The sequence below is a fragment of the Hippopotamus amphibius genome, chromosome 3 (genome assembly GCF_030028045.1).
Source record: "Hippopotamus amphibius kiboko isolate mHipAmp2 chromosome 3, mHipAmp2.hap2, whole genome shotgun sequence".
Lineage (NCBI taxonomy): Eukaryota > Metazoa > Chordata > Mammalia > Artiodactyla > Hippopotamidae > Hippopotamus > Hippopotamus amphibius.
Genome location: NC_080188.1, coordinates 88441250 through 88513338, shown reverse-complemented (window position 1 = coordinate 88513338; position 72089 = coordinate 88441250). Strand labels below are relative to the sequence as shown.

Sequence of the window (72089 nt, the reverse complement as noted above, 5' to 3'; positions counted from 1 at the left end):
GGGAGGTATACAGGCTCTTCTGCTTCCTTTCATATGGGCTCAGCTCAGTGTAGTCAACATTCCCTTAGGCAATCCTATAAAGGGCATCTTACTGGCTCTGAGGGACGGCATTTCAGAGAAACTGTAGCCCTCATAGACCCTCACGCTTCACTGACAAACTATTTCTAGGAGTCTCTAGGGATAGCTCACATTTGCGCAAAAAGGCAGTTCTCTTTGTCCTTTGCATTATTGAGGTAAGTTGTATTACTGGGAAAATCATTGCTGCCCATTTCCACAGAACCACCTGCTGTCAAGTGCCTCACTGCTCACCTGTCCCTGTGGAACAGGCACACGTGTTACCCCACTGACATCAGCCTGGTCATGACACTTGCACTGACCAGGGACAGGTGAGCAGGACTGGAAGGAGCAGGGCCACTTTGGAACCATCACAGGGTCCTGCTTTCTCACTGTTCTCTCTGTCACAGGCACACAATGTTCCAGATAGAAGACGCTCCTGAATTCAGTCTTGGTCTGGAAAGTAGAGGATGTGGAAGAAAGCCACACAAACCTCAAACAGGACAGAGGCCTTTTTGAGTAAAACACTGTGATTCGGGGTTTAGCTGGGAATGCAGACTTGTTTAGCCCAAACAGAATGATACAGTTGTATTTTTCATTTTTCCTCTTCCAGTCCAGCTCTCTGTCATGGTCAGTCTCTGATGCCATGAAAGGTGCATATGGTTTTGAAAAGCCATTGATACCCTGGATCAGCAGGGGCTGCACCATTTGGAATTGCAGTAGCTACAACCAGATATCTTTTCTCCCTTTTTTCAGGCTGTGCTGACTTGACTCTCTGCTGGTTTTATTGAGTGCCTCCTCCCTCCTTTGTGATGTGGTCTTTCCACATCTTCAAGCATGTTCTACTGGGGGTGCCCCTCATAGATTCCAGGGCTCCCCATCCATGGTATTCCATCCCTCTGGGTCCAGTGTTGGGTCCAAGGGTGAGCATGTGACAACAGGCCTCTCTGGGGGCTCTTCATTTTCTAGCTGATGTAGGAGATGCTTTTCTTAGGGGTTATGAGGGCTAGCTGGAGCTGCTTGTACAGCTTCACCACCACATGGAGGTAGCCTAGATGTGGGCAGGGAAACTAAAACTGAGCAAAGAGTAGAGCCGAGAGAGAGTGATAGAAAATATGGGGGAGCAGAGGTGGAAAGGCCTAAGGTGGCAGGAGATGGGGAGAAAGAGAGACAGAGCATCTGCCATTCTGCACTGACTCCTCCCTGAAGCCCATTCCACTTACCCGCTCCTGGCTGATGTACACCGAGAAACTTCTATTTATCTCCAGCTGGCTTGTGTTGAGTTTTTGTCCCTTGAAATCAGAGAGACCTAACTATTAGGTGAGTGTAAAAGACAGAGCCCTGCAGAAGTTTCACTGTTGTTCACACCTGCCAATACCACTGACTCACAAATGCAACAGAGCCTGGGGTTTGCCCTTTTGGAAGTCAGGGACCTTCTTTCTCCCCTCAACTCTGTGTATCACAAGTTCCAGAGAAGGGCTGCCACTCCAGTGTCTGCCTGGGATTGTAATGGGATGACATTTTGTTCTTACTTGGCCTGCTCTCTCCTTTATCTTCAAGTGTATGACAAGGAGAGATGGATCAGGGTTTGAGCTGTATCCAATCCCAAGTTTCAACACCATTCGGCATAGTTTTTTTTTCTCTTTTTAATGATTAGCTAATTCCCTTTTGAACAGGAGCCTCATGTTTCTGATTTTGTATTTTTCTTTCTCAAAAAGGCACCTTATATTACTGTCTTTGCAATTTCAACCAACAATCCTATATTATTAAGAGTGAGTAACAGAGTAACAGCAGCCACAAGCGAATCTGGAAACATCGGGTGGGGGTGGGGCTCTTCTTTGCCACAGAAGAGTGCGGACCATTGCAGAAGTGTCAGCTTTATTTCATCTGATCTAGACCCTTGGTCCAGAGAATCAGGCTGCTGAGCAGAGCCAGGACATAGATTCGTAACCAGACAGGATGAATGGGCTGTGTGCCTCTTCTCTGAGCCAAGCCATTTTTTGGCAGAGATATCTTCTCTCTCTGAAGGGGAAACAACAAAAGATGAAAGGGGCTAACCCACTGGGACATGGTAGACTTCCCAGCCCCTTCCCCACAATATTCTTGAGCTAATTACATATGCAAATATAACAGCTCATGAAAAACATGATATTCACAAAGTTCCAACCTGAGACCTTTCCTTAGATGCTACAGAACAGTAGAAAGGAAGTATGGCAATTAAGTGGGAAAAGAAAGATACACATAAATAGAATGATGTCTCCAGTATACAAGAGAGTTAGACAACTCTTTGGTTCTAAATATCATTTCCCAGTGAAAGGAACTCGTGTCTTTGAAGAAAAGATTGATAAAGATGTGTGTGAGAGAAGGTCCAAGGGAGTTAATGCAGGAGAAATGAAGAATGGACACAAAGACTGATGGAGGCATTGAGGGCCTCCTACTGGTCCACATTGCAGAATTTAAATATTTTACAGGGTTTACAATGGATTTTGACACATTGAACAACAACAAAATGTTTCCAAGTCCATAGAAAAAAAGAGAGGGAAGGGAGCAGGGAAAGTTTATGTTTAAAGAAGAATGCTGGGGAAAAAATATACAATTAATGATAGAACTACAAAAGCACCTTTTGGCAGTAACTTATTTAATGATTTATCCAGGCAGGGGTAATCAATGGATGGTATAGCCATTGGGTGACAGTTAGTTGGGGAATATGATATTAAAATATTCTTTTTTTAAAAATTAATTTCTTTGGAGCATAGTTGATTTACAATGTTGTGTTAGTTGCAGGTGTACAGCAAAGTGAATCAGTTATACATACATATATCCACTGTTTTAGATTCTGTTCCCATATAGGTCATTACAGAATGTTGTGTAGGGTTCCCTGTGCTATACAGTAGGTTCTTATTAGCTATCTATTTTATATATAGTAGTTTGTATATGTCAATCCTAATCTCTCAATTTATCCCTCCCCCTTTTCCCCCTTGGTAACCATAAGTTTGATATTAACATATTCTTTTATTTTTAAATTTATTTATTTATTTATTGGCTGTGTTGGGTGTTCATTGCTGCACGTGGGCTTTCTCTAGTTGCTGTGAGTGGGGGCTACTCTTCATTTCATTGCCTGGGCTTCTCATTGCGGTGGCTTTGCTTGTTGAGGAGCACAGGCTGCAGGCACTAGGTCTTCAGTAGTTGTGGCACTCGGGCTCAGTTGTTGTGGCGCGTGGGCTCTAGAGCGTAGTCTCAGCAGTTGTGGCGCATGGGCTTTGTTGCTCCTTGGCATGTGGAATCTTCCCAGACCAGGGCTCGAACCCTTGTCCCCTGCATTGGCAGGAGGATTCTTAACCACTATGCTACCAGGGAAGTCCCTAACATATTCTTAAAGTATTTTGAAATAGTATATAAATCTGATGTGGGCTTTAATCAAATGATCAAACTCAGTGTCTCTCTTAGAAGAACTCTCTAAAAGTTCACAGCCAATTGGAGTATGTAACCTTAACTCTTTTATTCTGACAAAATATCTAAACTGGTGCTAATCATAAGGAAATAATCATATAAATCAAATTATAGGATATTTTATAAGACAACAGATCTAGATTCTTTAATAAAAAAGTCAATGTCTTTAAAGACTAAAAAAAATTAGGGATGGGTACATGTATACATGAAGGCACTAAAAAAACATGATAACTAAATTCATTGTGTGATTCTTGAATCAATCTTGGGTCAAAAACATGATAAGCAGCTATAAAGGACATTATTTTAAGAGTCAGGGTAATTTAAATATAGACTAAGTATTGTAATAAGGAAGAACAAATCTGACTCCATATTGGATCTACTTCTTTTACTTTAACCTCTGTATTCCTTTGTTTTTGCTATAAGTGTTGCCTTTAGCCTGAAATATATAGGATAGCCCATTCTTGAGGTGCTGACCTTTAAAACCTTTCCATTAATGCAGAGATAAAAAGTTGCAAAATAGAGAATAACTTTTGTCTTGTTGAAGATTCATAGGAACATCGTGACCTGACCTACACGAACAGCTGCAAAAACAAAGGATTCCGACACCAAGAAGTTTACAATAAGTTTACAGCCACACCATATCACCTTTTAGTATAAAAGAAGCCTGAATTCTAACTCAGGTAAGGTGGCTCTTTGGGGCACTAGTCCACCATCTTCTTGCTCTGCTGGCTTTCCAAATAAAGTTGCTGTTTCTTGCCCCAACAGCTCATTTCTCGATTTATTGTGTTGTTGTGTGGTGAGCCGTAGGAGTTTGGACTAATTAACAGTATCAGATATCTATTGCTACATAACAAACCCAAATTAAGTAACTTAAAATGTAATTTGTTTGTTGGGTTTCTGTGGATCTGCTGGGAGTTTCTTCTATTGGCATCTCTGCACTCATGCAGGCAGCTGGAGGGACCACTGGGTCATGGGCTGCTGTCTCCACAAGCCCTTTATCCTCAAGGAGGCTGAACCAGGCTCCCTCTGTGGCTCTAGCAGCCTTCCTGGAGGACACATGCTTACCCAGCCTGTGCTTGCAGCCATTCCTTTGTTGAGGTCTTCTGGCTTTGGGCAGTAAGAGGACTTTGGACAGTGTTATAGGGGCCATTAATAGCACACTCAACCACTGGTAGTATAGTAGATAACAGTTGTGGATCAAGGTTAACTTTTATGAATGTGTTCATCATATTGTTGTGAAGGACAATATTCTAGCCTTAAGCAAAAAAGACTGAAGTAGTTGAAAGTAGTGTAACATGATTTGTGTCGTGATTGGTAGAATTTACTTTCAGATACTTTAGGGAAGGAGGGAGAGCAGTGGGGGGAAGGAAAGGAGAGAGAAGGAGGGAGAGAGAGAGAGGAAGCCAAAGGAGCAAAATACACCCTCATCTACTATTAGATTTAGATGAGGGTGTATAGGTGTTTATATTACTATTTTTTCAAATTTCCAAACCTGGGGGTTTGTAGTACAGATTATCAGTGGGTTTGAAATTTTGCAAAATAAAACTTGGTGGAGTTCAAAAGAGCCTGTGAGGCTATTTGGAGTAAGCCCACCCCTCTTCCGCCTTTGAGACCTGGATTCAGTAGGTTTAGAGTCAGCCTGTGTAACAAGGACTAAGGTGATTTTGTGAGTCCATGGCCCATACTTCCAGAAACATTACACTATACCAGAACAACTAAGAGAGGTCCATATACTTTCTAAATTACAGGGAGAACAGAGGGTCAGAGAATACATATTATACAGAGAAAGATGGGAAAAGAAAATTAAAAATGAAAAGATATAAGAGGAAAGAATTGAAATCAAACCTCATATCTATAAGAATAACTATAGATAGAATAAACTCATTTGTTAAATAAAAAGGCTCTTACACCGAATCAAAAAGCAAAACTCAACTATATGCTGCTTACAAGCAATTCATCTAAAGTTAAATGAAAAAAAAATTCAAAAGAAATAAAAGATAAATTTTATCTTCTGTAATGAAGATCTAGCCAACTAATAAACCTTTTTTTTTTTTAATCTTGCTTATCTATTAGGAAATTTATTACCTCAGGTAATTTCAAGACCAGAAGCAGAGCAGACTCTAGGCACAGTAAAATCAAAGGCACCATGACATCACTAAGAAGCTTACCCCACTTCACTCTGCCATCCTCATACCGGCTCCATGCCAAAATGATTCCCTTGCAGTTGCAAGAAGATGGCCAATGGCAGTCAGGACTCTGTGCTTTCTTGTTCATAGCCAATTGCAGAGATGAAGAGAATATTTCCCCTCAAGAACAGAAATTAAATCCTTCCCTTTTCTTTTATTTACTTTTCTGTTTTGCTTTCTTTAAGAACTTTTATTGAGATACAATTGACATACAATAAACTGCATATATTTAAAGTGTACAATTTGATATTTTTCTTATTAGTAATGTGTATATGGCAATCCCAATCTCCCAATTCATTACCCCCCTCCCCACTTTCCCCACTTGGTGTCCATATGTTTGTTCGCTACATCTGTGTCTCTATTTCTGCCTTGAAAACAGGTTGATTTATACCATTTTTCTATATTCCACATATATGTGTTAATATACGATATTTGTTTTTCTCTTTCTGACTCACTTCACTCTGTATGACAGTCTCTAGGTCCATCCATGTCTCTACAAATGTCCCAGTTTCATTGCTTTTTACAGCTGAGTAATATTCCATTGTATATATATATACCACATCTTTTTTATCCATTCATCTGTTGATGGACATTTAGGATGCTTCCATGTCCTGGCTGTTGTTAATAGTGCTGCAATGAACATTGGAGTGCATGTGTCTTTTTGAATGATGGTGTTCTCTGGGTATATGCCCAGTAGTGGATTGCTGAGTCATATGGTAACTCTATTTTTAGTTTTGCAAGGAATCTCCATACTGTTCTCCAGAGTGGCTGTATCAATTTACACTCCCACCAACAGTGCAAGAGCATTCCTTTTTCTCTGCACCCTCTCCAGCATTTACTGTTTGTAGATTTTATGATGATGCCCATTCTAACCAGTGTTAGGAGATACCTCATTGTAGTTTTGATTTGCATTTCTCTAATAATTAGTGATGTTGAGCAGCTTTTCATGTGCCTCTTGGCCATCTGTATGTCTCCTTTGGAGAAATGCTTATTTAGGTCTTCTGCCCATTTTTTGATTGGGTTGTTTGCTTTTTTGATATTGAGCTGCATGAACTGTTTCTATATTTTTGAGATTACTCCTTTGTTGATTTGTTTGCAAATATTTTCTCCCATTCTGAAGGTTGTCTTTATGTCTTGCTTATAGTTTCCTTTGGTGTGCAGAAGCTTTTAAGTTTCATTAGGACCCACTTATTTACTTTTGTTTTTATTTCCATTACTCTAGGTGGGTCAAAAGATCTTGTTGTGATTTATGTCAAAGAGTGTTCTTCCTATGTTTTCCTCTAGGAGTTTTATAGTGTCTGGCCTTACATTTAGGTCTTTAATCCACTTTGAGTTTATTTTTGTGTATGGTGTTAGGGAATGTTCCAATTTTATTCTTTTACATGTAGCTGTCCAGTTTTACCAGCAACACTTATTGAAGAGGCTACCTTTTCTTCATTGTATATCCTTGCCTCCTTTGTCATAGATGAGTTGACCATAGTTTATCTCTGGGCTTTCTATCCTGTTCCACTGATCTATATTCCTGTTTTTGTGTCAGTACCATATTGTTTTGATTACTGTAGCTTTGTAGTATAAGTCTGAAGTCAGGGAGTCTGATTCCCCCAGCTCTGTTTTTTCCCTCAAGACTGCTTTGGCGTTTTGGGGTCTTTTGTGTTTCCATACAAATTTTAGGATTCTTTTCCTAGTTCTGTATAAAATGCCATTGGTAATTTGATAGGGATTGCATTGAATCTGTAGATTGCTTTGGGTAGTATAGTCATTTTCACAATGTTGATTCTTCCAATCCAAGAACATGGTATACCTCTCCATCTGTTTTTGTCATCTTTGACAAAAGATGTACTCAGTTTTCTGAGTACAGGTCTTTTACCTCCTTAGTTAGGTTTATTGCTAGATATTTTATTCTTTTTGTTGCAAGAGTGAACGGGATTGTTACCTTAATTTCTCTTTCTGATCTTTTATTGTTAGTGTATAGAAATGCAAGAGATTTCTGTGCATTAATTTTGTATCCTGCAACTTTACCAAATTCATTGATTAGCTCAAGTAGTTTTCTGCTGGCATCTTTAGGATTTTCTATATATATAGTATCATGTCATCTGTAAACAGTGACAGTTTTACTTCTTTTCCAATTTGAATTCCTTTTATTTCTTTTTCTTCTCTGATTGCTGTGTCAAGGACTTCCAAAACTTTGTTGAATAGTAGTGGCGAGAGTGGACATCCTTGTCTTTTTCCTGATCTTAGAAGGAATGCTTTCAGTTTTTCACCCTTGAGAATGATGTTTGCTGTGGGTTTCTCATATATGGCCTTTATTATATTGAGGTAGGTTCCCTCTATGCCCACCTTCTGGAGAGTTTTTATCATAAATGGGTGTTGAATTTTATCAAAAGATTTTTCTGCATCTATTGAGATGATCATGTGGTTTTTATCCTTCAATTTGTTAATACAGTGTATCACATTGATTAATTTGTGTATATTGAAGAAACCTTGCATTCCAGGGATAAACCCCACTTGATCATGGTATATGATCCTTTTAATGTGTTGTTGGATTCTGTTGGCTAGTATTTTGTTTAGAATTTTTGCATCTAAATTCATCAGTGATATTGGTCTGTAGTTTTCTTTTTTTGTAGTATCTTTGTCTGGTTTTGGTATCAGAGTGATGGTGGCTTCATAAAATGAGTTTGGGAGTGTTCCTCTTAAAATTTTGGAAGATTTTGAGAAGGATAGGTGTTAGCTCTTCTCTAAATGTTTGATAAAATTCACCTGTGAAGCCATCTGGTTCTGGACTTTTGTTTGTTAAAAGATTTTTAATCACAGTTTCAATTTCATTAATTGTGATTGGTCTGTTTATATTTTCTATTTCTTCCTGATTCAGTCTTGGAAGGTTGTACATTTCTAAGAATCTGTCCATTTCATCCAGGTTGTCCATTTTATTGGCATATAGTTGCTTGTAGTAGTCTCTTCTGGTGCTTTTTATTTCTGCAGTGTCCATTGTAACTTCTCCTGTTTCATTTCTAATTTTATTGATCTGAGTCCTCTCCCTCTTTTTCTTGATGAGTTTTGCTAGAGGTTTGTCAATTTTATTTTTCTTAAAGAACCAGTTTTTCATTTTATTGATTTTTGCTATTGTTTGCTTTGTTTCTATTTCATTTTTTTCTGCTCTGATCTTTATGATTTCTCTCTGTCTACTCACTTTGGGTTTTGTTTGCTCTTCTTTCTCTAGTTTCCTTAGGTGTAAGGTTAGATTGTTTACTCGGGATTTTTCTTGTTTCTTAAGGTAGGATTCTACTGCAATAAACTTCCCTCTTAGAACTGCTTTTGCTGCATCCCATAGGTTTTGGATCATTGTATTTTCGTTGTCACTTGTCTCTAGGTATTTTTTGATTTCCTCTTTGATTTCTTCAGTGATCTCTTGGTTATTTAGTTGTGTATTGTTTAACTTCCATGTGTTTGTGTTTTTTATAGTTTTTTCCCTGTAATTGATTTCTAATCTCATAGCATTGTGGTTGGAAAAGATGCTTGATATGATTTCAACTTTCTTAAATTTACCAAGGCTTGATTTGTGACCCAAAATGTGATGTATGCTGGAGAATGTTCCATGTGCACTTGAGAAGAATGTGTAATCTGCTGTTTTTGGATGTAATGTCCTATAGATATCTATTAAATCAAGCTGGTCTATTGTGTCATTTAAAGCTTGTATTTCTTTATTAATTTTCTGTCTTGATGATCTGGCCATTGGTGTAAGTGGGGCGTTAAAGTCCCCCACTATTGTGTTACTGTCGATTTCCTGTTTATAGTTGTTAGCATTTGCCTTATGTATTTAGGTGCTCCTATACTGGGTGCATATATATTTATAATTGTTATCTCCTCTTCTTGGATGGATCCCTTGATCATTATGTAGTGTTCTTTCTTGTCTCTTGTAACATTTTTTATTTTAAAGTCTATTTTATCTGATATGAGTATCACTACTCCAGCTTTCTTTTGATTTCCATTTGCATGGAATATCTTTTTCCATCCCCTCACTTTCAGTCTGTATGTATCCCTAGGTCTGAAATGGGTCTCTTGTAGACAGCATGTATATAGGTCTTGTTTTTGTATCCATTCAGCCAGTCTGTGTCTTTTGGTTGGAGCATTTAGTCCATTTACATTCAAGGTAATTATCAATATGTATGTTCCTATTACCATTTACTTAATTGTTTTCTTTTTGTTTTTGTAGGTCCTTTTCTTCTCTTATGTTTCCTGCTTAGAGAAGTTCCTCTAGCATTTGTTGTAGGGCTGGTTTGGTGATGCTGAATTCTCTTAGTTGTTGCTTACCTGTAAAGCTTTTGATTTCTCTGTCGAATCTGAATGAGATCCTTGCTGGGTAGAATATTCTTGGTTGTAGGTTCTTCCCTTTCATCAGTTTAAATATATCGTGCCACTCCCTTCTGGCTTGCAGAGTTTCTGCTGAGAAATCAGCTGTTAACCTTATGGGCATTCCCTTGTATGTTATTTGTTATTTTTCCCTTGTTGCTTTTATCAACTTTTCTTTGTCTTCAATTTTTGCCAATTTGACTACTATGTGTCTTGGCATATTTTTCCTTGGCTTTATCCTGTCTGCAACTCTCTGTGCTTCCTGGACTTGGGTAGCTATTTCCTCTCCCATGTTAGGGAAGTTTTCAGCTATAATCTCTTCCAATATTTTCTTGGGTCCTTTCTCTCTCTTGTCTCTTTCTGGGAGCCCTATAATGTGAATGTTGGTCCATTTAACGTTGTCCCAGAGGTCTCTTAGGCTGTCTTCATTTCCTTTCATCCTTTCTTCTTTATTCTTTTCTGCATAAGTGATTTTCACCATTCTGTCCTCCAGGTCACTTATTTGCCCTTCTGCCTCAGTTAATCTACTATTGGTTCCTTCTAGTGTATTTTTCATTTCAGTTGTTGTGTTGCTTATCTGTTTTTTTGTTCTTTAATTCTTCTAGATCTTTGTTGACTTTTCTTGCATCTTTTTGATCTTTGCATCCAGTCTTTCTTCAAAGTCCTGGATCATCTTCACCATCACTATTCTGTATTCTTTTTCTGGAAAGGTGCCTGTCTCCACTTCATTTAGTTGTTTTTCTGGTGTTTTATCTTGTCCCTTCATCTGGTACAAAGTCCTCTCCTTTTTCATTTTCTTTATCTTTCTGTGGCTGTGGTTTTCATTTCCATAGAACAAAATACTGCTGATACTGCTTGATACTGCTCTCTGCCCTCTTATGGAGGAGGCTATCTAAGAGGCTTGTGTGTGCTTCCTGATGGGAGGGACTGATGGTGGGTAGGCCTAGGTGGGCCAGCTCAGTAACACTTTAATCTGCTTTGGTGGGCAAAGCTCAGTAAAACTTTAATCTGCTTGTTTGCCAATGGGTGGGGCTGTGTTCCCACCCTGTTGGTTGTTTTGCCTGTGGATACCCAGTACTGGAGCTTTCAGGCTCTTTGACGGGGCTAATGGCAGGACTCTGGGAGGGCTCACTCCAGTGAACACTTCCCAGAACCCCTGCCTCCAGTGTCCCTGTCCCTGTGAGAAGACACTACTGCCTACCACCTCTGCAGGCAAGCCTCCAATACCAGCAGGTAGGTCTGGTTCAGTCTCCTATGAGGTCACTGCTCCTTCCCTCTGGGTCCTGGTGCACACACTATTTCTTGTATGCCCCCCAAGAGTGGAGTCTCTGTTTCCCCCAGTTCTGTGGAGTTCCTGCAATCAAGTCATGCTGGCTTTCAAAGTCTGCTTCTCTGGGGATTCCTCCTCCTGTTGCTGGACCCCCAGGTTGGGAAGCCTGACATGGGGCTCACAACCATCACTTTAGTGGGTGGGCTTCTGTGGTATAACTGTTCTCCAGTTTGTAAGTTGCCCACCCAGCAGTTATGGGATTTGATTTTATCACGATTTACTGTGTCATTGTGACTTCTCCTTTGTCTCCGGATGTGGGATGTCTTTTTTGGTGAGTTCCAGTGTCTTTCTGCTGATGCTTGTTCAGCAGTTAGTTGTAAATCCAGTGCTCTTGCAAGAGGGAGTGAGTGTACGTCCTTCTACTCTGCCATCTTGAGACACCCATCAATCCTTCCCTTTTTCTTGACCTTTCTCTTGACCCTTCTCTTCACTTGCCTATGTAGCAAGCACCCCAAAAGTGGCACAAAACTAGGTTCAACCTAGGTGCAAAGGAGTCCTGTCCCCCACAACTTCTGCCTGTGCTCCTGGGGTCAGGCTCTACTAATGAACATTTTTGAACTAAGTAATATAACATCAGAATTCAAGAAGCAAACCAGAGAATACAAAAGGAAATTAATAGAAGAAGAATTTTTCAGGGAATGTTGATAGATTAAATTACAGAAATAAATATTTGTTTAAAGCCTATGAAAAAGACAATAAATAAGGTTGATTTAAAAGGTATATGCTGAATTTAATGGCCTGAGAACAGTTATGACATCTTCTTTTCAAACTTCATTAAGCATTTATAGAAATAAGATCCTTTTCTCAGGGCACAAAAAAATTCTTCAGTAAATTTTAGTAAATAGAAAGAACATAGATTACATTAATTATGTGAAAAATAGAAATTATAAAAATAAAAATTTAAATCTTTAAACACCTGGAAATTTTTTAATGGTTCTTCAATTATTCTTGTGTATAGCAGGATACTGAAATTGACAGTACAGAATCTCTACAAATTGAAAATGGAAACTCTAGATATCAAAAATTATGACTTGTCTAAAACCATATTCATAGAGAAATTAATAGACCTAGGAACTTATACATACTAAAAGAAATAGAATAAAATATTCAATTAACCACTTAACTCAGATTAAAAATAAAGAGGATTAAAATGTTTAAAACAGAAATATAAAAGATATGTAGTAGAATTGATAAATAAAACCAAGAACTGGTACTATAAAAAAATAATAATAAAATAGAAAATCATGCAGTAGCACAACCAAAATATTTTAAAAATGTGCAAAGTTATTAAATACTCTTGAATGGGAAGACTCAATATTTGAAATTTTTATATCAAATTATTCAAATTCAATATTTGAATTAAATCTACAAATTCAGATGCTATCCAATCAAAATACCAACAGATGTTTCATTTCTGTTGTATGTGTTTGCTTGGAACTTGAGGGATTTATTCTAAATTCATCCAGAAAAGTAAACATGCAAGAATAGCCTGGAATAACCTGAAAGAGAATAACAACAATAACGGACAAGCTAAAGAACAATTTTAATATATGTTATTAAGACACTAATTACAGCTCTGTGGTCCTAGTACAAAACTTGGCATTCATTAAAATCATTTCAGAACACCGGACAAAAGCAGAATTTTTCAACAAATGGTGCTGGAATAACTTGTGAGGCGTTTGGAAAAATAATGTAGGTAAATCTTCATCCCTTACTGTAAAATTGACTATATACAGATTAAAAATTTTAATATAAAACATGAAAAGAAAAGTGTAAGAGAAAACATAAGAGATTAAAAAAGTAATTTTGGTCTCACTTGAGAGTGAGACCAAAATCTATCTGTTAAAAGGGATACATTTTACTATATAAGAATTAAATGTATGGTAACTATCAACAAAACCAAAACAAAAAATAAACTGGGGAAAATGTTCATCAGAAATTACACCATAGGGATTAATTACATCAAAGAGATTAATTCTTTTACTATACAAAGTGATCCTACAAATTATAATCTTATATCACAAAACTTCCTGGAAAAAAATTGTCAACAGGAGCAAGAAGAAAGGTAACAAGAAAGACAATACAAGGAGCCAATACACATAGAAAGAATTGATCAATTCTGCCCACATATTAATAACCACTCAGATACATTTAGATGCTTAAATGCCATTTTAATCACATCATGATAGGAAATAGTTAAGAAACAGATAAAATTGTTTTGGCAAGTGTATGGAGAATCTCAGCAGAGTTAAAATTTAGTCACCAGCTTTTTGCAAAACATTCTGAAAATATACATCAAAATTATAAATGTGTATCTATTCCATGATACAATAATTCTACTGGGAATATGCCTTGTAAACATATAAATATAAGTTCACAAAAATATATATGTAAAGATATTAATGGCAGCATTTTATTTATCTTTTAGTAACAAACATAGAAATTGCTGTCTAAGACCCTGTGTTTGTGTGTGTAAGGAAGAAATTGAGAGAATGGGAGAGAATGAAAGTGAATAAAGGTGCTGTTTAATTTTCAGTATTATGCTTTTGATCTTTTATTGTTTTAAGAACAAACTTGTTTTATTGATAAATAAACAAGCAAAGCCACTTAAACAAAATCTATGTCCATTCTGGAGAGAATTTAGATAGGTAGCATAAGTTACATTAAAAAAAAAAAAGAACTAGAATCTTGTTCCATAAATAACTTTCTTTTAATATAGTTTTTTAATAAATTTATTTATTTATTTATTGGATTTATTATTTTTTTATTGGCTGTGTTGGGTCTTCGTTGCTGCACACGGGCTTTCTCTAGTTGCTGAGAGCGGGGGCTACTCTTCATTGTAGTGCGTGGGCTTCTTGTGGTGGCTTCTCTTGTTGTGGAGCACAGGCTCTAGGCTCGTTGGCTTCAGTAGTTGCAGCACATGGGCTCAATAGTTGTGGCTCACGTTTTAAACACTAACCAATATGAACAGCAATTTATGTTGATGTACTTCTCTCTCTCTCTCACACAAGTAAACTGCATAACAATGGACCTTTTTGGCCCTGCTGGATTTCCCAGAGACTTTTCTAAAAAGTTTGCCAGAATAAATAGTAAGTCAAACAGCTTGTGCTGCAGAACCCAGCAAAATCACACAACACCTGAGGATAATTACATTTTATCCCTTTGATTCATGATCTTGAAACATCCTTTCAGGAGGCAATATCAATCCTACAAAGCATCGAAGTTAAGCAGTGATTAGGCATTTAGAATTTTTGCAACAATCGTGTAAAAGAGACCCACATTTACATAAAATAGTGCAGCATGTAAAAGCAGCCTGCTTTTTGTAGAATATCTCTTGTATGAAATACCAAATTGCCATTCAAGCCCTCCGCCCCCAATAAAATGCACAAAAAGCTGTTGGAATGTATTGTGAGAGTTAATTTTATATATATATTTCTTACCACCAACATAAGAAAGGTGTCATATTTCTATGTTAAAGCTGAATGTTTTATTGCTAAGACAACATCTATATGTGATTTAAGAATTTTAGACCTGAGGTCCTTAATTAGAAGCATCACAAGATGATGTAAATGAAGAGACAGGATTCTAAATGACTTTTGTTGTGTAAATGATGAGAAATTAAAAAGATTCTGGAAAATATCTCAGTCTGTGATCTGAGCATCTTACACATTTCCTATCTCCGTGGAATTTGTTGCATGGCAATTTCCCATTAGGCCTTTCAGAGCTGAAATGGACATCAGGTTCATTTGCTACCCCATTTACGTCAAACAATTCACCTTAGTAAGACATCATTCTGTACCCAGGAAATACGAACTGAGGACACACCTTCCTCAAGCCAGTCTACCAGTGATGCTAGAACCCTTGAATCCACCCAGATACAGCATAGGATTACTTAATAGCCTATTGGGAAAACATTTCTGTCTGCCGATTGCAAAAGTTCTTCAAAAATAGCAGGGCAAATAGTCCCAGGTCTCTGTGACCTAAAATGTCTAACGAAGCTGAAGAATTATTAGAGCATCTTAGAGAAACCTGAGGCCATTCAGCCTGACGATTTAGTAATGATGTTTCTGTCACTGGGTCGGAGAATTATGAGCCTTCTAGCTCAGTATTTGCTAAGCATCACTCACCAGTGTTGGCAGCACTGACTGCGAGAATTCTAGGTCCTGAATATTCTAAGGCGACACTCTTCTGTTTGAATAATTCTAGGTATAGGTTTATTTTGTGACATGTTCAACGTATAGTAAACCAAATAATAAAGTCCAAATAATAAAGTTTAAAAGGTGCGAAAATTTAAAGACTGAAAAGCAGACGTCACACTGAGGATTCGACTGATACATGTAAGACATCAGATAGCGGTTTTCTTTCCTAGTTCAGATTTTTAAAATCCACAAATAGCAAAATATAGTCACTTCCAAACAGAGGTGCAAGGCAGGTTCGGGGACGAGGAAGAGAGAGGAAGCCCAAACTTAAAAAAATAAAGTTTACATTTTTAAACATAATGACTATCACAACTAAACCTACACTGCCCTCTGGTGGTCAAATATGAAAATATTTATATAGACGAATTAAATGAATGGTTATTTAAATTAACATACATCAAAATAACTAAAGGTAAGGCAACCAGGTGCCTTACATTGTATGAATATTCCATTTTCACCAACTCACCTGACTACATTTCCCCTAGTTATTAAGGTGGAATGGCTCTTTTTTGGAGAGGTCCCCATTCTACGCCTCTCTAAACTTCATTCCGGGAGCTGTAAATAGTAAATTGTATTGGATAACACTACTTATATAACTGGGATTCAGGTCTTTATATATGTTACAATTTATGCAGAAGTAATAAGAAAGAATATTTTCCTCAATTTGTTACACTACTTAATCTTAAAAAGTAGACAATGAATTATTTAAGGCCTTAAATAATTTTACCATGCATATTTTATCTTGCATATTAAAATGAATATTTTACGAACACAGACACATACACATTCCCATGGTGTATCAGGTTATAGACTCTTAACCCAGCAATCAAACCTCGTGTTCCTTGGTGGTTGTTGTGGTTAGATCATTTTTCTGATTGACAATTTAAAATTTTTCTAACTTGAAATTTATTACTTACACAATAAAAAATATTTTTTTAAAAGCAAAAATATGAAATCCAGAGGAATCAAATGATTTGTCCACAGTTTCACTGCTGGTAGTATGTAGAGGTCCTAACACCATCTAGTGATTTTTCTCTTTTGTCTTCAATTTATGATACATTTTTTATTACTAACAAAAATGTAACATTTCCTCTGAACCTGCTTTTCATTAAAATACGTTGTTCCAATTTGCTTTCAGTTGCATCTCAGATGCTAACCCCTCTGTGGTGAGTACTCAAGTATGGGGCTTTAGACCTCCAGGGGGATCTTAGTTCCCCAACCAGGGATGGAACCCACACCCCTGCACTGGAAGCGTGGAGTCTTTTTTTTTTTTTTTAATTGGAGTATAGTTGCTTTACACTGTTGTGTTAGTTTCTGCTGTACAGCAAAGTGAATCAGTTATATGTCTTTTTTAGATTTCCTTCCCATTTAGGTCACCACAGAGCACCGAGTAGAGTTCCCTGTGCTATACAGTAGGTTCTCATTAGTTATCTATCTTATACATAGTATCAATAGTGCATATATGTCAATCCCAATCTCCCAATTCCTCCCACCCTCCCCTTCCCCCTTGCAGAGTCCTGCCAGGGAAGTCCTCAGAAGACTTGTTCTTGGGTGCCTTTCCCCAGCATGTCACTGAGGTCGTCAGTGAATGTCCACTCTTCACTGGGGCTGTAAGACAGATGAGGAAGTTTCTCCGTAGGCGTCTATACACTGAAAATCAATGGACAGCTGTCTGCAAGATCAGACAAGGGCAACTCCCCCTTGCTCTCTGCTCTCTCCATTCCTCATAGAGCAGATGTTGTTAGAAGTAGTTATGAAGAGGCAACAGCTCCGCCCACACAAACCAGGCCTTCTCTTACCCATGTCCTATCACCCAGCAAATTTCACAAATTGCCTCAGTGAGAGTAATCCTCACAGTTTCCCCAAAGCCTCTTTCTCTTACTATACCATGTTTTCAACCAAATAAAAATACTATTTTGAACACAGTCTTAGCATGTTTTTCTCCCTCAAAACTTATGGAATTTTATCACATACTAAAATAAAAGCTTTTATGTATTTTAAAAATTCATCGTGAATGAATTGACCACCAACCTCATAATGCTTTGACCAGTGACAACTTACTCTACTCCCTTGTATTTCAACAACCCTATGTCAGGTTTCAACTGAAAGATACATTACACATGTGGAGAGAATCTATTGAGTTTCCTTTTTCAGACTGTGCAGAAATTTCTTAAAAGGCTGAACCATGTTTTCACATGTTTTCACATGTTTACTGCTATAGAGCTTAATTTGACTTCAATACAAGTGAGTGAGATTCAAATTAATGTCAGATCAGGTATGATCCAGAGGAAAACTTCCTAAAAGTTACATGCTCTTTTGTGTGTTTATAATAAATAAATAACATACATCATAAATAATCTCCACATAATAGTATTACCAAACAGTGTACTCAAGTTTATGAACTCAAGTTCTTTTTATGGTCGAAGAGCTAAGCACCATAAACTGTCTTCCCATATGTGCGATGGTTAATGTTATAGTGTCAGCTTGATGGGGCCACAGGGCACTTGATATTCACTTAAACATGATTCTGAGTATGTCCTGTGAGGGTGTTTCTGGATGAGATTGACATTTCAGTTGTAGAATGAGTGAAGCAGATTGTGTGGGCCTTATTCTATCCACTGAAGGCCTAAATAGAATAAAAAGGCTAAGAGAGAATTAGCACTCTTTCTGCCCATATCTGACCTGGGACATGGGGTCTTCTCCTCCCTCAAGAGGACCTGGACTCAGACCAAGAACTTAGGGCCTTGGCTCTCCTGGTTCTCAGGCCTTCAAACTCAGACTGGGCTTGACACCATCAACTCTTCTGCTTCTCAGGCTTTTGGACTCGAACTGTAACTATATAGCCCTCCAGGTGTCCAGTTCACCAACTGCAGATCAAGAACTTCTCAGCCTCTGTAGTCACATGAGCCAATAATTTATAAAGGTTCCTCCAGCTCCAGTGTAAACAATGACGAGTGAGTCACAGCACTCGTAATTAAAATTCTGTGTTTTATTCTTCACTTCTTTTCAGGATCCTTAAAAAGATAGGAGTATAATTATCTTCCAGAGAGACTATATGTCTTCAATAGGAAAAAAAAATGACACAGTTTGCACACGAGAACTTTAGTAGCTAAAAAACAATTGAGTTCGCATTGATATCCTGTTTACTAAAAAAATCTTATAGTCAATATCAAGAAACTTCAAAAAGTTCTATTATTTTCCTTATCTAATTCCTGTTGCAGCCTTTTCTATGCAAAGATACCTGCCTAAAATGCTTTACACAACATTTCAGGTCATGTGGTTCATTTCTTTAAAAAAAAACAAAACACAAAAAACAAAAAAATCACTTGATGCATTTTGTTTCTTTTCATAGAGGAAGAGAAGTATGCCCCATCCTCTACTCTCTAAAGATGAAATGCTCAGCTCTGTTGAGGCCAAAAAAGCCACTTTTTCAGACCTTCACAACATGTAATTTTTCTACTTACTCTTTGTTTGCTTTGCGGTTTAGCCAATATATTTATCTTAGCGGTAGACTTGCCAGTGCTAAAGCTCATGGGTTACATTTGTCCTCTTATTTTGTGCAATGTCTTGTATGCTCATTGGATTAAAGATACCTGAGTTAGTTTCCTAGGGGTGCCGCAACAAATTACCACCAGCTTGATGGCTTAAAACAACAGAAAAGTATTCTCTCACAGTTATGGTGGCTATAAGTCTGAAATTAAGGTCTTGGCAGGGTTGGTTCCTTCTGGAGGGTCTCGGGAAGAAGCCCTCTCCATACCTGTCTCCTGGCTTCTAGTGGCTTCCAGCAATCCAGGCATTCCTCCGCTTATAGTTACATCTCTCCAATCTCCACCTCCATCTTCATGTGTCCTTCTTCTCTGAGTTCCTGAGAATGTCAAATAGCTCTCTCCTGCTCTTAAAAGTTAGAGCTCATCCTAAATCCAGAAAGACCTCACTGTGAGATCCTTAATTTAATTATTTCTTCAAAGACCTATTTCCAAATAATGTCACATTCACAGGTACTGAAAATTAGGACTTGGACATATTTCTTGGGTATCTACATTCAAGCTACTACGATGCCTAATTATTACTTAATGTTGCTGTTCATGAAAGTGTGACAAAAGAGAAGTTGCATTTAAATTGTAACAGAATACTAATCAGAAGACTTCTGGCAAAGATGGAGTAACAGAAACCATGTTAATCCTTCCACATTAAAGAAATTTAAAAATGGGTAAAATATATAAAATATTGGGCCACAGGCAGGAGAGGACTGTGATCCCTGTCATAAAGGGAAACAAGTTAAGCCCTGCAATTTTTTAATTTTACTGCCTGAATAGAGTTTGCGGGCTGCAGTGCAGTAAGGGGGAATGCAAACAGAAAACAGAGTCCAGCAAGAGTTGAGCAGACAGAGATAAGAATTTGGGTAGGTCAAGGGAGGTAGAATACATAGGATTAAGTACTGAAGTGGGGGAAGGGAGGGAGAGAGAGTGGGGTGGGGGAGAGAGATCAAGGGTTCTGATATGCAGGGGTTTTCTCAAGTCTTCAGCTGACCAATGTGTGGGAGAAAAATAAAGAGACTGGGCAAAGAACGATGAGAAAGGAAAGGAAAGGAACAGATGGGAAAAAATCCCGCAAATGACCTAGGGCTTGGGAGATTCCATGTTTACCGCGGCCAAAGGGAAAACAACAACAACAAACAAAATATCAAATATCAAAAACACAAAAGTTCTTATAGTAGAAAAGGATCTGATGCCAGAGTGCTCAGCAGGGTAATCCATAGTGGTGGGATGAGAGCCCTAGCCTATAAACACTGCTATGATTCTACCCAACAAAACTTAAGAGCAAGCCTCAAAAGGCTCAAACTGTTTGCAAGTAACTGTACTTTGGTCTTAGAATAAAGCTCAAAAATACACAAAGGAAAAAAAAAAAAAAACTAGCTTTCAACAGCATAAAAGTCACAATATCTGACATCTGAAAAAAATTATCTGGTAACCCAAGAAGCAAGAATATACACCTATAATGAGGAGAAAAATCATTTTATAGAAATGTAGACAGGAATGACATAGATGCTAGAATTAATAGACAATGACATTAAAACAGCAATTATAAATATATCCATATATTCTAGAAGGTAGAGGAAAGTATAAGCACTCTAAGAATGACATTGAAGATGTAAAAAAAGACCCAAATAAAACTTCTAGTGGTGAATATGCCTAAAGTGAAAAAATACAGTGAATGAGATGAACAGTAGATTGGACACTGATGAAGAAAAGATTAGCGAAACTGAAGGCAGAGCAGCAGACAATATCTAAAATGAAACAAAGAGGAAATAACTGAATAAAAATGAATAGAGAATCAGTGAGGTGTGGGAAAAATTTAAGTAGCCTAATATATGTATAACTGGAGTTCTAAAGGGAGGGGAGGAGAGGAGGAAGAAGAGCAAGTTAAAAACCTAAATGAAACAGAATGAATACTAGAGAAGGACACACATCAAAGAAATAGAAAACACAATGGAGAAAGCTCAAGGAAACCTAGAGCTAACTCATTGAGTAGATCAAGAAAGTTGACAAACTTTTAGCTAGAACATTCAGAAAAAGAGAAGAAAAAATGATCAATATCAGGAATGAGAAATTGGACATCACTATAGATCCTACAGATATGAAAGGGAGAATGAATAAATATTATGAAAAATATTGTGCCAATAATTTCCAGAGTCTACATGAACTAAGCAAATTCTCTGAAAGACTTAGATTAGGAAAGCTGACTCAAGAAGAAATAGATAACCTGAATTACTCCACATTTGTTAAAGGAAATAAGGCCTAGATATATTCACTTTTGAATTCTATCAATACAAAACATTTCAGGAAGAATAATATCAACTTTTTGAATCCAATACTCCCCTGATATTACAAATCAATATCCCTCATGAACACAAAAGCAAAAATTTAAAACAAATTTTAGCAAATTCAATCCAACAATATACAGAAAGATTAATAATACATCATGACCAAGTGGTATTTACCACAGGAATGCAAGGTTGGTTCAACATTTGAAAATTAATCAATTTATTTCACCATACTAACAGAGTAAAAAGAAAAACCATATTATCATTTCAAAAGATGCAGAAAAATTTTTTACAAAATATGATATTCTTTCATGATAAAAACTCTCAGTAAACTATGAATAGAAGGTAATTTCCCCAACTGTTAAAGAGTATCTAGGTAAAAAACCCACAGCTTACAATATGGTGAAAGATTGAATTCTTTCCCCCAAGCTCAGGAGTGAGACAAGGGTGTCCCCTTTTATCACTTCTATTCAAAATGTGGTGGAGGACTTCCCTGGTGGCACAGTGGTTAAGAATCTGCCTGCCGAAGCAGGGAGCACGGGTTCGAGCCTGGTCAGGAAGATCCCACATGCCGTGGAGCAACTAAGTCCATGCGCCACAACTAGAGCCCATGAGCCACAACTACTGAGCCTGAGTATCACAACTACTGCAGCCCGTGCGCCTAGAGCCCATGCTACACAACAAGAGAAGCCATCGCACTGAGAAGCCCGTGCACCACAACGAAGAGTAGCCCCCACTCGCCACAACCAAAGCCTGCACACAGCAATGAAGACCCAATGCAGCCTAAATAAATAAATAAATTTATTAGAAAGAAAGAAAGAAAGAAAAAACTTTTCCTTTAAAAAAAAAAAAAGAAAGAAATGTGGTGAGTGGTGGAGGTCACAGCCAGGCCAATAAAGCAATGAAGAGATGAAAGGCACCTGGACTGAAACATGGGAAGTAAAACTCTTTGTTGGCTGACATCACGGTTGTCTATGTAGAAAATTCTAAGAAATCTATGGAAAACCTATTAGAACTAATATCTGAGTTTAGCAAAGCAAAGGTAACAATCTGTGCTTTTTAAAAATACCATCAAAATAGAAAACTTTTTCACACTTCTTTGGGTTTTAGTCTGAACAACTAAGTTGGGTAAGGCCTTATTTTCTGGGTCATCTTTCATGATCAGGTCCCCTTACCATCTTCTCTCACAGCACCCTGTCATTTTCCTTTAATAGCCTTCCATACTTTCACTTGATTTCTTTAGGATTTTCTGATTACGTTTCCTGACTGCTTTACTGATGTATCCCAAAGTCGAGGCTGTGTCTTTGATGCAAAGAAATCACTCAGTAAATATTTAATGCATGACTGTAAATTTCTAAGGACCTGTTTTAAAAAAAATGATTGGCTTATAAGATTTGAACTGTAACTTTAAGATGTTCTTCAGGGTACATGGCAAAAAAAGCCATTTTTTCCGTGTGTGCCTGCACTGTACTAAGTTCTTGAGATGTAAAGATGAATAAAACAACGGCTTGGAGTTCACAATTTTAACTATCACATGCATATAAAGCTAATATAATGTTCAAATATTTTTTAACACAATACAGGCTTCTCTGTCAGAAAAAAATGTTAGAGTTGAATTTCATAAATCAAAACTTTGATGGTATTAATGTAAAAGAAGATTTATATACTCTTTAGTTATGGAAGGTATGAATGAGTTAGAGACCATGCTTACAAGTACCTTATTGGTAAGAGAAAAAGGAAAAATAGATCTGTTTCTAGCTGTGTCACTGCACATGGGTCAGAATGGCCATCATCAAAAAATCTACAAAGAATAAATGCTGGAGAGGGTGTGGAGAAAAGGTAACCCTCCTACAACATTGGTGGGAATGTAAACTGGTACAGCCACTATGGAGAACAGTATGGATGTTCCTTAAAAAACTAAAAATAGAGCTAGCATATGACCTAGCAATCCCACTCCTGGGCATATACCCAGAGAATACCCTAATTTAAAAACACACATGCACTCCAGTGTTCATTGCAACGCTATTTACAATAGCCAGGACATGAAAGCAACCTAAATGTCCATCAACAGAGGAAGGGATGATGAAGATGTGGTATATATATTCAATGGAATATTACTCAGCCATAAAAAAGAATGAAATAATGCCATTTGCAGCAACATTGATGGACCTAGAGATTGTCATACTGAGTGAAGTAAGTCAGAAAGAGAAAGACAAATATCATATGATATGGCTTATATGTACACATGAGCTTATCTACAAAACAGAAATAGAGTTATAGATGTAGAAAACAAACTTACAGTTACCAGGAGGCAAGGGGAAGGGAGGGATAAATTGGGAGATTGGTATTGACATATACATGCTACTATACATAAAACAGATAACTGTTAAGGACCTACTGTATAGCACAGGGAACTCTATTCAATACTCTATAATGGCCTAAATGGGAAAAGAATCTAAAAAAGAGTGGACATATGTACATGTATAAAGGATTCACTTCGCTGTACACCTGAAACTAACACAACATTGTAAATCAACTATACTCCAATAAAAACTTTAAAAAAGGCACATTAAAAAAAAAAAAGCCAGTGTCTTAGCAGGTCCTATTAGGTTCTTCAGAAAACCACATGGAATGATTTAATGTTAGGGTCTAGCTTACAGCCTACTGTCTCCACTCAAGAAACTATTCTCATCTTCCTCTCCAGTTCATTTCCAGTGATTTGTTTCACTAGATCTTGTTGCAAAATCTCCATTTGGAAATTGGAATTTTTGTTTGTTTGTTTTCATGGGACCTTCTCAATATGAATTGTGTTAGAGATTTTATTACTGGAGAAAGAAAGAATCAGTCTGCAGAATCTGAAGTGAAAATAGACTTGGCCACCAATCAGAGATGATTCAATGTGTGGAAGTTGTTTGAGCCAAGAAAGATAATATGATACCTAGTCATTATTATTGTTATTTTTTGCCAAAAATTCCACTTAGGATGGTTTTAAGCATTTCATTTTTTTCTCCTAAAAATCTTCATAAAATTAAATGGATACCTCTCTTTCCTCTAGGAGTGGAAGACAATAAATATTCTTTTTTATTTTGTAATAACCTAGTACTTTGAAATCCTTAAAATATTAAGGTATAAGTCACAAATACATAAAATTTAGAGCACAAGTGTGGTAAGAATCACCAAGAGTACCTGTAAAAAATGCTCATACTTTCCAGCCCCAGAGATTATCATTAGGCCATTGTAGGAAACCCAAGAACATGCATTTTTTTCAACATGTGGAAAATGGAGGTCATCTAGTTTAAGCAGTTTAATATTTTATAGCCCCTCAAAAGAGAACTTTGTAGAATGAGGATGGACTCAAAGGGTAGCTAAGAATTCTTAACTACACTATTAATTTAAAACCGTGAATTTCTGGAACATGACGCATCACACACTTACATATAACAATTCCAAATGTTAATCATTTTTGCTTTATTTATTATTTTGAATACACACGTATGCTTTCTCCCACTAGAGAAAATAATTGAGAATGAATTATAATTGTTTTAGATCAGGAAAAACTGTTTGAAAATGGCTAGGAGGTGAACAAAATCAGATATGAAGGGTACATTGTACACGATCCCATTTATATGAAATTTTAGAATAGGCAAAAGTAATCTAGAATGACAGAAAACAGATCGCTGGGGACCTGGAGCATGGGGTTAGCTACAAAGAGGCAGAAGGGAACTTTTTGGGTCACTGGAAATGTTCTGTTTCCAGGGTGCAGTGGTGATTACAGGAGTGTGTATATTTGCTGAAGCTCATAGCCCTGTCCACTTAAAATGGAAGAGTTTTATTGGATGAGAATCATACCTCATTAAAGTTGATTAAAATAGACTATAAGGTATTTGTGAGGTTTTTTTTTTAATGAGGCCAAATTTCTGAAACAACTATATACGTAGCTCACAGAATCTCCAGCAGGACCATGGAATTGGACTTGGAGGCTACATCACCGGCAACGGCACTTAGATCTGGTTTCCACCTTTAGAAGCAGGGACTCTTAAGCTGGAAAATCTCCCAACTTTGTCTTGATCTTTGTCTTTTTTATTTGTGTGTGCATGTGTGTGTGCCTTCTTGTTTTGAAATTTTACACAGTACCAAAGAGAATAAAGAGGAAAATAACATTCATCATACTCTCCTCACCTAGTTTTAATTACTTCAACATTTAGACATATGCTTCTGAGCTTTTTTGCTGTTGATTCTTTAATACATATTAAAAAATACATAGATGAATTCATTACCATAAAAATTAGAGTATTACAGGTAATGCTCAGGGTCACCTTGACCCAGTGTTGCACCATTTTGATCTCATCTATCCTCACTAGAAGTACACCTTATGAGTTTGGTATATACGTTTTTTTAATATGTTGCGTCATATGAATTTATAGAAAATGTACATATTACTTTGATTTTTTAAAAAATTTATTTGAATGGTATCATACCATGAACGTGTCTCTACAACTTGCCTTTTTTACTCAATGTGTTTTTCAGAAGGTCTCCCAATATTGATACAGACAAGGCTAGTATGTAGCAACTCTTTAAGTACAAATAAATCAGTACAACAGGACTAAAAGATTTGGTAGCTCAGGGGAAATGCGGTACCATTAATTCTTTAAGGCTCATTAGGGATTTTTAGTAATCAGGCATTTATGTTCTGATAGTAGGAAATTCTCATAACTGGATGCCAGTCTCACTGGGAATAAGTACTGCCTCTCTCTGTACATGGAGGCAGAAAGGCAAGTCCGACAAAGTTAATGCAAACACAAAAATCTAACCATACTAGACACTGAAAAATAAAACCCCCAAACTTCAAGAGCCATGGGCATTAACTTCCGAAGGTAAGCAAAGAAAGTGGAGATTTGGCAATTACCTATTTAGACTAAGCTCTACAATAAGTTGTTTTGTTTGGTAAGCATTTTGAAAAAAGCTTGTTTTCTCCCACACTACTTTTACTAACATTATAGGCATTGTCTGGTAGCTGAAACTGTGTAGTGCTAATAAGAGTTGTTGTTTTTTTTTTTTTTTCATTTTCCTCTGCAATTGCTTTACTTCACATTTAAAATCTGGCATACAAATTGGCAACCCCAACTAAAGAATAATTCAATGTCGTTAATATAAAATTTTAAAATATATTTAAATGCGAAAAATAGCTTTGTATCATGTCAATTTATTCAAAGTTATCAACATAATTAGTGACATTTCAGGTTAAAATTAAAATGAATCCTTGAAAGATGTTACAATCAAATATTTATATTCACAATTCAACAATTAAACAGGGACTCCAGTATCATTTTTAAATTGCACTCACAGAGAGGAATAATACATAGTTGTTTGGGTGGGGTAGTGGTGAGGGGAGTAGCTCTAACAAGTCTTCTCCAGTCTACACACACAGGCTTTCTTTCTCAAATAAGACATAATGATAATAGCTAAGAATGATCATATTTGCCAAGTGCCAGACACTCATGAAAATACTTTACAGATATTCACTAATTTGAACTTCACAGTAACCACGTGAGACGGATGTTACCACGACCCCAGTTTACAGATGGGGGATCTGATACAGGAGCTGCAGGATTTTTATCGAAAGTTAAGCAATTAAGATAAAGCAGAGCTGGGATTTAAACCCATGCAGGTTAGTTAGGGAGTCACACACTTCTGCCTCTCCTAGTACTAAGGTAACGTGCAATCAGCTGGGAGTGGGTGAAATTTACACTGTACTATTCCATTTTTTTTATTCTATTTTTTTGAGAGTTTGGGAAACATTGTGATAAACATTGTACTAGAAGTTCCATTTCAGTCTGCTTAAAGAAAACTATCATTTTCTGTGATTTTCTTTTACCTAGTAGAAACCACAAGTTAAAAAAGGAAGAAAACCACCAGTTACAAGACGGATTTTAGAAAAGGATTTCAGGGAAAAAAAAATCAAATTGTATATCTAAAGGAGTATGTTGGTCCCTTAAAATTCTAGAACCTCACTTCAGCAATTCTAGAATCTCCCCCCAATTTGTAGTAGTACATACATATATGTGTGTGTATTCATAGGTGTGTACTTGTTTACGTGTGTATATCTGTGTTGCACACATATTTTCAATGGTGGGAAGTTTTTGTTCTCTAAGGATGGATTTTATCTGGAGATAATCAAAAGGCATTTTGAGCTGAACTGAGTGGGTGATGAAGGATTGGGCAACACTGATGTGAAATAAAAATAAGTCTGGGCTAAAAATAATGAAATGGCCTTTTTAACATTCAGTTACCAACTCTGACATTTACTTTTTCTTGCACAGGCTCCAGATATCTTTGGATTCTAATTCTATTATAATGTAAGTCTTCTTCCCACTCCTCCCCCCACATTTTTATGCCTCTCTTTATTAATGATGGTCAGATGTTGGAAATTTGAACATATACAAAGTTATTTGTATATGAACTCTACACTGTTTTCTAGATTATGCACCAGTAAATACATACTGTGGTTAAAGCAGCATCCTCAGACATAATGCTGTCAAGTCCTACCTTCATAAATAGTTCATTAGAAGAATTTCTCATTTTTATGCTTGACTGAAAAGTCAGTTTTCCTTCATTCTCACATTTGTGGGAAAAACAATCATTTACCCTAATCAGGGACGGGTGGAGATCCACTTGCCATATGAACATGAACCCTGTTCTCAGCACAATCTCTGTGTCCAGGAGAAACGTATTCTCAAGCACTGTTGCCATCTGCTGGTCTTGTAGTTGTTAGATTTTAGAAAAAGCCGTGCATAAGGCTCCCGTCAAGATGATGCAAAATGCAAGTATCATCAGCAGGTAGTTTTGTCGACCCTGAGTGATAAAAATGAGTAACTGTCATTAAGAAAACCTGAATCAAGTACATAAGAAGCACAGACTCTCAAGATCGCTAGGACCTGACTAACCATCTGGTCCACCTCCTGTACACTTTGTCACTACCCCTCTGCGTCATCTTCCTGACTCTCTGGAAAACCCACAGATCCTGCCTTTTACCCATTCAATCAATACGTGTGCACTCCCACTATGCACCCACATGTGCTGGGGTGATCAAAAACCTGCCCTATTCAGCTAATCACATAATACTGGAGACAGGAATGAATAAAATCATTACAGGAAGGAATGTTAAAAGTCAGAGAGGTGCTAATAAGCAAATGTCCACAGCTGTTTGTGAGTGTTACAAAGGAATCTTAATGAAGCAGGTTTGGGGCTGAGTTGAGCTTCTAAGTATCAGTGAACTGGGCGGGGAAGGAGGGCAGCAGGTAGAGATTCTGGGTAGAAGGAATGTGTGTGCAGAGCTGTGTTGTAAGAGAAACATGGTACTTGCCAGGGAGAAAGAAGGCTAGAGCAGTGAGTTAGGTGGAGCTTGATGGGGCTGGAGGCCACAGGCATGAGCACGCGGGCATCTTATAGCCATGCTATACTTTTGAGTTTTATTTTTCCAAGCAATGGGAAGACATTAGAAAAACAGGCAGAGCTGGCTGTGGTGAAGAGATGGGATTTGCATTTTATAAAGCCCATGCTTTTGCAGATGGTGAACAGACTGGAGGGGCCAGAATGGGTGCAAGGGGACCAATGAGGAGGGGTCTGCAGTCCTCCTAGGCAGAGAGGATGAAGTGCAGACGGAGAGACAGAGACCAGTCTAAAGGGCCAACGAGAAATAGAGACAGAGTTTACTCGCCCAGTACGTAGTCTTTAAAGTGCAGCCACAGAGGACCACTTCCCACCACAGACAATCCGTCCATACATTAACAAAGAAATACTGTCCTGTGCTTAATAGAAATACTGTATTTCTCACAAGTTCCAGCTCTAGGGGTACTGATAGATCAATTCTAATCTCTCTCTCACAAGATAAACCCTCAAACATTGAAAAATAAGTGTCTTGCATCCCTGAAGCATCATTTTCTCTAGTCAATGTTTTAGCTCCTTTGACCACCTTTCATATGGAATGGTTTCAGTCTCCCTTGTGGTGTTGGATATTCCTCTCTGAATGATTGCTAGGCAGTCTATATAACTCTTTAAACATAGACCCAATACTCTGAGGCAGGTAAAGCAGGTTCTCAATTACATTGAGATCTCCTGATAGTCAAAGTATATGATACTATTACCAGCTTTTATTAAGATTAATGACAATTAATATATAGTCAAAAACGTTAAAAATGTATATTCCCTTTTTGGGGCTGGTTGAATTTTCTGATTCACTGTCAACACCAACCCAATCACATGTCACTCTAATTCAAGTTCTACAGGTGAAAGACAGCACAAGGCCTTGCCAAGAACAGGACAGTTTATTTATTATTTACACACACGCACACACACACACACACCTCACACACTCCTGCATGAAGTCTTTAAGGGTCCCTGACATCTTTCTCTTAAAGATTGCAGCCTTTGCCTAGATCCCAGTACTGGTGCAGAGCAGGCACTCAATAAATATTTGTGCAACGAATCAATATACTCAGGCCATTTGCAAATGTGCTTTGTGATTTAGACAATTGATGCAACCACTGAAATAAGAAAAAACAATATATGGGGCCTCAATTATCAGTACTTTACAACCTAAATATGTGAATACTTTGTAAGCTCTCTATTTTATTGTCTATGTAGACAGAAGAACAATATTCTTAGGGGGTAAAATTTTTTCCCTTTTAAGGTTAAGAATCTGCCCAAACTGCCTAGTTGTCCTAGAGAAAAAGACTGATTATATTTGGGCAAAATAGTTTTCCTTTGTCAAAGGTGAATGACTCTTAGAAAGATCACATTAACATTCTCCACAAAGCAAAAAAGTGTTTCACTTGGATTTTTGAGACAGCTACTAAGATAAAAAATCATCTCATTCTTTATCTGGGAGTTGCTACTGACCTGTAAACTGTTGTGGTAACAACCCCCTGCATTGGGATTACTGTGGACATACTGTCTAAAGTGTGTTGCTAAAAATATAATGGTTATCTAGCTTAAAAGAGCTAAATAAAAGATTCTAAAACAAACTTCCCAAAGAGGAAAAGATATCAGATATAAAAGAATGTCACACAGGCAAAGCAGCCAAACCAGAGCACTGATGGCATTAAAATGAAATAAAATCGTTAAACTCTTCCACACAAAAAGTGCTTGGATCTTCAATTAAGTCCTTATTGCTACAGGTTGTAGACTTATAAATATGTATCTCTGAGGACTGCTTCAAGAAATAGCTGATAGGACCTACAAATCATAAAGGTAAACATTTTGCTTTTGTTTTCCTCTAGGGTTTTATCTTCTTTATAAGAAAAATAATTTAAAAAATTCAAATAGGATTTTGGTATCAGTGTCTAGTTGATAGCTCTTTCTTAAACTCATTGGCACGTGAGGTATTTAAAACCTTCCTTTAAGTCGCTGTCAAGAGGCAATTAGGCATCTGCATTGAATGATAAGTATCGCTGGACACCCCTTTAGTTCTATTTGCAGACAGATTTATAAGGCTTTTTTAAACTAGAGTTAAAAGGTCAACAGAACTCGCTGTGCTTTCAGCTTTGTCCTCCCTCTCTCTATTTTTACCTACATACTTGGCCAAACCTCAGTACTCCCTCTCAAATCTACAGATCATACACACTGAGATTTTATCTGAATTATGCTGAATGTAATTGGAGATGCTGCCTAAACAATAGTGAGCTGTTCCATCAGGGCTTCCTGACTCCCCCATCTGTTCTGAGTCTTTTATGTTCTGTAGTAAACTTCTACAGTAAAGGAAAAGATTTTATAAACCCAGGATATTTCTTGTTAATTATTTTATTTTTATAATTTTTGTAGGTATTAATAGCATTTATTTTCCTCTTTTTAATTGGTTCTTGGTGGCATACTGGAAAGCTAAAATTGAATATTTATCCTATAATTCAGCACGTTGGTAAATGCATCTTATGGGATCTCAAAATTTTCAGCTGATTCTCCTAAATTTTCAAAGAAAAGAATGTTACATGCAAATGACAACTTTCTCATTTTTCTCTCCTATATCTATTCCTCTTATTTCTTAATTTTGTCTTATCACACTGGCTAGGAGTCCAGAAAATACTAAATAATAGCAACGATGGAAAAATCTTTGACTTCCAACTCATAAAGAACTCATATTTTTTCAGTTACTTTGAGATATAATCAACAAAAAACTCGTATGTTTCACCTCAGTTATATATTTGCTATTGTTTTTTGACAGACATCTTGTATCAACTAAAGCTTCCTCCTATTTGTAAGAGGTTTCTCCTATTGTAAGGGGTTGTTTTCTTAATTAAAAACTGGTATTTAATTTTAGTAAATGCCTTTTGAATATATATTGTCACAGAGTTTCTTTTTGTTTATTAATAGTATAATAAATTACATTAATTTGCATATTATGAACCATCCTTGCCTTCCTGAGTTAAACCCTACTTGGTCATGTTTTATCATTTTTAAAAATTCCTCCTCTATTTGGTCTGAGCTGTCTTTTTTTTTTAAAGATGTCTTAGGAAAAAATCTTTCTTTGAATGTGCTTAGTGTCTTTTTAGTCAACTCTGAAGAATTAACATTAAGCTGAATGGTTAGGAATTCTCTCTCTCAAGGGAGTTCTTGTATCTAGGGAAGAAGATTTTAAATTCAGTATTGTTATTACTGTGGTAGTGATAAATAATTTTTAAATCCTTCATAACATATCTATTCTTAGTTTGTGCTTATTTATACCTATAGTTGTAAATAAGCTACGGTCACTTACTTGTGTTTTTCTAAGGCTTCAGAGTGTTATGCTGGATAATACGCAATTCTTAATAGAAATCATTATCCTTCACAAGACAGATGAAATATGTGCAAAGAGATTTACAGTGTGCTTTGGGCATAGAATTACTTTTTTGTGGAAAGCAACCCTAACTAAAATAAATAAGACACATGTGCACAAAAGTAATTTATGGGTTTATAAATGTTTTAAATTGTCTTGTAAGTTTAAAAACAAAAATTAAGATCGTGATCCAAATATCTTCTAAACAAACTTATTACTTCTTCAATCTGAAAATCTTATGTGTACTAACATCTTATGGCTTCCTAAGTCAAAACATTTCATTTGGAATGAATGAAATGATGTTTTAAATCTAAAACTAAATAATCATTTTAAGAATTATCCAGAGGCATCTTCACTTTATGGCTCCCAGTGATTAGCAACATCAGATCTTCTTAGAAATAGGAATAACTTGCTGCTTATTAGGACAAAAATTATTATATCTATGATGCCTTGACAGTGTCTCTAATTTATGTTGTTTTTAGCAAAACCTATTACAAAATACTATTCACATAGATTCCTCAACTGAAGACTTTTTCCACGAATAAAGGTAAAGGGGAAAATAATCCTAAAACAATTTTTAATGAAAATACACACAAACACCCTAGAGCTACCTGATAAACGCAATTTTAAGTCAGCATCATTTACACTTGAGAGGGAAGAGGTAGTCATCACCTGTTACCATCCTGTTTTCCTGTAAAGTTGCTGGTTGGATACAGAGGACTTTGGGAGGCATGAAGAGTCAACAGAAAATCTATTCTCAAGTTCCATTTGTTTCAGGGATATTTTAATCTTTGGAATGAAAATTCTTTCATCTTGTTTATCTACCATATCTTACACTAGATAAAATTTCCCTTTATTATATTTTATTGGATTGCTTAACCAAAATCTCTTAAGGGAAAATAAAGTCAACGGAAGCATTTTTCCACTTAAGTTTGGATGGAGAAAAACATGTTCATAGAAATTGTCATATTGTTAATGTTTCTTTCCTTGTTAAAGATGATAACACTTTCAACATCTGATCTGTCAAATTCATTCGTGCTGCACGCAGCTTTCAGAAAATAACACATAGTATTAAATACCCTTCTTAATTGGATCTATAGCTTTCGTGTACATACCTGTATTTCCTTAAACATGAAGACACCCCACATTGCAGCTATAAATCCTGGACCCTTAAATAAAAATAAGAACTTTATTTAAATTGGTTATTTTTCTGTGACTGTACTCTACATAAAGTTGGAGAGTTGACCTGACACTTTCCTCAAATAAATTTCTATTTTAGGAACAATATAACAATATTTTCAGGGAAAACTATTCATAATCTCAATCCTAATTCAACATTGTTAACTAAGTAGCATTAGTTACTTAGTCACTTAAAATGAAGACTTTTTTCCTTTTCTTTCTTTATGGTTTTCATTTTTATTATTTTGAGGATGCTATAATATTTTTTTGCCACAGAATGTGTTTCTTTAATGTGATTTGTAATAACATATTTTAATAAGCAAATAGTTTATTTTTTCTAGTGAACTACTTGCTAGAAATGGGCTTAAGAAGAAAAAGTGTATGAATAAATTTATAACTTCCTTTGGCATGAGATGATCTCATAACTGAAGAAATTTTAGTATGCTCTTTTGGACCGGAAAAAGAATGTGCATATGGGAGCAGCACGTACTTTAAAGATTTCTTTAGCTGGTATTACCGCACAGTAAACAGCTATGTCTCACATTACACTCTAATGAATGCTACAGACTGTACTAAGGGAAGATGGAAAAACAAACAACAGGTTAGTGAGCAGGGCACAAAGACAGGAGTGAAATAATATAGGACAAAGGAGCAGAAATGAGATGGAAAATACGATGATTCTGCAATCAAACTTTAAGCTACTAAAGTTTATTGATTTTTTTCGCTGAGAAAGGGAAACATTGGAATTTAGATTAATTGCGGTCTTTGTGGAGAAGGTGTGTTTATCAGCATTTTGACGATTCCTTTTCAAGCCCTGCACAAACTCTGGAAGAGTTTCAAATAAAAATCCCAGCCTGTTTTCCCCTCCAGCACACCAAATGTCTATGTGACTGGGTCAGCAAAGCTGGGCTCCACTACTGGTAGGTAAGTGAAGCATTGAGAACACATTACTCTCTGTTTATCAGGATTTGGAGAAGTCAAGATCAAAAGAGCCACAGAAATAGGTCAAAGCAACTGTCTTCTTCCAATGACGTATGGTCCTAAGCCTCAAAATCCAAACCAAACAAGAAGCACCTGGGTCCGTTAGCAATTCCACACTGACTTAGGGCAGGATAGGAGGAAACAATAGAATAGGGTGCAACATATTACAGTTATCGTGCCAATCGCTCAAGAATTTTATCCTCTGTGATCCCTTCAGAGTACCTGGGAGAAGACAATACCAAGAGGTACCACTGATCTCTGAGGCTTTTTGGCTGATGATTTTCTATATATGAGTTTGACATGGCCTGAGAGCTATTGCGAGGAGCACTGTGGTTACAGAAAGTGGTGCTTTGGTAGCAGGAATCCAAAGCAGAAGTCAAAATGTGTACGGACCCTGATTTGGCAAAGCAGAGCCAACTAAGAAGGGCATCTTAAATAAGAGAGACAGCTGTTTTGGCATTGGGATCGTGTATTTTTCTATTGTAATAAATATTACACATGTATAAATCAGCCTTGGAAAGAAGGTGAGCTTGAGCCACCTGGAGAGGCTTAACCTTCTGGAGAAGCTGATTCGGCCATTCAGCAACTCAAGGAAGACTTGGAGAAGAGTACCCAGCCCTGTGTCCTGCCTCGTGGGCTTTTCTTCTTTCTTTTTACTTTCCTTTTCTTTTTTTCTTTTAAACTGAATATTTGCCAATAAACAAAGTAGATGCTGCTTTCAAGGAATTCTTGGTCTAGTCACCAAAGGGTCCTAACAATGGAAACACATGTCCTTGGGAAGAAGACTGTGCTGCTGGGATTTGAAAAATGTACTCTTGATGAAACAAGACTGATTGTATTTATAATTGTTGAAGCCAGGTGATGGGCATCTTTGAAATTTTCCATCAAAAAAGCTAACATTAAAACCAATCTAGCTCTACCAGGAAAATAAAAGAAGGTAAGATCCTGGAGGGCAGGGCTGAAACTTTTCTGCATGTGGATAAGACTGTCTTTGAATTGAGTAATGACAGTGAAACCAAGCAAGAGACCAGTAGCAATAAAGACCTAGGCCCTCACCTCCCAGAAATACCTGTCCCTCCCAGGAAACAATTCTCAGGCCAGAGGAAGCCATACCTGGTGGGTGAGATGCCTGCTTATATCACAGTGGTCAAGAATCATCCTCTGACAGGTGAGTCTCCAAATGCCACAGTGACCACTCCCACTGGCCCCTCCACCCATACCCCACCTGTCTCAGAAGTTTATTTCTACTGAATTAAACTTTAATGTCCTAAGTCTTTATCATAATTTAATACAAGAAACAATAGTAAGAAAACCATATCTCTGTCTACTATAAAACTTTTGTGAAGAATATTATTTATTGTTTTTCCATGACCCCTGTATAAAGCCCCATAGGATAAATTCTATTAAGAATTTAGGGTTCAAAAAAAAGCAAAAAAAAAAAATTAGTGTTGGAAAATAACTGATCTTTTCTGAGGAAATGTTACCAGTTAAAAAGAATTAGTTATCCCATGGCCTCACACCCTTCTGCAAGCACAAAGCAAAACAATGTTTAATCACATAACTATTTACTCTTTGTGCTGTTTACTTTCTCACTTTTATTATAGTATTGATTTTGCATTTGTGTTTGTATTTCTATTTGTCTTGTGTGACAATTCTATCTGTGTATTTTATATGAAGTTGCTTCAAACTCGTTTTGAAGAATCCACCTTTGTTCAAGAATATAACTTGACTGAAAGACAAAATCACGATCATGTGAAAAAGTTTAAATCTGATGTGATTAATGACTTGATCTATTTTAATAAGTGTCCTTCCTCCTTAGGTACAGTAGTGGGATATGACTGTCAAATGATATTTGCATCCCTAGGTGACAAGCATATCATACCGTATACTTTGATTTAGAAATTTACTTCTAAGCATTTCACTGGTAAACTTCACATCATGTTGCCTATTACATTGTCTTGTTATATGGTCACTTCTAGCATTAAATATCTTTGAAATAATGAGAAAGAAATACTTTTTAGGAAAAAATTTGGCCCTTTTGCCTTTCCAGTGATGAGGACTTAAAAATATTCCTTGTAACTTGCTCACTTTTGATAACATTTTCCCTAAGTAGAGATTAAGAATGTCAAAATGTGAGTCCTCTAAATGAAAAAAAAAACCAAAACCCTAATTCAAATAAATCATTTGAATTTAGTTGTACACTAAAGCTAACTATTTTATGAACATAGAAATGTCAAAAATATGCTGTTTGAAACCCAGAATTTAAGTTAAAATTTAAGGATGTTTTACATAGGCAAAACACTCTATGACATACATCAAAGCAAGATCCTTTTTGACCCACCTCCTAGAATCATGGAAATAAAATCAAGAATAAACAAATGGGACCTAATGAAACTTAAAAGCTTTTGCACATAAACAAGACAAGAAGACAACACTCAGAATGGGAGAAAATACTTGCCAACAAAGTAACAAAGGATTAATCTCAAAAATACACAAGCAGCTCATGCAGCTTAATACCAAAAAAGCAAATAACCCAATCCACAAATGGGCAGAAGACCTAAAGAGATATTTCTCCAAAGAAGACATGCAGATGGCTAACAAACACGTGAAAAGATGCTCAACATCACTAATCGTTAGAGAAATGCAAGTCAAAGCCACAATGAGGTATCACCTCACACCGGTCAGAATGGCCATCATCAAAAAATCTAGAAAGAATAAATGTTGGATAGGGTGTGGAGAAAAGGGAACTCTCCTGCACTGCTGGTGGGCATGTAAGTTGGTACAGCCACTATGGAAAACAGTTTGGAGGTTCCTGAAAAAACTAAAAGTAGAACTACCATGTGATCCAGTAATCCCACTACTGGGCATATATCCAGAGAAAACCATAATCCAAAGAGAAACATGTACCAGAATATTCACTGCAGCACTATTTACAATAGCCAGGCTGTGGAAGCAACCTAAATGCCCATCAACAGATGAATGGATAAAGAAGATGTGGTACATATATACAATGGAATACTACTCAGCCATAAAAAGGAATGAAGTTGAGCTATATGTAATGAGATGGATAGACCTAGAGACTGTCATACAGAGCCAAGTAAGCCAGAAAGAGAAAAACAAATACCGTATGCTAACTCGTATATACAGAATCTAAAAAAATGGTACTGATGAACCCAGTGACAGGGCAAGAATAAGGATGCAGATGCAGAGAATGTACTGGAGGACATGGGGTTGGGGGTGGGGGCAAAGGGGAAGCTGGGACAAAGTGAGAGAGTAGCATAAACATATATACACTACCAACTGTAAAATAGATAGGGGACGTTGCTGTGTAACAAAGGGAGATCGACTTGATGATGGGTGATGCCTTAGAGGGCCAGGACAGGGAGGGTGGGAGGGAGTCGCAGGAGGGAGGGGATATGGGGATATATGTATAAATACAGCTGATTCACTTTGTTGTACTTCAAAAACTGGTACAAGAGAGTAAAGCAATTATATTCCAATAAAGAGCTTAAAAAGTAAATTAAAATTTAAGGATGTTTTAAACTTTTACGCAATTGTATTTTAGACCAGACAATGTGTTTTAAGAAATCAGTTTTGTAGGTTGCACAGGTGTGCTGCTAAAATGTTTTAGGCAAATTTTGTTTATGATGATTTAGGAAGCAGGGAGGCAGGTAAACAACTTAACAATTTAAGATACTAGAGTAGAAATAAGAGCCCAAGGTTAAAGCAATTAATGTGTGTGTGTGTGTGTGTGTGTGTGTGTGTCCTAGTACCACAAGGAACCTGAAACATTCTAAACTGGATTCTATACTAAAGGCAAAAGGTAGCCCTGCGGACAGGAAACTCTACTGAGAAGCCTTGAGATGTCCCTTCAGATGACTCCTAGCTATTGCCTCAGTTTTCTCATCTGCAAAATGGGGACAAGCCTGTCAATACCTGTCCTGCCTATGTCAAAAGAAACATTTTTGTTTTTCTGTTACCTGACTGTGCTACATGATTGGCAACTAAAAGTCCAATGAAGCAAATTGCAATATGAAAGCATGGTACATGGCGCCATCCAGAGGCAATACTCTGCTTCAGCACTTTCTGGAAGCCTTCCTTAAAATACTGATGTACCCTATGAAGAGGGGCTGAAGTACTTTCTCTCTCACAAGGCTGTCATGAGATTCAAGTGTGATAATATATGCAAAAGCATTTCCGTATCTATAAACTTATGTAGAGTTGAAAAATGTTATCAGTAGCAAATTACAATGTATCCCAAACGAAATTAGGTAAAACCAAATAAAAACTGCAGGGGTATCAAAGATGAACAAGCCTGCTAAAATGAGGTTAGCAATATTCCCTTAGCAATCAGGACATGAGATTAGAGGGTGTCAGTTTATCCACATGAATCTGTTATACGAATTGTACTCCTGAAAAATCAAACTCCATGACAGGCTTCAGTGATTCACTAAGAATGCTTCAGAAATATTAGATTTGTGTTTGAAAAACAAAAGCTTGGAAACTCTATTCAACTACTTACAGCAGTGATTATTGGGAAACTGACCACAGGACTGAGAGAGTGGTTTGCTATGAACCAACAGCAGGTAGCAATTGCCCAGAGTACTCCAGACAGGAATCCTGAAACACACAAGACAGCACATGTTTACCAACCACGTTTCCCTCCTGAAAAATCCACACTCTAGGCAGAGCGGGAATATTAAAGTGCACATAACAACGCACTCCTATCAATAATGCCAGCCAACATGGGTTTTTGAGGTATGTTTTATGACCATTTTAGAAACCAAATGGTTTCTCTTTTCTTGACTGCTGTGGATACAATGATCACCTTTTACCTTATTGACATTAAACCAGATACTCAAAGCAGTTGAGGTAAAGATTGGGTGGTGGACATTAAATCAAATACTCAAAGCAGTAGTTGAGGTAAAGATTGGGTAGTGGAGGGGGACCCAGGGAAGGTACTGGGTCTGAACATAATCTGCAAACGCCATTTACTCTAAACCATGACGATAAAATACGTGAAATTCAGAATGATGCTTAGCTAAGGGGAAAAAAAACTAGCATTTGAATAAAAATACCAGCTAAAATTTTTGATACTCTGGCTAGGCATTTTGTCATGTTCTACCATTTTCTAAAATGGAATAGTGGTGTAGTGGCACACATTAGCTTAAATGAGTCAAGAACTCAGAATGAATCTCTAACATATACTTTATTTTGTTCTTTAAAAAATTTTACTTGTGGACCTATATTCCACACTGAATTATAACAAACTCTTAAATAAGTGAGAAACTGTAATTTCTCATTATATACATATGTAATATATATAATTTCTGTCTATATAATTATATATAATATATGTAACCATGAAGGCCTAATGGATTAAATTCAAAAGCATGTACATACCTTTTTTAAACTCTAAAATAATTTCTCTTAACTTTTTGGAGAAAATGTTTATTGTCACTAGTGACAACATAAAAAATATGTGAAATTCAGAATGATGCTTAGCTAAGGAAAAAAAAAAAAAACCTCCTGGAATTTGAATTAAAATACCAGCTAAAATTTTCAAGATACTTGAGTCAGACATTCAGTAAATATTCTACCCTTTTCTGAAATGGTGCAGTGGTATAGCACACACTTTAGCTTAAATGAGTCAGGCACTCAGAGTGAATTTCTGACATATCCTTTTTTTTGTTCTCTAAAAAATTTTACTTGTGGACCTATATTCCATGTTGAATTATAGCAAACTCCTAAAGAAGCGAGAAATTATAAGTTTTCATCATATATATATATTTACCATCAATGCCTAACTGATTAAATTCAAAAGCATGTGCATTTAACATACCTCTTTTAAACTCTAAAATAATTTCTCCCAAAATTTTGGAGAAAATGTTTATTTTCCCAAGTGACTGCAGATTCCCATTTGTTGATACTTTAAATAAATATATATAGAGAGAGCCCCAGGACTCTGACTTTTAATACATATCCTTAGTTACTGAAGAAGAAATACTAAAGTCTAATGCTCACTACACGAGATGTTTCAGCAGAGGAAACAATCTTAGATTCATTGTTCAAGTTCTAGGTTCAGTAATAATGACTTGGCATTTCAAATCCAGTTTCGTGGCTTCAAATCCTTCATATCTGGTGGTGAACTGGGCCAAAGCAATTGAGGGAATGAACACATACACACACAGACACACAAAAACAGACACACACACAAACACACACAGAATGGCTTGGTTTCCAGAAGATGATTATTCAAGCTAAATGAATAGGGAAAGATACTTTCACAGAGTAAGAAGATTTTCTGTAGTTAATATTCCTACCTGGCAAGACTGCTTTGGGATATAGTTTAGGACTGTTTTTCATGGCTACACAGTAGGCCAGAAAGTAGACTGTACTTGTGAGGAAGATGCCACTGAAGTGTGCAAAAACGTAGTCTAAATCTGGAAATACAGGTTATAAAACTCTCAAGCATACCATTTCAGTCATTTCAAATATATTTAGAGTTCTAAGAATAAAACAAACTCACCCAAATTACCCTTAAATGTAAAGGAAGCATTAATTATATTTTATCATCCTAGTTTTCCACATGCTATTTATATAGGATTTTAATTAACATATTTAAAATATTAAGAAATTAGTTACTATAATCACATCTAAAAACTGGCTTTTATGATTATCTTGGAAAGCTAAATAAGAAACAGCAAACGATGTGAATATAGCATTATCTCCTTTTTTAAGAATAGGTATTCAGACCTAATTTTACTCATGGCTACAGCAATTGTAACAAATCTCCAAGTAGATTGTAGTCAGGGGGTGGTGTGCGAAGCAATTTTGGAAGTGCTAATTTTATATGGTGTATTGATCAATCTGGAGACTAGTATCTCGGCTGCAGATGGCAGCTATAAAGAAGGATATTCAGGAAGTTACCCCAGAGAGGATTTTATCTGTTTTCTATAAACCTAAAGGTTACATGAGGGAGTTAATACACAGATGGTAGCCCAATATCTGAGAAACCCAACTCCAATGAGTATTTAAAGCAAAGGGTCCTTTGGCTAAACGGATGGGTGTAATGCAGGTTCTTGGCTGGGAAGGTCACACGGGGCTCAGTGCTTCTCTCAACTAAATTTGGAGGAAGATGAGTGGCCATGCTTAGGGAGGAAAGCTCGTAAGTCAAAAGGTTTGTCTCTTCCTCTGAAATCTGAAATCCTACCTCTGAGTCATATGACAACCACACATCATCCAAAGACCACCAGAAAAGGCAGCATAACTGCACGATTAGAAACACAGACCACCTGGTAGAACTCTTCAATCTTCTACTTGCTAACTTGGAGACTTGGGTAAATTACCTAATCTCTCTCTGTCTTAATTTTCTTAATTGTAGAACCAGGATAACAATGGTATCCAACCAGCAAGGTTGCTATGAGGGTCACTTGAGTTATTATTGTAATTAGAACAGTGCCCAGCACAAAGCATATACTATTTGATGTGATTGTTAAATAAATGAAATTAAAAAATTATGCCCCCTTGAATTATTTTTGAATAAATTGGAATACAGTGTGTCTATCAGACTACATTTGAATTGTCATAAGAAAGATCCCTAAGAACTGACTGTACTATTTATGTGAAGAGATTGTTGAAGACATTGTTTATTATGTCCTAGTACCAAGAACAACTGTACTCCTGAACAATTAGTTGTTTTTATCTTGTGTTTGCTGAATTCTGAGACTGATTTCCTTTGTGGCTATAAGAAATCTTAGAGCCAAATTATGACTCATTACTAGCAAGTGTACAAGTGTAATGCAGTTTTTAGATTTGTTCATGGTTACATTTTACTTTGCCACTCGTTTTCCCATCTCTCTTAATTTAACCTAAGTTATTCCATTTTTACTAGTTTTTATCCTTTAAAATGAAAAGAATAAAAGTACAAAAAGTATTTGTATAAAATCTTTTAAAAAGACAGAAAATAAAATCTTCGGGTACTATTCGTGGGGCTGAATATAAAAAGGAAGAAACAAATCATGGTATCTACTCAAAGTCTATCTGCTTGTTTAGAGTTCAAATCCCAGCTTTTCCATTAATCTTTCCCTTGTGACTTGCCCTCCAAACGTCTCCCTTATCTGAACACAGATGACATTCAATTTTCTGTGCCATCGATGTAGAACTGTCTTAACCATGATCTCATTTGTTTATCGCTTCATGGGTGTAAGCCACGTTTCAATATAATCACAGGATCCTGAACTAGACACTCTCATCTCCTTCTGAGCTTGTTGAAGGCTGTTGCACACACTGTAGAGGTGATGTCTGAGAGATTAATTCTGTCCCTAGAAACTGAGATAATTCGGGAGCATTATGATGGGCCTTTCAATGCGCTACTCTGTGCTTCAAAAATAATATCCTAAGTAGGCTGTATTTTGACTTTTACTTGATTTTAAAGTATTATGTGCTACACTGTAGCTTTTTTTTTTTTAAAGAGAATACATATTTTCCCAGAGGTCATTAAACCTGAAAATAACCTCCAAATCTTGCAGTAAAGCCTGAAACCCTGTGTTAAGATTCAAGTAGCTGACATGAATCCTGACTAAAGTTGATTCTATTTGTATGTTAAAGGTCATAAGAAAATATTCAAACAGTCCTTTATTTCTTTTAGTTTCCAGTGCCCTTCGAATTCACCACCTGCAATGACAAAGTAAGATCATATCTGATGAAATGAAATTTATATTTTAGGATGAGAAAATTGAAACATGAAATTCTCTCTGTGTCCCTCTGGGCCCCCTCCCTCCCTAATGTGAGGTGTGAATCTACCTTTCACTTTAACAGGAGCTCCCAAAGCTTGCTTGGCCATAAAGATCAATTTCTTTCTTCTGAGCTAGCAATGTAACTTCTTAAAAGAAGAGTGTTCTTTCCCAGCTCTATAGGGGGTCATGGTGACTTTCTGCTCCCTCCTTACAAGCTTCCCTGGACTGTGTATCCTTGGTGAACTTTATGTAAAATGTCAGTGTGTCATTCTGATGTACGATCCTTTGTCTCGAGAACGTATATGACTGTGTCTTCGACTTCTACCAGGCAGAACACTTAGAGCTTCTGAGAGTCAGCCTCCTGGATTATAATCCTCAGTTTGGCTCAGATAAAAGTCCCTTTTTTTTCTTCTTAAGTTGATTGTCAATTGAATTTCCATCAACAAAATCTATGTACCAATATTCATCACAGTCCCATTCTTTTTATGGTCTTAACTAGAAACACGGGTATTGAGTTTATTTAGAAAGTAAAATCACTTTTTCCTCTCACCATTCTGGCTTGCTCCCACATATATACTATCATTTCTCTTGCTGTGGTCCTTGATGTAAATGATCGGCACGAATGTAGATCCGTAGAGTATTCCAGAGATCACTGCGAGACTGCAGCCCCTTAAAAACAAATACATTTCTATTCATCTTGGCCCAAAGCAATGTTTATGCCAAACTCACACACGGAATCATAACTAAAGCATGCTTCAAGATGTAAATCACAAGGCATTATGTAGCAATCACCCATCTATCTCAAGGCGGGTGGACGAGCAAAAGTCCCAGGAATGCCCTGCAGGCTCAAGTACTTGATGGCACCTTTGCTGGGAGGCAGCTTCAGGCCTCCACCGTCTAATGGTGGAAGGACATGACTTACAGACGCTGTAATGGATTATCGTTATAAACTGTCATTACATAGGTGAGGATTTTGCTATCATGTTCTACAGGCGACATAAATAAACCTGGCTCTCTAATTAAATTATGAAGTGTTTGTGGACTGACACTGCTCCCAATGCTTCTTTCTTAAACCCTCTATAATAATAGCACAGAAAATAAGAAAGACTAGAAGAGACTAAGGACCAAACACACGTTTGTTCAAAATTACTGAGATCCACAGACTCACCTATGTCTTAGGCATGGTCAAGGGGAAGTGCTGATTTAATAAAATAATTTGAATATTTCAGGTAAAACGTTACTTTTCCTAAGAAGAAAATGTTTTGCCTTAAGCACTAGTGTCATGCTGACCCCTCAGACTTGGGCCGTATCTACGCGAAGCAAGAGTTTCCAATGATTTTGGGGGGAGGTGATTAATATTTTGGAACAGTTCCTTTGGCTTAATACAAAGGACAATGACAAGAGGTAAGAAAGGATTTTAGGCAAATAGTCTACCATTCCAAGCTTAAAAATAAATTGTTAAAGTCGATGTTAGTGGTGCTTTAAGGAATATGAGACTATAGGCGCTCACATGGCCAATGAGCTCGTTCATGATGGAAACCCCTCCATCCTGGTGAAGCCTGGACCACGTGGTCCTGGAGGAGGGTCCCAAACACAGACCAGAGTAATAGACCAGACTGGCCAGTGAGACAACTGAAAAAATTCTTAACAAATATTCCCTTAACAAAGGCAATGCTTTGTGAAAAATGTTTTGAGAGACCTATTTTATTTCAAAGCAAAGAAATGTATTTCCTCCAAAGTGTGTGGGTTAGTTCATTCTTTCATTCATTTATTTCTTATATAAGACATATAACATATTCATATAAAACATATACACATTTGCATATTTCTTTGCCAGCTCCTAAAACCCTAAAATATAAGGGTTGTCACTGAGCTTAACCCTCTCAGTCTTTATAGAGACAGTTGGGGAGGGGTTAGGACCTACATGGACCCAAAATATTCTACTGTATTTGAGAATAAATGTCTTGGGATTATAAAATTGTCTGACACACGTGTGGAGGGATTTCCAAGGGAGAGCAGGCATCCTGGGTAGACCAGTGATGGAGACGTGGACTGCCTAATTCAACCTCGATTGCTGGGAGGATCCTGGACATTATACTCTGCGGCCTATAATTTTACTTTACTTTGCTTTTTTAAAAATTTTACTTTTACTTTAGGCATGAAAGTCCTGCGAAATGAGATTGCTTTTGTCAGCTACTTATTGGCTAGAGACACTGCAGTGGCTTAGGAATTCCTTGGAGCACTGAGACCAAGGCCCTCTGTACCTTAAAATTCAGCAAGGGAACACAAAGTCTCTCTACCATGGAGCTGAGAAGTCAACGCTTGTGTTACCATTTTTGTCCGGAACTCAGATGAACAAAACTTCACTCCGGTTATCCTTGCTTTAACCAAATATGAAACAATAACAAATCTCTTCTTACACTAAGCGGTTTTGCATGGTAGAAAGTTTATCCACCCAGGAATAATCAGGATCGCGATCTTGAGTTTTGTTAATCACCTATCGAAAACATTGGCAAAAACCAAAAGAAAAACAGAACAGCATTTAACTGATAACGACACTGGTAACAAGAAGATTTTCAGTGTTTTTCTCTTCTCTCTCAAACACACTTTAAAATATGACCATGTTATCCTGCATTCTGATTCTGTGGGCATCTCTAGACTCAAATGTTTTTGATTCCGTTTTTCTTTCAGAATGGTCTGGAAGCTGGAAACCTGTTTAAATGTTTTTCACAGTTTAATAAATGGCTATTTTCGTACACCTAACAAAACCAACAAAAGTTATTAATGCTTGCATTTTATTTGCAAATTTCAATAACCTGTAAGGAAATTAGAACTTAGACTCTTCTACTATGGAATACCTGAGATCAATAGACATATTTTATCCAGAATTTTTAAACTAAATTAGTCAATGAAACATCTCCAGGCTTGTTTCAAAATCAGGAAAAATTATGAGCAAATTCATAATATTTCTACTATTGAATGTAATCATTTTTGTCTCTTAGCTGAAGTTTCCTTGATGCTATACTCCTAATGCTTTCGTAAGAGATGAGAAATTAGATCTGGATTCTTTGTTACGTGCTAAGTCCAGCTTTCCTTTGGCAATAATGCTTTTTTCCACCATGAGGATCTCGTGATGTACGCCGGCATCCTAACCAACACTGTTTATGTTTCTTTAAACTTTGTTTGCTTAGATACTTTCATCTTGATGGAAAAAGCTAAGGCAATTAGCCTACTAAGCAGCTTTTACCTAACAGCATTTATTTTCTTTTCCTCTTCAGAGGGTGGTTGGTTAGGAGGTACCTGCATTCCAAAGTAGGCAAGGAACCAGACACCTTCTCCCTGTCTCATTCCTTCACGCTCTCTGAAACATCCCCCTGATTAGAGATGCCTATGGACCAATACATCTCTCTCCTCTTACACCTAAGCTACTTATTATTTGACTTTAGTGTCAATTTAACTAAGGTTTCCGTTACCTTAGTTGATAAGAGTTTTGATAGGAGAAGAAGAAACGGGGAAGAAAAGATTAGTTATTGTTTGTTTTTGTTTTTGTTTTGTTTTTTTCCAGGGAAGCAATACCTCAACAGGGGGGTGGGACGTGGGATTTCGAGGGCAGCTAGCTAGCACTGGGCCCTTGGCAGGTGGACAAGATACTTGAGATAAAGGACTGGAGTCTGGGCTCATGGCTGGGTGGGTGAGAGGGGGGTGCCCTGAAGTCACTTTTGTATAGGGAGCCACTGGCATTTGTGCTGTAGGCTGTCTTGTAAAGGTTGCTCCTGTTTAATCTAGACTTGCCATTTCCAGAATAATTTAGTTTCTTCAAGGTCAAAACAATAACTCCTTACATATTTCCTGTCTTCACCTTTGAGTGGAATGAGATATGGAAGAAAAGAGAAATGGGAAGAAAAGTCTAATTCCTACTATAATATGACTTGATTTACTCTTTCACTGGCTTCCTCTGATCTGTTCCTCCTGCTCCTCTGATCCTACTTTAAAACCTCCTTCCTCCTCCTTTCTAAAGTAACTTTCATATTCCTCTTCAGTATTCCTGTACTGCAGACATCCCTAAGTTATTCCAGAATAAGGGCTTGTATGTACATCTCCTACTAGGGATCTACCATTAATAAAAATAAGTAGACCTCTGTGTTTGTTGCAAATCATTACTATGGAAATATTGATTGACTGCTGCATAGACCTAGCCATGATAAAAATGCTAACACATTTCAGGTAGCCCTGATTTAAAAAAACACCCCACTACCTTCTCATCTGTGTTCAAATCCATACATTTTCCTTCTACCTTAATTTTATGTTTTAGACCAAGTTGGTTCTCATTCTCTACTCACATGCTCTGTTATTAATGGTGTGGTGTCCACGGAATGTGTGTTATTTGGTATTTCGCTTTTGATGAACAAAAATATGAAAGCACTGTAAAGAAAATAAATTTTAGTGACCTTTATCATAACCCTTGTTCACATGAAGTTGCCTGAATTTAAGGAAAAACACAGCTTAAATGAAGTCCTAAAGATACGACGATTACTTCCAAACTGCATCTTCAGGGGTCCTACCATTTCTCCAGCACTGCCGTTCTCTTTGAAGTCTCTCCTTGTCCTTAATTACAACAGCTTAAAAGCTAAACTCATAAGCTTTCCTCCCAAGAAATCAGATTTTTCTTCTCATTTGCTTATTTCAATCAATGGCCCTATCCTTTTTATTCTTGCTTAACCCTAGAATCGCATGGTAAAAAAATACAAATGAAAACAACCTTGAAATAATCTCTCTCACATATTCTATTGACAAACCCCTCAAAGCTTGACATCCTCAACTGGACAAACTTGAGGAGACAAGCACCACTGATGAAAGTGCAGAACTGTGTGACCCTCATGGAGATGTACCAAAGCCATAGGTGCGTCCACTCCTGATCTTACGACTCCTGCTCCTGGTCCTATGACACAGTACAGCCACACTCAGGTGAGCCAACCTTTGTGATCACCCAGTGGAATACGACACAGCCATAAAAAAGGAATAAGGATGTCCTCTGTGCTCTGATATGGAAAGACCTCTAGAGTATAATATAAGAGATAAAAACACATATAAGCTTAATGCCTTTTTGCCCTTCAACCTCTCTCCTAATGCATGATTGTTCACACCCAGTACTTTTGTAACAAATGCCTCACTGACCTTGACTTTTGAACCACGCAAAAATGCTATAATGTGTTAAAATATTAAATTAACTTAAGGAAACTAACAACTTTGGTATACTTTTGATATTCATTTTTTAAGACATTTGCATGGTTCAAAAGTTAAAACAATGTAATAAGTTTTCAAAGCACACACGAGACTGAAATAGTACAGGTAGCTGAGTGCAGACTAGTAAACCCAGATATGGTATCTTTGGCACAAAAATTTAATATGTCTAGTTAGCTTCCTTAGTTCAGTCTCTTGGTTGCTTTAAAAACTTGAATGGCTCCATACTCCCTCCTATAGGAAATTCCAGTTTCCCTTTGATTTTTATGGCTCTCTGCTTCATGCCCCACCCAACCTTTCTCAACATAACTCCCCCATGGACTTCTTCCCCTGACCAGCCCCTACTCCAAGCTTGCGAGCCTTCCTTAGCGGCACACACCATGTCCTCACCTCTTACCCAAACTACAGAAGAGTTGAAGTGCTGACCTTGAGAAGGGAGCCACCCTCCAGGCCAGTCCTCCCCGAATCCTCCTCTTCTCTGAATTCCAGCAACACTGAGAACAGTCATCACATAGTCCAGACCATCTGCCACAGGTCCATGCAACTTTTTTACTCTAAAGACATTCCCACTCAATCCAAGACAGGAACCACATTTTCCGTCTCTTTCAAGATCCTCAAAGCACTTGACACTCAGTAAAATTGAATGCATAAAATCTGATTATATGTGTCTATCTTAATCATTAAATAGGCATGTGTGTGCTCATATACATGTTAATTTCCAAAGCTAATATTAGACATTAAAATAGCATTTTCTTCTCAAAGTCACCATGAAAACACTCTACTTTGTATAGACCAGTCTGTTTTTCTAATAACAGTAGAGGATGATACGTTAGAAATACTTGAAGGACACAGAGAAAGGCCCTTGAGTGCATCTTCAAACACTGTATGACACCCTCCAACAAATCACTTAACCTCTCTGACCCTCAACTCTTTTCATCTAAAAAAAATGGGGATATACCCACTTTACAGAGCTGTGATGAGAATTAAGCAATAAAGGTTACAAAATTCTCAAAGTACTTTTTGGCACATGATAAAATCTCAAAAATAAGTTGAGAACCTTAACCACAAATTGGATGGGAGAGAGGGTGCTGAGCAAGAAGAAGAAATGAAGACTAAATCTGTGCTTTGAGCCTGTGTGACTAGACATAAAATGGGTAAGTCAGAAAGAAGAATCCAGCTCAATTAGGTCAAGAGGGGACCTGATGGCACTAAGTTAGGACAAGGTAATGAGATGTATCTTATGTATATGAACATAAACCCAAATAGATCACCAAGGTCATTTGGGCTACAGACTTAAAGAACTTGGTACAGTGTGTGAAACACAAAGTTCCATGATTAAGTCTATGAATGCTGTAAAAAGCAGCGGAAACTTAAAAAAAATCAACATATTTTATGCAAGGGTGTTTCTCTACACTTTCAACCTTTCTAATTTCCCTAGATTTGCAACCCTACACGTCTCACTATTTGTAAAACTCATGTGTATGTGTGTTTACATTGACAACTGATTTCAACAAGCATCTGTTGTATGTCAAGCACTGTTCATCAAAGTCTGATAGTGATGGTGGGGGAAACGGTGCACAAAGAAAATAAGACTTTGTCCTTCAGGATTTCATGGTTTAAGGGTAAAGAGGATTGTCTGAATAATACAATACAGACCCTGAGAATGTGGATAATAGAAGAAGTACGTGGGAGTTTAGGGGCAACTCATTCTAATTAGGAAGAAGAAATTCAAGAACACATCATATAGAATGGGAAATCTTAACTGATATTTCAGGTTGGCCAAGGAAGCAGAGGAAAGAGCTTTTGGGGCTGAGCAATGTGTCAGGTATGATATGATAAGTAATCCTGGATCAGTGAATTTGCAACACAAGGAGGAACTGTGCTAGAAAGAAGTGTTGAATCTATAAGTGAAGAGGACATTCCAGATTAAGGAGACAGATTTAGTCTGAATCCAGTGGGGAGCCTTCGGAGGTTCCTAAATAGGAAAGTGACGTCCTGATTCGAGAACAAATGCAAGTAAGCCATCCTGGTGAAGGAAATAATGGAACTAGGGAAATGAGATGCAAGATTTTTACAACTGTATACAGACGACTAGGTAGAAGGGGGCCAAGGGAAAGGAGAGGAGGAACTCGTGAAACATTCAGAAATAATTTTACAGGATTAGATAAGGGGTGGGGTATAAAGGAAAAAAATTCAAGACACCCGAGTTTTTGAATTTGAATGACTGTGGCTAATACCTTCTGCGGAGAGAAGCAACACAGGAAGTAGAACCAGTTTTCAGGGAAGGCTAAAATAAGAAAAGTAATTCTGATTGGGAAATTCTGAAGGCAAAGAGAAAGGAACTAACAGCCCAGGGTTTGTGCCTGACCCGGCAGGGTCCCCTTCCACCGGTAACCCCGCCTGAGATGGAGCAGCAGGTGCCTGGGGGGCATCCACATTGAGCTGTCTAGCCTGGTCCACATTTCCCTGTAAGAAAGGTAATGGCTAGAATCCAATATCTGGGCTTCCTCATGACACAACTCTCCAGAGAAAGCAAGTTAAGGGAGAAGAGAAAAGAATGGAGATCAGATTCAAGGATAATCCAAAGACTTTTTTTAATTGAAAAGGAAATCTGTCTTCTTCTGAACTCCAACTCCTGGATCTTCACTATAGCATGTCTAAGAGAGTGTCCTGGACTTTGTTTCTTGGTGAACCATGGGGACTAGAAGACTGAAAACTATGTTTTCCCAAACTGTGCTTCATCTCAGCTTCGCCAGCAGGAGGCACAAGAATAAGATGAAAGGAGGGAGGCGCCATCTTGCCTCGGTGGCTCCAGTGGTGGCAGCAGCTCAGGGCAGAGACGTTTGTCCCCGCAGCACCAGCAGGGTGGGGGCTCCGGGACTTCGGGTGATGCCACCTTTCTTCCTTTGCTCCTTTGGACCTGTAACACTGTTGTCAACAATTCCCTGTGTTAAATCCTCTGTTGTTTAAGATGCCTGGAGTGGTCTTGGATGTGGAGACTGACTGATACTTACCCTGGATATCATGTAGAGAAAACGTAAGGCTAGACAGGACCTAAGCAGCCCTTTAAAATGACTGTACAGAGGACAGGAGCAATCATTGCAATTTTAAAAGGAAAAGCAACATCTTAAACCAATGTAACCATATTCCAAGTTTCCTTATACTGACCATGAAACTCCAAGGTATTTCAGTGAATTCCCTTCAGAACAAAGTGATTTAACTGAGTAAAAATAAGGAGTTTCCAGAAATCCCTCTTAGTAAAGGATGAAAAATTAATAAACAGAAATCTCAATTAAATAGAGTTTGGAGACTAGAAGGGAGAGTTCTCATGCCCTGTGAGGTTAGCAGAGCCCAACAGGAAGAAGAAAGACTCCTTATCTTTCCTTGGCCAGGACTCAGCCAATGAAAAGCCATGGACTCCTTGTTTACTATAACCCTCTCAGCTTCCTCTCCTCTCTATAAAAGCGTTCTCTTCCCCTTGCTGTGGGGGACTTATACATGGCTGCAGACCCCGAATTACAATTCTCCGCTGATCCTGAATAAATCCATCTTTGCTGGGAACAATCTGGCCGTCTATTTGTTTCAGGCCAACAAAAGAAACTGAGAAGGGACCCAGGATGCACCACAGAAGAGAGATCACTGTATTTCCTTGCCTTAGACCAAGCTCCAGGCCACGCTGGGTGACTCCCCAGACACACTGACTAGTTTACTGTCGAGTTGGACAACACAGGTCCAAAGGGGAAACAGTAACCTAAAGTAGTTATTAATAAAAATATTATTGTAATTAAAATAACCCACCATATAGAGAGTTATCCATGTGCCTAGCACTATACATAGCACTTAACATATTTTATTCATTTATCCTCAAAATATCCTATGAGGCTGGTGCAATTATTATCCCCAGGTGAAGAAACTAAGGTTTACAGAAATTAAGTGATTTACCCAAGGTTACACAGGTAGAAGTAGTAAAACATGAATAATTCATAATTTTAGAGAATGTACACTTTCTAAAAGAAGGAATATGGAGAAAATCAATGCCTGATGGACCTGGTAAATTGGCCTCAAATTACCATTACGTCAAGACTAAGGCATTCTACATTCTAATTTTGGGGTGTAAAGAAATGTTTTTTGAGAGAGCTATTCAAAGCTCAAATGCTATGTGAATTTTACAAAATACACAAAATTGCCTCTAACCAAAAATGTCAAGAATCTGCTCTTTTAAGATAATCTATGTTATTTCCTCTCCGATTGGCTTGGAACCACTCTCAAAGGCAACATTTCAATGACAAAGAGATTGTTCCTGAATGTGGCTGGGGAAAAGCCATCATCGCAGGAGGAAGAGAAATATATAGTGTTCTTTCCCTGAAGAATAAAAATGTACTAAAATCTTTGCAGCCAGTGCTATCCATTATGCGAGGCACTGACAGGAGATACAGATGGAGTCTAGAGAGGAAAGGGGACTGAATCTAAGGTGACCTAATTCTGTGATGGCTTTATGGACTGAACACTGCCAAACAGAGATGCAAAGTCATTTTTACCCTCCTTCATATGGTGAATATAACTAGACATCCCCAAACAGGGATTTACATGAGTGTGTGCTGTCACAGGTCAGGGAATGGTTATCTGAGCAGGTTAGGAAGAGCTGGGTGAGGCGACAGGAAAGTGGAAATTGAGTGGCAAAGAGTATGTGAGTAAAAAGAGAGAATCAGTGGCTATTTCAGGGCATCAGGAAGCCAGAATAACATTGATTTATAGCATTTTCTAGTTTGGAAAATACTTTGATCAAATTCCATTTGATTCTCATTTATGAGTTATGTCTTATGACTTTTCTGAATATTACAGATAATGAAAGTGAGCTTCACAGCAGCTAAATGATTCCCCAATGTCTCAGAGCTGGGCTGGGGCTCTTGACCCCAGAGATGGTATTTTCTGTCCTCTGAAGCCATGCCTGTCAATGTAAATGAAGAATCTGAGAAAAATGATGTTGATTGATGAGATGTCGATGTAAAACAATGTAAACACATCAGGATCCTTACCAAGTGTTCTAAATGTTGGGAAGAAGAGCTTAATCATTAGAAATGGCTGTGTACCGGGACTTCCCTGGTGGTGGAATGGTTAGGAATCTGCCTGCCAAAGCAGGGGACATGGATTTGATCCCTGGTCCAGGAAGATCCCACATGCCGCAGAGCAACTAAGCCGGTGCGCCACAACTACTGAGCCTGCTCTCTACAGCCCACATGCCACAACTACTGAAGCCCTTGCACCTAGAGCCTGTGCTCCACAACAAGATAAGCCACCGCAATAAGCCTGCACACCACAACTAAGAGTAGCCCCTGCTCGCTGCACTTAGAGAAAGCCTGTGTGCAGCAACAAAGACCCACCTCAGCCAATAAATAAATTAATTAATTTAAAAAAAAGCATAAAAAAGAAAAGAAGAATGGCTGTGTACCTTACTACTGACAGCCCGGCTCCAACGTAATTGAGCAGTGGTTTTGACACTTCTTCTGCATCCATTCCAAACCAGCCAAACCTGGAGATCGAGAGAGTCACATCAAAGCAGATATTGCTGAATGTGTTCATCATAGTGTTTAAGGTCACAGACTGAAGGTCAGATTCCTGGATTGAAATCCTGGGTCCCTCACTTCCTAACTGTGACTTGGATAAGTTAACTATCTTTACTGTGCTTCAATTTCCCATGTTTAAAATGAGGATAATTATACCTATAATTATACCTCACGTACAGGTTTCTTATGAAGATTGAATGAGTTAGTATATGTGAAAGTACTTGTCTAAAAGAAAAGTCCCTTTCTCATTAAGACTAAAGAAGAAGGAAGAAAAAATAGATTAAGTGGATAATTGAATGCTGATGAGTTGACTGCAATTTTGTATAGTATTTGAAACAGACTTCAATAACTATTTGGTTAAAGATACCTGCTCTTTGGCATCCCTTTAAATTTGTTTTTTTTTCATGCCTTGATATTGTAGTGATCACTACCAGCAATCACTGTGAACCATCCAGGGGCAAGAGAAAAGGAGGCAAGATGAAGGAGAAAAAGAAAAGAAAACTTGTAAAAAGCAGGGCGGGGATGAGGAAAGGACAGGAAAGAATGTACTCGAGCTTAGTTTGCTTTGTTATATTTGAGGTTGTTGTAGTGCTTTGAGTGGGAAGAGGAGCCTGAAAAGTAAGGTTACAGTAAAAGCCCCCTTTCTATTTATTTTGCCAAACTCAGCTTGAATGTTCATCTTAATGCTGTCCAAGGGTGATGCAGTCCAAAAGGACTCTCTCGGATGATGAGGCTATTCCCTGGCTGCCTGTACAATCCAGGCACCTTGTAGCCAGATACGGCTATGGACCACTTGACATGTGGCCAAGGCAGCTGAGGAACTCATGCTTCATTTTATCCCATGTTAATTAATTTAAACTTAAATACACACGGCCACGTGGCTGGTGGTGACCCTGACGGCTCAGCTCTAGAGCTGAGGGTTGGCAAACTCTCCCTTAAGGAGCCAGAGAGTAAGTATTTTAGGCTTTGTGGGCTGGATGGCCTCTTGCAACTACTCACCTCTGCCATCACAGGGGACAAGCAGCCACAGACACTCCTTAAACGGATGTGTCTGGCTGTGTTTCAATATTACTTTATTTACAAAAATGGCTGGGAAGCTGGACCATGGTTTGCTGACCCTGGCTCAGACCCTAGAGGGGAGAACACAGGCTTTAGAACCAGAAGGCCCAGGTTTGAACCTGGCAGATGAGCTCTGTGACCTTCAGCAAGTTACTCATCTTCTTTGTGTGTCAGCACTCTTATAAGATAGTGCCTGCCTCACATAGCTGTGAAAATGAGATGAGAATGATGTATATAATACATCCAGCAAACTGTCACACACAGAAAGGGAACATACTTATCAGTGTCCTTTCTCTCTCCCTACTTTGTTCCCTAGAGATAATTATTTACTTTATCTTGATTGGAGTGTTAGATCACCTCTTTAGAATTTAAGGGAAATAATAATTCAAGGTAGGATATGTTATGTGTATGTCTTACCAGTGGTGACCTCTTGTGAGTGTAAGAACCAGCTGTTTTCCATCTCAACTAGCTCGATCCCTAGCACTCGCCTTCCACAGAGTGTGAGTATAGAGAATCGTAGTTGAAACACTGCTTTGCGTTACCTTGAGCTTGCCCAGCCAGTCAAGGCATTAAATGATCCCCAGATTAAGATTCCAAGGCCCAAACCAATGGTTTTGATAATTGGGACGACAGCAATGTTTCCTGTAGATGAAATATACAGAAGAAAGGTGTTATTTCCAATACAGAAAACACATGTATCAATTGAATTAATTTTTACTTTAATTTCAACGGAAGCTTATGGGAGGGTTCCCTTTTCTCCACACCCTTTCCAGCATTTATTGCTTGTAGATTTTTCAATGATGGCCATTCTGACTGGTGTGAGATGATACCTCATTGTAGTTTTGATTTGCATTTACAACAGCCAGGATGTGGAAGCAACCTAAATATCCATTAACAGAGAAATGGGTAAAGAAGATGTAGTACATATATTCAATGGAATATTACTCAGCCATTAAAAAGAATGAAATAATTCCATTTGCAGCAACATGGATGGACCTGGAGATTATCATACTAAGTGAAGCAAGTCAGACAGAGAAAGACAAATATCATACGATATCACTTATGTGCGGAATCTAAAAAAAAAATGATACTAATGAACTTATTTACAAAACAGAAATAGAATTACAGATGTAGAAAATAAACTTATGGTTATCAGGGCGTAGGGAAAGGTGAAGGGATAAACTGGAAGATTGAAGTTGACATATACACGCTACTATAGATAAAGTAGGTAACAAATAAAGACCCGCTGTACAGCACAGCAAACTCTATTCAATACTCTGTAATGGCCTATATGGCAAATGAATCTAAAAAAGAGTGTATCTATGTATATGTATAACAGATTCTCTTTGCTATACACCTGAAACTCACACAACATTGTAAATCAAATATACCCCAATAAAAATTTTAAAAAAATAATAAAATAAAATAAAGATTTAATAAAAATGAAAACAAAAAGAGAAGTTTGTGGGATTTGGACAAACTTAGTAAAGCACAATTCATCATTTTAAAAATAAAACAGCCACATGTTTTGGCATGAAACTGGTGATTATGACTGCTTAAAGAGCCAGGCTCAGGGCAAAATCCTACAAAGAAAATGCTGAGTTAGCTCTTTACCTAACTGCACGAATGTTGGTCATCCGTAACGTAGGTCTCTGTTTTATGACTTTTTGCAGAAGCTGGTCAATGATAAAATTAGTACTGACCATCCTCAGACTCGACCTAGGGCCAACCATTGGCAGATGTTCTTGTCCCCATACGGCCCCAGACTTTGCTCTCCCACGCTCACTGCCTTGTCTTCTGGATTCCTGCACCCAGTGCTTTGTGCTCTTGAGGGTTACTGAGGACCAAATTCATGGTGGGTTTTTCAGTTCTTGACTGGCCTCAGTTAATCTCCTCTTGAAAGGTTTCCTCTCTTGGTTTCCAATATCTCTTCATCTTCCAATTCCCTCTTGTTTCTCTCTTCCTCTGGGTCTTTTTCTGGCTCCTCTTTCTCATCACACCTCCTGGATTTAGGTGCCCTCTGAATATCTTCCCTAGAACACAGTTCTCCTCTTGCTATATTCTTCTTTGGGTACTTAGCTAGTTTCATGGTTTCAGCTGTCAGCTAGAGACACATGCTCGCAGCGCTAGTCTGGACCTTCTCCAGAGTTTTAGTGCCAATAAGAGATTTCCAACCAGATGTCTCCCACTGTGGGAACACCAGGAACTTTCAACTCAAAAGGTCCCAAGCTGAACTCATCATTTTGCCTTCCAGACACATTCTTTTCCTTATTTTCCTCAACTGTGTCAATACCATCACTCTCCTAATCGCCTACGATAAAATCCCTACATCACCATTGGCTCCTCCCTTTCCTTTGCTCCCCATATCGATTCGGCAGCAACCCTGTTTGAAGCAGTTCTCAAATTAGATCGTAATCCACCAACTCCCAGTGGGATCTGCTGGGTGAATACAGATACTATATGGTGGTTGTCAAGATCTTCAGGATGAATGGTTGCTTTCTCTGTTCCCCTCTCCCATTAGACATGACAATCATAATCACAGTAAGGTACAAGTGAGGTATAATAACTACAACTCCAGTGAAAATTTAAAAGTTAACTCTTTTGTCCTCCAACTCACCGTCTTCACTAAATCACTTAATTTTGTTGAGATTCAAATTAAGTACCCAATAAATTTTTAACATTTAAAAACATATTTGCTTTTAATCAAATTGCCTCTAGAGAGCCTTGATACTTGGGATTATCTTTACTAAAGAGAAGAAAACTCTCCTGGGGTGTATTTATATTAATAGAAGAAAAATGTTGCTGATTGGCCAAGCAAAGGCATAAACTCTAGTTATACAATGTGAAAATGCAACAGAGGGAAGATTTTTGTTTGCTTTTATTTTTCTGCCAGCGCTTTTGAAATGATAATGTGTCCGTGTTTGTCTATTTTTAAGGACAAGCCCTAAAAATGATATTAGTATAGATGACTATTTAATAAGTTTTTTCTCACAAACATTCTAGAGAAAGAAAGCAGAGCATTTAAAGTAATATATGAGTTACGCTTGAAAGAACAGCGAGTGAAACATTTTCCCTATAATAATTTTACATAATGATATATATAATAATTTTACTAGCTTAATATACCAGGAACTAAGAAAGATATCATTAGAAGGAAAGAGTCAGGAAATGTACCAAAAATATTTATGGAGTATATAAATGAAAGAAACTTAATTGCTAATTTCTAGTATTTTTGACTGTTTCCTTCTATTGTGAGCCAGATTTATTCTGATCATATTATCAAAAGATTAAAGAATAAATTATATATTACCTGTTGCCCAAATGCATCCCCCAACCATTGCAAAAGGCCAAAACTTAGGGCAATGCAATATCAAATTGACCACCAAGGCAACCAACCATACGGCAGCACAAAGTACCCACTGGAGAAACATTCCTGGAAATTAAAAAAAAAAAAAATGGTGTCAGTGTTTCAAACTGATTTAAGGAAATTAGTGCTCAGGGATATCAATGAGTTATAGTAATGGTCACAATTTACTGAATGCCTATATGCTAGGCACTTTACACGTTTATTATATTTCTTGTTAACTGTGCATCATAATTAACCTGAGTTCAGAGACAGAAAAAATGAATCTGAGGTGAATCCAAATAGCTAACAGGTTGTAAAACTGGAATTTGAACTTGACTCCAAAGCTTGCTCTACACTGTGCATCCCTGCTTAACAGGGGTCAAGAATTTTCTACCAAAAAGTATTGGCAAGACCAAATCTATATATTTTTGTTCAGATGCTACAGTCAGTGCCATTCCTCACCAAAGACACGGCATTAAGAACTTTGTAATAGCACAACAGTAATTTAAACTTTTGGGGATTGTATATGCTACTTTGAGATAAACATAAAGTCCTTTATGGCCACATGTAGGCCTCATGCACTTGGAGTTGAGTGTCTGCGACGAGTCAGACATTCCAGACCCGAGAATTAGTCTTCTAGATCAGGGCTATTCCCCTTCCTATGCTCTGCGCTGCCATCTGCCAGTCATTTGAAGGTCATGAGGTGATCTGAGGTATATCTGTACCTTTCTAAGGCTTAGAAAGAGGGTTTAGGGATTAAAAGGATAAGGAAAATGTCGACATTGGAAGAAATAGTGGTTGTAACTCAACGTAGCACTTTTGACTCTATTGGAAGATTTTTGCCTTATTTGTATTCAACCTCATGGTGGAGGAGAATAAAAAAGGCTGTTAACGTCTAAGACAGAAAAAGGGTTAAGAATACAGAGATGCAAGAGGACTTCATTTTATAAGTTCTTCATTTTACAAATGAGAAACTGAGAACAAAAGAGTGGATCAAGTTTGCCTGGGATCATGCAGTTCTCATAAAATACCCAAAAGCTGGGTCTTCTACCCCTTAGTATGCTTTTCGTGATTTATTTATTTACTTTTTTAGTACTTTTCATTCCTGTTCTAACTCCAAAGGGAAAAAGAAAGCTTCCAGAGGGAAAAAGTTTGTAATTATATTGTCTAAGTAGTATAAAGTATATATAAAGTATAAGAATAAAGCCTGAGATAAGGTTGAAAAAAGTTAAAAAAAAAAAAAGACAGAAACTGGGGTGATAACACAGTGCTTCCCACCAGACTTTCACCATAACATCCCTAATTCCTTCTCCCGGCTTTATTAAGAAAGGCAGGTAGATAAAAACAACTATTGCTTCTCCTTCCCTAAAATTCACATTACAGTCAGTTCTACCACAAAGTGATATGCGTTTCTAAAAAACCCCTGCACTATGTAAAATCATGTGATAAAACTCACGGAGCTGAGGACGCAACACTCAAAAACTTCATCAACAGCGTATTAAAAAAAGATAAGAGCCAAGTAAAAGTGGTGGTACAATTTTACACTGGTTAAGTGGTTAAGAAATTCACAAATGCTACAATAAACATGGCACTTTACCTTGAAAAGGACCTGAATTTTGCTTATGCAAATGGGCGTCAGAAGTGCTGTAGCTTATGAATTATTGTGAAGGCAGTGAGTGAGGGTTTGAACACCAGATGTGGTTGAGTGTAGTCCAACAGAGCTGGCAGTTGTGTGAGGGGTGTGTGTGTGAGCATATTTTGTGCATTACTATGAATCTTTATCCATCTGGGTGCAGTTTTCTGTGTTCACCTAATATTTGTAGGAGTCAAAATTGCATATAAGCAAACACAAATTTTGTGTTATGCGTAAATTGTTTTCTATTGTATCAATTGCATTGGCAATTTGTGTTTGTAAAACAAGTGTTATTAGTAGAGCTGACTAATTTCCTTCTTTTGTAAACATAACACATACGGCTAAAAAGCTTTCCGCATCTTTGCTTTACCATGAAACACAATCTTAAGGTTATCCTATACTGACTAGCACTCAGTAACCTGGCATGGGCATTATCAAATGATTTGTTTTAAGCTCTATTCATCTGGCTTCAGGTACAGCAAAATTCATTTTTATAGCCATCCTTTAATAAGGACCAAAAAAGGGAACATCACATTTAAAATTCATTTAAGATTAACAATGAAGTAAACATAATTACCATCTCCAGTCTCATATTTTTTAAGTGGTACAAAGTTTGAGCCAAACAAAAGGATGGCTACAATACAGGATATGAAACCAGTGGTGAGGTCTGTTCCATTATTGCTCATGATACTGGTCCTGCCTGAGGGCAAGCTGGTTCACTTTCGACTTGATGTACTTTTCAAGAGTTTCTGAAATAAAAGGAATAAAAATGAAACAATCAAGAAGTTGTGAGTCTGTGAGCAAATTGTGATAAATACATGATACTTATTGAGTTTTTCAAAACTATGGTAAGAGTCCTTCCAGATAAAAAGTTAAGACATTATGAAATTATGTATTACATTCACATCCCATGTTCATTCATTCATTTTTTCATTTATTTTATCAACAAATATTTTTTGCTCATTGACCTAAGAAATAAACAAAAATCCAAGCAAACTTTGTCTTCAGAGCTTGAAAACTTTTTCCAAGATGTGGATACAATTTGTATGATACTGTAAAGAAATTCTCCTATGTGGGTAAATTGTATAATGAAGATTTGTGGACCAGGATTCTGTTCAGTTCAATTGGTTGCTGTGACAATTAAATGACAGAGCATGTGTGAAGACTTTGAGAATTATCGATGCCTTCTGAGCACAAGCTCTTCTACTATTTGAAACACAAGCTTAAGGGCATATTTAAGTTGTATCGTTGCTACACACTCAGGATCCCCTAGAGGTAAAGCCACTTTTCTTTATCAGTAGCACACCCCCCATCCCCTGTGTGCAATAGTTTAAATAGTTCATGAAATGCTCTATTTATGACTTAAAAAAAAAAAAAAACTGAACAGACACAAGAATCTCCTAAAGATCTCTTCAACAATATCCTAAATCTCTTGAAGGTGGCCAAGGTGGTGAAGAAGGAAGATCCTGATCCCACCTCCTTCCATGGACACACCAAAATCACAACTATTTACAGAGAAACTATCAATGAAAATGACCTGAAGACTAGCAGAAAAGAGCTTCTACAACTAAAAGTATAAAGAAGGAACCACAAGGGGATGGGAGAATGGGTGGAGACACAGTAGAGTCAGGACCCACGCCCCTGGATAGGTGACCCACAAACAGCAGGATAATCACAATTACAGAGGTTCCCCCAAGCAGCGAGGGGTCCAAGTTCCACACTGGGCTCCCCAGACTTGGGGTCCTGTACAGGGAAGATGAGGCCCCAGAACTTCTAGTTTTGAAGGCTAGTGAGACTTGCAGCTGGGAAAATCAGAGGGCTGTAGGAAACAGAGCCTCTGCTCTTAGAGGGTGCACACAAAATCTCACATGTTCCAAGACCCAGGGCAGAAGCAATAATATGAAAGGATTCAGGGTCAGACCCCTTGCTGATCTTGGAGAGCTGCCTAGAGAGGCAGGAGGCAACTAATACTTACCCTGGGGACACAGATGTTGGCAACAGTCATTTTCAGGAGCTCGTGCTGCTACGAGGACACTGGTGCTGGCAAGCACCATTTTGAAGTCCTCCCACTAGCCTATTAACACTGGAACCTGGCCTCACCCAAAGGCCAGTTGGCACCAGTCCTGTGATGCCCCAGGCCAAGCAGCCAGCAATGCAGGTACACAGCCCAACCCACTAGCAGGCCAACTGAAGCCATAGATAGCACCTCACCCCTCCTTAGTCCCTAGTATCTCCAGGGCTTGGCCCTGCCCATCAGCAGGCCTAGACTAGCTCCAGGACCCCCTGGCTTGCAGGTAGATATTCTAGGACTTGATTCTGCATTAGGGGCTCATGGAGCTAGTGCTAGCCCACTGGTAGAGCATGTGAGATTTTGCATGCACCCTTTAAGAATGGAGTCTCTGTTTCCACAAGTGGGCTGGCACTAGTTCCATGACCCCCTGGTGCACTTTAGCCAGCAGCATTAGGACCTGGCCTCACCAACCAGTGGGTGGACACCAGCTCTGAGACAACCTGGGCCCCATAGCCAGCCATGCTGGGACTCAACTGTCTCCCACCAGTGGCCAGCAGTCTCTGCACTAGGCAGGGCCCGACAACCAACTGGGCCTAGGGTTAGCCACACCTACCAGTGTACATACAGTAGTTGGCCCTAACACAACAGAAAGGCTCATGCAGCCCATGTAGGGGGCACCCCTAGAGCATACAGCTCTAGTGACAAGAGAGGAGTGTGCTGCTGGGATGCATAGGATGTCTACTACATAAGACCACTTCTCCAAGCTCAGAAAATATAACCAACCTACCCAATACAGAGAAAAAAAACAAAGAACCAGAAAAATGAGGTGACAGAGGAATATTTTCAAAATGAAAAAATAAGATAAAACTCAACAAGATTGGGAGATTGGGATACCAAATTGTACACTCTAAATATATGCAGTTGATTGTATGTTAACCGTATCTCAATTAAAGTTCTAAAAAAAAAAAAAAAAAAACTCAACAAGAAAACCTAAGTGAAGTGAAGATAAGCAATTTACCCAATAAAGAGTTCAGGTAATGATCATAAAGATGCTCAGTGAACTTGGGAAAAGAATGGATGAAACAGTGAGAATTTTAACAATGAATTAGAAAATATAAAGAAGAACCAGAGGTGAAGAATACAATAACTGATATAAAAAATACAGTAGAAAAAAATAACAGTTGATTAGATGATACAAAAAAGGGATCAGTGAACTCGAAGACAGGGCAGTGGAAATCACCCAAGTTGAACAGAAAAAAGAATTTTAAAAATAAGGATAGTTTAAGAGACCCTGGGACAACATCAAGCATAGTAACATTCACGTTAAAGGGTGCCAGAATGAGAAGAGATAGAAAAGGAGCAGAAAACATATTTTAAAAATAATAGTTGAAATTTACAAACAGCTCATTTGGCTCAATATCCAAAAAACAAACAACCCAATCAAAAAATGGGCAGAAGACCTAAACAGACATTTCTCCAAAGAGGACATACAGATGGCCCAAGAGGCACATGAAAAGGTGCTCAGTGTTGCTAATTATTAGAGAAATGCAAATCAAAAGTACAATGAGATATCACCTCACACCGGTCAGAATGGCCAACATCAAAAACTCATTACCTCACCAATAAATGCTGGAGAGAGTGCGGAGAAAACAGAACCCTCCTACACTGTTAGTGGGAATGTAAATTGGTGCAGCCACTACAGAGAATAGTATGGAGGCTCCTTAAAAATCTAAAAACAGAGCTAACATATGATCAAGCAATGCCACTCCTGGGCATATATCCAGAGAAAAACATGGTTCAAAAGGATACATGCACTCCAATGTTCACTGCAGCACTATTTACAATAGCCAGGTCATGGAAGCAACCTAAATGTCCACTGACAGATGAATGGACAAAGAAGATGTGGTACATATATACAACGGAATATTGCTCAGCCATTAAAAAGAATGACATAATTCCATTTGCAGCAACATGGATGGACCTGAAGATTATTATACTAATTGAAGTAAGTCAAACAGAGAAAGACAAATATCATATGATATCACTTATGTGTGGAATCTTAAAAAAATGATACTAATAAACCAACAAAACAGAAACAGACTCACAGACTTAGAGAGTGAGCTTATGGCTACCAGGCAGGACGGGTAGGGGGAAGGGATAGATTGGGAGTTTGGGATTGACATGTACACACTGATATAGTTAAAATAGATAACCAACAAGAACCTACTATAAAAAAGAATTAAAAAAAATAGCTGGAATCTTCTATAACCTCAGAAAAGAAACAGTCATCCAGATCCAGTAAGCAAAAAAGTCCCAAACAAGATCAAATCAAAGAGGTCCACACTAAGACACATTGTAATCAAAATGGCAAAAATTAAAGATAAAGAGAGCACATTAAAAGCAGGAAGGAAGAAGCAACTAGTTACATACAAGAGCATGCCCATAAGACCGTCAGCTGACTTTTTAGCAGAAACTTTGCAGGCCACAAAGGAGTGGCATGATATATATAAAGTGTTTAAAGAAAAAAACAGCAACCAAGAATACTCTACCTGGCAAGGATATCATTCAGATTTCAAGGAGAGAGAAAGAGTTTTACAGATAAGCAAAAGCTTAAAGAGTTCAGCATCACCAAACCAGCGTTACCAGAAAGGTGAAGGGAATTCTCTGAGTGGAAAAGAAAAGACTACAACTAGAAATATGAAAATTATGAAAGGGAAAATCTCACTGGTAAAGGTGAATATATAGTAAATGTAGTAGATCAACCGCTTACCAAGCTAACAGGAAGGTTAAAAGACAAAAGTAATAAAATCATCTATATCAACCAAGTAGTTAAATGATACAGAAAACAAAAAGATGTAAGATATGATGTCAAAAACACTAAACATCTGGGGGGGATTAAAAATGCAGGATTGTTAAAATGTGTTCAAACTTGAGAGATCATCAACTTAAAAAATCACACATATAGGTTGCTTTATATAAATTTCATGGTTACCACAAACCAAAAATCTGTAGTAGATACACAGACAAAAATAGAAAGGAATTTAAACATACTATTAAAGATAGTCATCATATCACAAGGGGAGAGAGCAAAAGAAGAAAAAGGAACAAAAAAGAACTGAAAAACAACCCCAAAACTTTTTTTTTAAATGGTAGAAAGTACATACCTATCATTAATTACTTTAAATGTAAATGGACTTAATGCTCCAATCAAAAGACACAGAGTGGCTGAATGAATTAAAAAAAGAAGACACATCTATATGCTATTAAAAACTCACTTCAGATCTTAAGCCACACCCAGACTGAAAGTTAGGGGATGGAAAAAGGAATTCCATGCAAATGGAGATCAAAAGAGAGCTGCGGTAGCAATACTCACATCAGATAAAACAGACTTTAAAATAAAGACTGTAACAAGGACATTACACAAAAATAAATAAATCACTACAACAAGAAGATATTGGGTGTAAATACATATGTACCCAACATAAGAGCACCTAAACACATGGTAAGGGAGTTAAACACTCCACTTACATCAATGAACAGGTCACCCAGACAGAAAATCAATAAGGAACCATGAGCTTTAGATGACACATTAGGTAAGATGGATTTAGATGGATAGATACATAGAGAGATGTTTATAGAACATTCTATCCAAAAGCAGCAGAATTCAGATTCTTTTCAGGTGTGCAATGGAACATTCTCCAGAATAGATCACATGCTGGGCAGCAAAATAAGTCACATTAAATTAAAAAACCTGAAATCACATCAAGCATTTTTTCCAACCACAATGCCCCGAGACTGCAGAAATCAACTACAAGGAAAAAACTGCAAAAAACACAAATACCCGGAGGCTAGACAACATGTTACTAAACAACAAATAGGTCACTGAAGAAGTTAAGAGGAAACAAAAACATACCTGGAGACAAATGAAAATGAAAACACACGGATCCAAAATCTATGGGACACAGCAAAAGCAGGAAAAAGTTTATAGCAATTCAAATTTACCTCAGGAAATAAGAAAAATCTCAAATAAATAACCTAACCTTAAACCTGAGGGGACTAGAAAAAGAATAATAAACAAAACCCAAAGTTAGTAGAAGGAAAGAAATCATAATATCAGAGCAGAAATAAATGAAATAGAGACTAGAAAACAATCAAACTAAGATTTGGTCGTGGAAACTAACAACTTGTTCTTTGAAAAGATAAACAAAATTGATAAGCCTTTAGCCAGATTCATCAAAATAAAGGTCCAAATAAATGAATCAGAAATGAAAGAGTAGTTATAACTGACACCACAGAGATACAAAGATCACAAAATATTAGCATAAACAACCTAAAAGAAATAGACAAATTTCTAGAAATATACAATCTCCTAAGATTGAATCAAAAAGAAATAGAAAGTATGAACAGATCAATTATCACAATGAAATCAACTCAGTTAAAAAAAAAAAAGCTTCCAATTAACAAAAATCCAGGACCAGATGGCTTCACAAGTGGAGTCTACCAAACATTTAAAAAGAATTAATGCCTAGCCTTCTCAAACTATTCCAAAAATGTCAGAGGAAGGAATGCTCTGTACTCATTCTATGAGGTCAACAGCACTCTGATATCGAAACCAGACAAAGACACCACAAAAAAAGAAAATTAGAGGCTAATATCCCTGATGAACATAGATGCAAAAATACTCAACAAAATATCAGCAAACAGAATTCAACAATACATTAAAAGGATCACACACCATGATCAGGTAAGATTTATTCCAGGGATACAAAGATATTTCAGTATCTGCAAACAATCAGTGTGATATACCACATTAATGAATTGAACAATAAAAACCATATAATCATCTCAACAGATGCAGGAAAAGCTTCTAACAAAATTCCATATCTATTTACGATAAAAAAAATCAACAAAGTGGATAGAAAGGGAATATACCTTAACATAATAAAGGCCATATATGATGAACCTACAGCTAACATCATACTCCATAGTGAAAGGCTGAAAGCATTTCCTCTAAGATCAGGAACAAGACAAGGATGTCCACTCTTGCCACTTTTATTGAATGCAGTATTGGAAGTTCCAGTCATGGCAATGTGGACAAAAAAAAAAAAAAAAGAAAAGAAAAGAAAAGAAAGAAAAAAATCAAAGCAATCCAAATAGGAAAGAAAGATGTAAAACTGTCACTGTTTGCAGATGACATGATACTATATATAGAAAATCCTAAAAATGCATCAAAAAAGCATTAGAACTGGTAAATGGATTTAGTAAAGTTGCAGGATACAAAATTAATATACAGAAATCTGTTGTGTCTCTGTACACTAACAATGAACTATCAGAGAGAGAAATTAATAAAACAATACTATTTACAATAGCATCAAAAAGAATAAAATGTCTAGGAATAAATCTAACCAAGGAGGTAAAAGACCTGTACTTGGAAAACTGTAAGACACTGATGAAACTGAAGATGACACAAACAAATGGAAAAATATACCATGCTCATGGATCACAAGAATTAATGTTGTTAAAATGATCATACTATCCAGGACAATCGCAGATTTCATGCAACTCCTATCAAAACAGCAATGGCATTTTTCACAGAATTAGAATGAATAATTCTGAAATGCATATGGAAATATAAAAGACCTCCAATAGCCAAAACAATCTTGGGAAAAAACAAAGCTTGAGTTATACTGTTCCTTGATTTCATTCTACTAAGCTACAGTAATCAAAACAATATAGTACTGGCACAAAAAACAGAAACACAGATCAATGGAACAGAATAGAGAGCCCAGAAATAATGGGCTCTCTATGGTCAATTAATCTACCACAAAGGAGGCAAGAATATACAATAGGGAGAAGAAAGCCTCTTCCATAAATGGTGTTGGGTAAACTGGACTGCTTTCTCATCCCATATACAAAAATAAACTCAAAATATATTAAAGACTTAAATATAAGGTCTGAAACCATAAAATTCCTAGAAGAAAACATAGGCAGTCCACTCTTTGCCACCGGCCTTACCAATAATTTTTTGGGTCTGTCTCTTCAGACAAGGAAACAAAAGCAAAAATAAAAAACAAATGGGACTACATCTAATTAAAAAGCTTTTGCACAGCATGGAAACTATCAATAAAATGAAAAGGAGGCCTACTAAATCAGAGAAGATATTTGCAAATGATATATCTGATAAGAAGTTAATATCAAAAATATACAAAGGATTCTAAAACTCAATATCGAAAACAACCTAATTAAAAAATAGGCAGAGGACCTCAATAGACATTTTTCCAAAGAAGACACACAGATGGGCAACAGATTCTTGAAAAGATGCTCAACATCACTAATTATCAGAGAAATGCAAATCAAACCACACTGATATATCACCTCACACCTGTCAGAATGGCCATCATCAAAAAGTTTACAAATCACAAACGCTGGAGAGGATGTGGATGTAAACTGGGGCAGCCACTATGGAGAACGGTATGGAGGTTCCTCAAAAAAACTAAAAATAGAACTACCATACCATCCAAGAATCCACTTCTTGGTATCTTTCTGAAGAAAAACTAAAACACTGATTCAAAATGATACGTGCACACCTCTATTGATTACAGTGTTATTTACAACAGCCAAGATATGGAACAAGCATCCTAAGTGCCTAGCAATAGATGAAGGGATAAAGAAGATGTCACACACACACACACACACACACACACACAGGAATATAACTCAGCTATAAAAATAAGGAAATCTTGCCATTTGTGAAAACATGGATGGACCTAGAAGGTATTATGCTAAGTGACCTACATCATATGCAGAAAGATAAATATCATATGATTTCACTAATATGTGGAATGTGAAAAACAAAACAAAGGAACAAACATAACAAAGAACAAACTCATAGATACAGAGAACAAATAGGTGGTTACCAGAGGGGAGCAGGTTGGAGGGAGGAGTGAAATAAGTGAAGGGATTAAGAGGTACAAACTTCCAGTTACAAAATAAATGAGTTCCAGGGATACAGATGAAATGTACCGTATGGGGAAAAATGTTAATTATATTGTAATAACTTTATATAGGAACAGATGGCAACTAGACTTATTGTGGGGACCCTTTTGTAATGTATAGAAATATCGAGTCACTGTGTTGTGCACCTGGAAATAACAGTGAAATAGGTGAACTATACCTCAATTGAAAAAAAACAGGTATAGCCTGGGAGGAAATGTGTCAAAATGCTAAAGATAGTTATATTTGGAGGGTGGGGATTATAGGTAATTGCAAATTTGTAGATTATGCTTTTATGTGTTTCCAGTACTCTACAATGAACATGTATTGCTCGTAAAATGAGAAACAAAACAATAAATATAATTAAAAGTGAAATGAAAAAAATGTACCTCAAATCGCTTCAAGATTAAGGTGCTTGAAAAATACCTTTAGGACTCTCCAACAGTGCAAGGTCAGCAGTTGTGTCTTGCACCGTACTATCAACCAGCCAGAACAAAGGGAAGCATCTAGTCAGCTACGTGTACAATCTGGTAGCCACTGGTCACATGTGGATAACTAAATTTTCATTAAAATCAATTAAAATTAAGTAAAAGAAAAAACCCAGTTCCTTAGCTAAGTTAACAGCATTTTAGATGCTCAATGGCCACATATAGGCAGTAGCTACCATCCTGGACAGAGCAGATTATACGCAGAATATACCCATCACTGCAGAAAGTTCTATTGGGCAACACTGCTGAGCTTATCAAAAAGTTCTGGTTTCCTATGAAGAAAAGGACCAAAACCCAAATAGCCAAGAACCAGATATTTTTCATAAGATAACATTTAGAAAAGGCTACTGAACATAATTCACTTTTTTAGTTGTACAAGCTACATGAGAAAAAATGTCATTTTTATCACAGGAGGTAACCAGAGTCATGCCACAATACCATTCTGAAATCATGTTTTGCACATTGACCTCTCGGTTCATTCACTTCTCTACATGAGTCTTCTGGAATGGAATTTTAAATAATCCAGTCTTTTTTTTCCCCCAAATTTAATATTATAGTGATAACTTCTTGTAGATATGTACTGAGTAAAGTACATCTGAAATCACCTTTCCTTTTTATTTTACAACGATAAATATTTACTTTTAAGGTGTTTAGCTTTTTTTTCACAGATTGTTCCTTATGTGTACTTTGCAAAGAATATTAAATATACAACTACCTACAATACTTATTCTTTGGTATTATTAAAGATGGTTTAACTCAAAACAGAAATAACTTCAAAATTGACCAATAAATTTTAGTATGAAAGGTATCAATTTGAAATTGTGTGTGCTTTCTTAAAAAAACAAAACAAAACGGCGGTAAGACAATATCACTCCATGGGGATGTAGTTGAGGAAGAGACACAGGCGTATTTAAACACTGACACAGTAACACAACTTCAAACAAAAGAAAATAATAGTCTTACTGTTAGGTGGAAAGCAAGCTTCCACCCTGTGGCTTACATCAATGGCTTACATGGATTTTGCTCATATTTCTGCTAAAATATCAGAGCTGCAAAAGGTCAGAGGAACAGGAGGTATCCAGGAAGGATATCACAGGACTAAAGACACATGATTAGGTCCAGCTAAGAAACCAATTTTGTTGCCATTGTAACTAAAATCAGCTGGGGTGGGGGGTGGGGGTTAAAAAAAAACCTTATAAAGGAACAAAAAACCTTTATAAGCACATTGAGAAGAGAATGCCTACCCTCAAAAAATAGCAACATGAGCAAAAAGATGTCCCTATTGAAGAATATTGACAGCCCTAAACCTCTCAGATTTCCTTGACAGAATAATCTGGTGTGCTAATCACAGTGCATGCACTGCATTTTGACTGTTGAGTGAATATTAATCAGAGTTAGTTATTACCTGCAGATAAATGAAGTTTATTGCATGCACCTCTGGTACACTTCAGAAAGCATGTGATCCAGTTTCATCGTGGGTTGGCAATGTTTACTATCTTTAGGGAAGAGTCTACTTCTTTCTAAATCAATGAAATTTCTGTAGAAAAGAAAAAAAATATCACTCTAGCACATTACTCCCAGTTGTTTTTAGTGCAAATCTGTCAGGCTCAAACTACTTTTAAATAATATTTAAATTAACTTAACACTACATTGAAGTAGTTTTTAGTGTTTAAGTATCTACTTACATATTTTAAGTTATAATTATTTTTATTCTAGTACTTTTGTTTCATTGAATAGTACTTCTTTAAATTTCTCGTAGTAATTTAAACTTTTCCCTCTAAATCTCTCCTAGCAATTTTAAGTTTTTCCTCTAAATCTCTCCTAGCAATGTAAAGTTCTATGGGGACATTTTTTTGTTGGCATTTGGTATGTTCTGATCAATATCGCTTGCTCCACTTTACTGAAGATTTCGGTTTTAGTTTCATGCTAATTTCCTCAAATCGCCTGGCAAGCTCCGCTTGTGTCTTCGCTAAAATTAGCAGTGCTTGAATTGACTTATTCTGAGCTTTTCTTTTCTTTTCATTTCAATCAGGAGCACGTTTTGAAAAATCATCAGACACTCCCCCTCCAGGCCTGCGGGTCCTCCCTGAGCGGCGGTCCTTCCAGCTCGCGCGGCCCAGGCGGCGATGCCCGCGGCTCCGCACCTGCGCAGCTGCCTCCCCGCGACCGCGCCCCGCCTGCCGCCGCCGGATCCCCTGCGCACCCGGCGCCCGGCCGGCCTGGACTTTCTGCGGGACCATTACCTGTGCACCTACAGGAGGACAGGGCGGGACTCCGGCAGCCACGGTCCCACACTCGTCGGGGCGCCGTTCCTTCCGGCGGAGCCGTCGGTGACCGACACACCTGCACGCCTGGCCTGGGAGAAGGGGACAGGGCTTAGCAAAGGAGACCTGGGACCTGCCGGGGCGGTAGGTTGGGAAACACCTTCCTATGGCTGCTGGGCAGAGCACCATCACGTGACTGGTGTGAAGTCACCAGGCCCTCTGTCAATCAACCAGCAAACTAGAGAGGCTTTTGTGTATTTTAAGAGGTGATTGTTTAGGGAGCGCTGAGCGTGTCACCCTCTCCAAATGTCCCAGAGCTTGGTATGATCTGTACTGTTTATGGATAAAAGGACAAGGGATTTCTCACAATTGTTAGAGATTATCTAAAGCTGATT

The 72089-nt window shown here is 37.4% G+C and overlaps 1 protein-coding gene across 4 annotated transcripts; it reads right to left on the bottom strand.

The window, feature by feature from the left end:
• Positions 1–26587: 26587 nt before the first annotated feature.
• TMEM144 (transmembrane protein 144) lies at positions 26588–71856 on the bottom strand. 4 transcript variants are annotated; one of them, XM_057729302.1, is made up of 13 exons: positions 71674–71856; positions 70836–70967; positions 60516–60687; positions 58270–58392; positions 55502–55601; positions 53786–53866; positions 47436–47517; positions 45516–45592; positions 43646–43764; positions 40681–40800; positions 38880–38977; positions 33313–33366; positions 26588–28242 (listed from the first exon to the last, which is right to left on the bottom strand). In XM_057729302.1, exons 3-13 carry the CDS (start codon positions 60622–60624, stop codon positions 28159–28161), a joined length of 1047 nt encoding a protein of 348 aa, XP_057585285.1. In that variant the 5' UTR covers positions 60625–60687; positions 70836–70967; positions 71674–71856; the 3' UTR covers positions 26588–28158. The 4 variants fall into 4 exon arrangements, with proteins under 4 accessions (XP_057585285.1, XP_057585287.1, XP_057585286.1 ...); XM_057729304.1 differs by having other exon boundaries at positions 38904–38977; XM_057729303.1 differs by having other exon boundaries at positions 71686–71856.
• Between the last annotated feature and the right edge of the window lie 233 nt (positions 71857–72089).

Excerpts from the sequence above, each read along its gene's own strand:
- TMEM144 (XM_057729302.1), bottom strand. The coding sequence starts at position 60,624 with ATGAGCAATAATGGAACAGACCTCACCACTGGTTTCATATCCTGTATT. Across the intron at positions 47,518-53,785 it reads GCCGGGCTGTCAGTAGTAAG|TGCTTTCATATTTTTGTTCA; the intron begins GTACACAGCCAT and ends TTTTCTTTACAG. Across the intron at positions 43,765-45,515 it reads ACCATGCAAAACCGCTTAGT|GGGCTGCAGTCTCGCAGTGA; the intron begins GTAAGAAGAGAT and ends TTTGTTTTTAAG.